Genomic DNA, 72089 nt, shown 5'->3' on the forward strand with positions numbered 1-72089 from the left:
CCCTGGCGGTGACTACGGCCCCCTATGAGGTTGAGCTTCAAAGCTCTGTTCCCGTGGTCCCCAAAGCCACCAGGGCGGTCACCCCCATGTGGTATGGGGGAGGCGTAAGCCCTCCTCTGGTCCTCCTGGGCATCCCGGCTGGCTACCACCCCCAGCCTCCTGTGACAATATATATATATATATATATATATATATATATATATATATATATATATATATATATATATATATATATATATATATATACATACACAGAATATTTGTACTTATGATTTTTCATTCAGTAGCTTTACGATCTTTGGGTGGAAATTGTCCTAGGTGTGAGTGCCAGTGGTTCTGTACTATTTTCCAGAAGGGAGGAGTAAGAAAAGCAGCTGTGCAGGAAGGCTGAGGTATTTAAAAGCAATATTTGACTTTTCAAAGCCAGTGAATGTTGTATGTCCTGAATGAAAGGCAGTTGGATGCCAATAATATTCTGTGCGGCCTTCAGTGCCCTCTGCAGTGCTTTACAGTCTTACAGTAAGCTGAGCAGGTGCCATGTGATGGTGTGATTGACTCAGTAAGGATGGACTCTACTGTGTACCTGTAGAAGTTCAAGGTAATAGAGAAATGCAAGCTACCCACAGATGTCTGAGGACATAGAGACACTTGAGAATAGTTTTGACAAAATGACCAAATGTGCTCACTTCAGTTCATCAGTTATGGTCACTCACTCCTTCAACAGCAAACTCTATGTTGTAGATATGAGTGTGGCCTGCCTTCTGCTTTCTGAAATCTTTGAGAAGCTCCTTGATTTTGCTGACATTAAGGAAGAGACGGGTTGTCCTGGCAGATAGACCTTTTCTGTATAAGTTGTCACATCATTGTTAGTCATCTGGCAATGCAGTGCCATCACATTAAAAATTAGTTTCTGCACTTGCTAACAAGAGAGGTTGCAGCTCCTCACCAAGCTGTACTGATAAAGTGAGTTCATAAAATAGCAAAAGAATTAATAAATGCCTTTTCCTGGTATAATGTAGATTATTCAGATTGATCCAAATAAGAAAAACTGAGAAATTATTGTGCAGACAAAACAAGCTGGTTAATAAAGCCTTTCAATAACCAAGGCAGCATGATAACAATGAAACAGGACTGTTGCTATTAAAGTGTGTACATTAATTACAGATATGCATATGTGTCGACAAACATTGGCAGTAAAAACTGTTTTATTACAAATTATACAAATGGAAAAAAATGATGTAAGATATGAAAAACACAGAAATGCAATCAATATAATTAATGATTTTCCTTTGTTTATTTTGACAAATAGTAAACATTGTTTTGAACTTGATTCAAGACAGACTGGAAGGATGAACATTACAAAAGCAAATGGGGCCTGCAGCTCAGATACATTGCTTTCAATAAGAATTGGAATTAAGCAAAACAAATGTATTGCTTTAACAAAGCCCAGCTAAAAATCACTTTCAGTTGCATTGCTTAAACTGGAAAAATGACCTGTACTCCTATGTTCCTTTTGTCCTTTTTTGACATTTTGTTTTTTCTATTTTGTTGCTAAGGCACCATGAAGTCCCTACATTGATGGATTGAAGGCCAGAGGTCCACATGACCATCATCAACTAATTCTTCTATGTGAGCCATGAGGACTGATTGAGATAATTTATGTTAGGTAGAATGCCCAGTGAGGGCCTGGTGGTCTCCTGGCCTTGGAACCCCTGCAGATTTTGTTTTTTTTTTCTCCAGTCCCCAGGAGAGACCGTGTTCTGGGCACTACCTGCCCCGGGAAACTAGAGGGCAGCCGCCCGGGCTTTCTGTACGGCCACGAGTTTGGATCTTAGAAGCTTCACCCTGCTGGGGCATGTGGCCCTTAATTGCAGCACTTCCACCACACCTGGAAGTGCTGCAGGAACTGGGTCATCGAGCACCTGGAGCACTTCTGAGTGCCTTATAAAAGGAGTCAGCAGCCAATACTCCAGAGGCCAGAGTCGGGTGTAGGAGGACCAACCCTGCTGGAGGAACTGTGCTGTAAGGAAGGGAAGCAGGGGGAAGCTGTTCCCACATTAAAAATAAAGGTGTGTTGCACTGGCACTTGTGTCTATGCTTGTCTGTGTCGGATAGGGTGGCTGATACATCCCCTGGTGGTCCACAACATATATATCAGCCTTTAGTATATGTTATTTGTGCTGTTTTGTGAACTTTGGGGTTCTTTCAATTTACTACATTGTATTATACTCCTCAGGCTATGTGGTCTTAAACAAACTCCTAACTGAATTTAATTAATGTTTTGGGCTAATGGGCACACCAGAATCTATTGGTATATTGTTTAAGGCTTTGGACATCAAACCCTGAGGTTGTGGGTTCAAATCCTGCTACTGACTCTGTGTGACAAAGAACATGTCACTTGAATTGCCTGTGCTCCAATTGGAAAACCAATAAGAAACGTAGCCAATTGTATCAAAAATGTTGTACGTTGCCATGGATAAAGGTGTCAGCCAAATACGTAAATGTAAATGTGGCAGAATAAGCTTTAATGTTTAGTGATCTTAGTGAAGTAGGAGTTCTCAGAGAAAACCTACAGATAATCGATCTGTAAAGCAGCAGTGGTAACCAGTGCCCCACCATCTCTTGCTATTACCTGGCATGTACAGAAATGCAGATTTGTGTTATATAGCAAATACTATCATCTCTGCATCCATTCATTTTGTGAATGCACTTTTTTCCATTTCAGGTTGATGAAAAACCAGAATCTGTTTGTGCAGCAATAGTATTAGGGAGGAATGAATCCTGGGAAGTATGCCATTCTATAAGAGGGCATACTTATGAAGTACTGTAACTCATACTGGGCTACTTTACATTATGCCAGTTAACCTTATATTACACCAGTTAACCTAAACTGCATGTTATTGGAATATACACCAGAATCAAAATACCGTTGGAGAAAACTGATAGTGACATGGGGAGAGCATGCAGACTCCACAAAGACAATGACCAGTCCAACAATCCTTAAGCTACAGCAGTGTTCACAAGTCTGCCACTGTGTCACTCATATTTGTATTATAGGAATTCTAATTTTTGTCTAGTGTCTCCAAGTTTAATGAAACCTGAAGCATAATGTCTATTTAACAATAAATAATAAAGGAAAACGCACAAACAGTGGGATTAACTGGGTTCAAGAAAATGAATGAATGGATTGACCCTCATCATCTATTCATTCCAGAAGCTATTTAATTTAATTAAAGGTTATGGCACAAACCGAGCCTGGATAGGTTGCCAGTCTATTACAGGACACTGTCATGCACAACCACTCAAATAGGGTCAATTAAGGGTTACCTGTTAGACTAAACTTTTGTTCTTTGGTATGTGTAAGGCGGTGTACCATGACAGATATCTACAGAGACACATGGAGAATGGACAAACTCCACACAACCAGAGAACTGGCCGTGATTTGAACCCAGGACACAGGAGCTGGAAGGCAGCAGTACTAAACTCTATACCACTGAGATACCCTGAGTAAGTTATTTTATAAGATTTTTATTTTATACACATTTTTGATTTTTTAATTACCTCAATATATTCCTTTCAACTAGCACATTGTAAAGAAGCAGTTAAATCCTTTTGCTGTCTCAGGCCGTTTGTTATGTTTCACTTGTTCAAACTTCCTCTGTTTGTACAAGTCCTTTCCAGCTGTCAGACCCTTAAATCTGCAGAGCAGGTATTCTTGCTGTGAGTGACGTTTCTCCCTGGAGGTTGTTTTATTTATTAAAGTTGAGGAGGTGAAGCATGCTGCTTATCTGTAAACGGAGGAAGTTAGAGCATCTGCTATTTGCAGGAACAGATCAGCATGCCACAGACACATTGCTATACGCATCTATCCTCAGCAAGATTCAGGCTGTCCCAGCACGACTACTGTGTAGTGTACTGAGAGATATCCTACAAAGACAATCTTTGCCAACCATGTATGGCACAAAATAGCTTATGTGAAAGAATAAATTTCAATAAATTAATACTGCAGCATCTTGAAATTAATAGCAGACATTTTGTTTAATGGTTAAAGTATTTGGCTGTAAACCTTAAGGATACCTTCTTACCTCTGACTCAATGTGTGTCCTCATCATCTGGGTTGCATTGGATAATTAAGTCAACCAATTATACAAATACTAAAGTAATCCACTCTTCAGATACATGCAGAGTGCTGTTTTTCCTATCTTAAAAATTTATTTTAGAGACACTACATTTTTTATTGGATTAGATAGGGTTGAACATGAATGGGAGAATATCCAATACGTTGATTGCAGTTTCCCATCTGTTATTCAGCTATATAAACTTCAGTTAAATGTACATCTGCAAGATTATGCTTTACTTGGGTTTAACTTTGTTTTCCTTTAATTCATCCCTATAATATTGTTTCCATTTCTGACATGACTCCTTGTAATGGGGATTAAAAATTGGAGTTTTTTAATTTATTAAATAAGACTTCTCATAGTTATTTATTTTTGAGTGTTTTATTTGGATAAGATGTAGCTTTTAAGTGAATAAACCGTGTGACCAAGACTACAGCTATACTATAGACCTCATAAGGGAGAACTAGCATTACTTTTAATGTGTGCATTATGAGCAAAAGTGTGGCAGAAATGTTTGGAGAAAGTAAATGCAAGCACATGACAGCTTAGTCAATGACAGACAGGCAATTACAAATGATATGGCAGATGTAAAGGGCGATGCTGAATGAAGACAGGTATTGGAAGTGCTAGTGAAAAAGGGAAACTTTTTAGAAAGCATTATGGGCCAAGTATGAGACCACTTTAGAAAAGAGGTATATTAGCTTTTGTTTCGAACCATCGCCTAAACAAATTGACAAGGAGAAATATTGTGTTTTAACAGAGTGTTGAATTCTGGCATATGTAAATGAGAAAATAATCCTGGGAAGGATGTGTAAAAATATAAAGCAAACAAGCAAACATTAGGAAAATATGTTCTCTGCTAGAAGTGTTATCTATGTTTTAGTTCAGATAAAGTAACCAGTGTGTATATGCTCGTAAAAAGATCTAAAATGGGGGCTTTTTTTAACTTGTATCTCATAATTAGGTTAAAATAACTTCTGGCTGATAGGTAGCAAAGGCCACAGGTAAATTCTTCAAGGTCCTCCAATTTTTTGCTAATGTCACTTACTAAAAATAACCATCAAGCTGTGGTATAAAAGAAAATACAACTATAGAGAAAGGCAGATGCAATGGCTTTTAAGAGAGCAAAGTGTGAATCAGATGAAATGGAGAGATCACAATGCAATGCTGATATGAGAAAGAGGGGGTTTAGGCAGTCCTGAAGCCATCATGCTATAAAACATTGAGGGGCATTTCACTTTACTGAATCGATTCTTAGGAACTACCCATTTAAGTGAATTGATTCTTTTTATATTTTATTAATTTTGAAGGGTAGCTTACACTGCAGTTCCCTCTGATGGCCTTACAAATGTTTAGTCAAATAATTAATATGATAACTTACTTAATTATATACAGTATGTATGTGTTTGTGTGTGTGTGTGTGAATGTGTATGCATATATAATTAATTATATATTTACTATTATGATAATTCATATAAAACAAAATCTTAGGACGTTACATTTCAGAATCTCAAGTGAAGGAGAATGGTTTGTGGGCATTGATTCAAGTCAAATTTGAAAGAAACATTTAACAAGAGAATCCTGTGACCACTGACTTGTTCTTTTGTAGTGGAATTCAATTTGTGAATGAAATGAATGAGAGATGTTCAATTGACTCTTGGGTAATAATTCAACAAGAATTGTGCGACTGATTCTCAAGTAATGATTCTGTTTGAACTGAATCAGCAAATGATACATGCCTAGTATAGTCAATGAGCTTTTAGTGTAGCTGCCGAAGTATAAGGTGAGATCAAGCACGGGTAAAACGCGTGGTGAAAGAAATCTCTCAGTCAATAAAAAAGGTTGTTTTAAAAATATTTAGTGAAAGTTAAAAGCAAATAATCCATACAAGAATAAAGAAAAAAGTAGTTACACACATAGAATAAAAGGCAAAAAAAGGAAAAACATATCTTCTCTAAACTTAGCTTTTTTTGAGAAACTTTAGTTATTTCTGTACTTAAAAGTTCTTAATTTCTTCTTCTGTACGCCTTAAGTGTACGGCTCTGCACTTAAATAAACACAAATTACTTCACACACTTAAGGTCCATATGCCCGTAAGCACTTAGATACGGGCACGGTTTAAAACCTTATGCCCTCTATGCCTTACACATGGCAAGGCTGGTCACTAACTGAAGATTAATATTAAGTCAAAGCTATTAGAAATGACAAGAATATACCAATTGAATTCTACTTATGGGGGTTATAGGAACCTCCCATAGATTATGCATTGTCATCTTAATAAAATATTGGTCATCTTTATAAAATATTTATGAATCTTATATAACTAGGAAAATGGCTCTTACAGGATTGACTTTAAAATTCTGCTTATGGTTTATAAAGCCTTAAATAATCTCGCCCCATCTTATATATTGGAATGTCTGACATCTTATATTCCAAATCGTAACCTCAGATCCTCAACTGAGTGTCTCCTTAGAATTCCAAGAGCAAAACTTAAAAGAAGTGGTGAGGCGGTCTTCTGCTGTTATGCACCTAAAATCTGGAATAGCCTGCCAGTAGGAATTCGCCAGGCTAATACAGTGAAGCACTTCAAAAAACTGCTGAAAACACATTATTTTAACATGGCCTTCTCATAACTTCACTGTAATTTAATCCTGATACTCTGTATATCCAATTCATTATAATAACTATTCATGGTAGCTCTAAAATCTGTACTAACCCCTACTCTCTCTTCTGTTTCCTTTTCCTTTGTCCTTTTGGTGGTGGCTTGTGCCACCACCATCTACTCAAAGCACCGTGAAGTTCCAACAGTGACGGATTAAAAGCCAGAAGTCTGCATGACCATCATCATCAAGTCCTTCCGTGAGAACCCTAAATACAAAGAGGACTATTTAATTTATGTTAGGTAGAATGCCCAGAGGGGACTGGGCGGTCTCGTGGCCTGGAACCCCTGCAGATTTTATTTTTTTCTCCAGCCGTCTGGAGTTTTTTTTTTTTTTGTTTTTTCTGTCCACCCTGGCCATCGGACCATACTCTTTTTCTATGTTAACTAATGTTGTCTTATTGTAAATTTCTTATTCTGTCTTTTACTTTTCTTTTCTTCATTATGTAATGCACTTTGAGCTACTTTTTTGTTTGAAAATGTGCTATATAAATAAATGTTGCTGTTGTTGTTACAGTAAGAATATGTGCACTAAAGTAAAGTTGAAAACAAAAAAATTGTTATAGATTTGAATAATGTTTTTATAAGTCTCACTTTAGTGTGACTAATTTGTTAAAAGTATGAAGTAACATAAACGCTGATTCATCACTAAAACAAAAGACGCTGATCCATTTAAATGAATCGATTTTTTAGAGTTATTTGATTCATTTAGAATCTAGCAGATATGGGAAACATATGCGCTAGACTATAAACAAATAAAAATGAAGAATCAATTCATTTAAATGCACCAGTGACTTTTGTTTTGGTGATACAAATAGATATTTAAAGCACATGCACACGAACCGCTTGAATCATTAGTCTTGAATCATTTCACTTACAATTCTGATCACATCACAAATATATAATTTAATAATTTCTCTGTAATTTTCATATATATATATATACTGTATATATATATATATATATATATATATATATATATATATATATATATATATATTTAAATGTGTATATAAATGTATAATTAATATTATTACTTCTTAATTTATATTTAATTATCTTTAATTATATAATTAATTAATAATATAGGAATATATGATCATTATATATTTAACAAGACAATTCATATGTCATTGTCTTGTTTCTGTACTCAAAGCATGATAACACATTTAAGATGCATAATTAAAATACCACATTTCGTTAAATAATCACAAATGAGTAAATACTGTGTAACTTGTGATGATTTGTTCACAAATCAAATGAACAGAATCATTACATGGATTCTCAGGTAGTTATTAATTTGCAAATCAAATAAACAAGAATCATTAGACTGGTTCTCAGGTAATGACTAGTTCACAAATCAAATTAATTGAGACTCATGAGTCAGGTAATTTTGAATGTGCACTTTACATATCTAGCCGCTACAGTGAAATCAAAGATGACAACAACATCACGCAGGACACACATGCAGTTTAGCATTCCCATTGAGGTCCACTGAAACAACTGGTTTGTGCTCACGGATTGCTTCATATGGTTAATTGAAAAGAGTCATTCAGAATTTCCCATCACTAGTACAAATGAGAAGCAACACCTAAAATGCCCCAATGAAGGAGAGGACAACAAATTCAATTTCAAGGTGGTGATTTTTTGAAGAATGTCTCAGTTGGATTAAGAAAAATGGACTCTCAAAATTACACAGACATCTCTCTCTCCTGTTTATACCAAGACAAAGCTTGCTCTATGGACATTGATTTGGATGTTTTCTTCCACATTTGACTTCTTATGTTTAATGCCTGGTTTCTCTGAAAATAAATTTTTAGTAATGATTAAATTAAAGTTTGAATATTATCTCACCGAAACTTGCCTTGATATCATTTGCCCTAATGTGTTTGAGTTACCGCGATCTGGCCTTGTTAAAGTATGCCTTTTGCATATTTATTCAGATGTGAGTTGTGCTTGTTCTGTAAGAACTGCTTAGCCCTTTCAGGAGTATCAATGAGGTAGCCAGCTTCTTGCCCCTGCTAAGGTTTTAAAGCTGAGGTTGCAAGCCTCTGCCATATTTATACAGTACTTTCTAAGGTAGTTTTTCTGGTAACTCCCAGCAGGATTGTGGCTATTGTAGTGGGATGGCCTTTGCTAAAGTATTCTGAAGTATAGCCCCTTCAGGGGAAGTGCCCAAGGGCAGCGATGCTCCCTTGGCCCTTAATAAAGTATCCTAAACTTGCTTTGTATTTTAACATAAGTGAATGAGCAACAAAAGGTACTGTAGGGTGTACATGTAAATCTAGACTAATAAGTTAGGCATTTTAAGTGTTAACATAACAATCCTACAGCTTAACATTTCAATATTTTAATACCTAAAAACATCTGCAAAAAACAATTCCACAAGTCTACCCCATTCGGACAGCATACTGTAGTTATATCTAAACCAGGTAGATATATGTTTTGTTGCAGTGAGAAGGCCAGTATCTCAAAAGGTACAGAAAAAAACACAATCCACAATAGACCAGTTTAAAGACACCATTCAGCTTGACAGCATATTTTTATACTGTAGTAGAAAGCTGGAATTCCCAGAGAAGAAATGTACAACAAATGAAAGAATACTGCTCAGGTACTCATTAATGTTTAACTTAAGATTGGTAAAAATGGATATGAATGATAAAAGACAAATTAAGTAATATGAACTGTTTGCTTAAGTTTCTGCAAAAAGTAAACAAAATTCAATAATTTATTTATGCATCTTCTGAACCAGATAAAACTTTTTTTTTTCAGTATATGTTTGAGGGGGACAACCAGCAAAGGCAAATCTGGAACCTCACAGAGGAAGGGGCAGATTAATACATTTTGGGTGTTCTGGCCTCATTTAAAAAGCTTTCGTACGCACAAAACAAGGCCTGAAATATGTGTGTGCAATTTCCCATGCAAACGTCAGGATTTATAAAAGAAAACTTGACGGGGAACATGTGTATTTTTGTGTTAGCTCTGACCCATCTGTACTCAAAATTTTGGAGAAACTGGGAAATGATGACACCCTTAATTAGGTAGGTAAATGCAGCCAAATTTGCTAAATATTGATTTACACGTATAATAATTCATATTCCTAAACCATTATAATGTGAGAAACATATTACACCTCAGAAGTGATGAATATGATGTACAGACTGTAATTCAGTTCCCTTTAAAGAAAATCAGTGCCATGTATTTGCACTGAAGAACTTTTTTGGTTGTTAATCAGTTTATATTAGTTACCTGTTGTCATTTCTCAGGGAACTGGCCAATAGCTCAGGAATTTCTCAGCCAAGCTTCACTGCGTCCTGCCTGCTGTTTTTTGTATGTTGAAGTCACAATTACTGTACATAAAACATAACATGTTTTTACCAACATAAAAGGGTAATTTTCAGCAGTTTCCAGTTCTCCTCACGTAATCAGAGCATGTTTACTGCACTCATTTTGCAATAAGAGCACCTAGTGAGAATGAAACTTCTTTTGTTAACTGTGAGCAGTGACCTTTCATTAAGGCACAAGTCATCCATAATGCCAAGATGATTCAGGCAAACATCGTGGTTGAGTGTCCTGGGTTAACAAGGGATTCATTTACTTTGAGGCAAAGTAGTTATGGCAGATGTGACTGTACATTGTGGCTGGTTTATTGGTAAGGTAACTGGCTAAACCCTCATTTTTTCATATGGCCTGCACTATTCCTTATAACAGCAATCCTATCATTACATGTGCTAGGTAATAGCAGCTACTCACTTGGACACTGGCAACTTGCACCTTCACCTTTTCCTGATCTCCTAAAAACACAAAGGATAGGTGCTATCATGCCACACATTATCTTATGCTCTCTGTTACAGAATGCAGCCCAATAGATGAAGGTGTCTCAATGCATTAGGTGGGAGGCTGCAGCATCGTACAGTGGAACCTCAGTTCACAACCATAATTCATTCCAAAACTCTGGTCGTAAACTGATTTGGTCGTGAACCGAAGCAAGAACCGAAGCAAGAACTGTATGTAAATATATACTTTTTTAGTTTTTAAGCACAAATATAGTTAATTATACCACAGAATGCACAGCGTAATAGTAAGTTTAATAAACCACCAAGAAAAGTAACATTGCAACGAAACACGCTATGAACTGATCGCTGTAAACAGAACTGAAAACAAAAACAAGCCTTCTCTACCTTATCCGTCCAGTCCTCCCTCTCTCGCTCTCTCTCCTGGAGGGCCTGTGTGTCTGTGTCTCTCTCTAGCGTGCTCCTGTGTGTGTGCACCTCTCTCTTGCGTGCGATCCTGTGTGTGTGTGTGTGTGTGTGCGCGCGCGCGCACTCCTTTGTGTGTGCCTCTCTCTCGTGCGTGCTCCTGTGTGTGTGCCTCTCTCTCGCGCATGCTCCTGTGTGTGTGCCTCTCTCTTGCGCACACGCTCCTGTGTGTGTGCGCCTCTCTCTCATGTGCGTGCTCCTGTGTGTGTTGCACTCTCTCTTGCTTGCTCGCTGCACAGGAAATGCACAGGGAGAGATTGAACATGTACAGACCGAAAGGAAAACTGGCTTGTTTGTATACCGAGTGTGTGGTCATGAACCGAGGCAAAAGTTTGGTGAACTTTTTGGTCGTAAACCGATTTGTACGTGTACCGAGATGTTCGTTAACCGAGGTTCCACTGTAACTGCATATATATGACATTGACTAGCATGCTCCCTATGTTGATGTTTCAGGACAGCATTTATGGTGTGTTCACATATGCATATTTACAAGGTGATTTTGATTTAAAAAGTGTAAATTGTGTAGAAATGTAAGTATGCCACATTTTATAAAACTGATTTGTTTTGGCATACTGTGACGATGCGGGTTCTGCTCCATGCTCCCATCTTCTGTTAGGGAGCCCTTGAACCCAACACCGTCGATAGTTATACCCGAGATGAGCTAGACAGTGAGGCAACAACAAAGCGAGGGGATGGTACAAATGTGCAAAAGTGCTTTTATCAAAATAAATCAAAACAATGAGTTCAAATAAATAAGTGCAGTTCTTCCAAAGTATAAATAAATAAATAAATAATCCATTAAAAGCAAGTGAAAAGTGGAGGTTAAAAACAATAGAAAAATCTTCTAAAAAGCACAAGGTAAAATATCACAGGAAGCAATCCGTTAAAACAAAAAGCCCGGTGTCTTCTGTTACCATGGCGGCTCCCCTGCTACTCCCATCTGGGCTGCTTAACAGGAGAGTCGCCTACCTGCAGGAACAGCTGCCCTTCACTCTGGTCTGGTAGCCCTCCAATCCTTGGCTACATCGGGCTCCCAAACCGGACTGAGACTTGGGTTATTTCCCCAGCTGCTAAGGTGCTCACGCTGGGGCTAAACCAGCCCAAAGCCTCCTCGACTCCCGCTCCTATCGACGGTCAGTCGACTCCTCTACTGGTCACTCCAGCTACTTAAATGCTCAGCTGGAGCACCCGCTTCCTTCAGCCTCACTGAGTGTTGGCCAAACACTCCACTTGTGGGCTCTACTCCCAGCTGCCTGCTTTCTCCAACTCGAGCCTGCTCTTGCTCCCTTGCTCTCCTGCACCGGCACGCTCTCTCTCTCTCTCTCTCTCTCTCTCTCTATCTCTTGCTTCCTGCTTTCTTCAGCAACCTCCCGTTCTCTCTTTCCTTTACTTTTTTTTTCTCTTTTTTCCATCTCTTCTAGCCGACTCGCGCTTCTATATATGCCGAGAGGAAATAGCAGCTGCAGCATATTAGCAGCCCCAGGAACAATCACGGATGTAGGCAGTCTCTCACCTGTGCACTTAGGTGAGAAACGCCCACACTGCAGATCACCCTGAGACGCTACAGCCACAACCACCACGCCCCCTCGATAAGCCGCGAGCACGGTGCTTATTTATTTAAAATGGGCCTTTTGAATGGGAGCTGTGGACCCGCTATACCACACATACACATTTTCCTGTTTTTTAGGGGTGCGCATATTTTTATGCTAAAATCCATACAAAGGTGTATAAATGAGACCCTAAGAAATGACGCATAGTCATTATGAAACACTAAAGTTTGTTACCAAAAGTTTGTGTATAACACAAAACAAAAAGAAAGCAAAGAATCTAAAACCAGCAAAGCTAACTCTCAATAATCACACCAATAGTTTAAGTTTGAATCCATAATCTCAGTCAAAAATTAAAGGTGTCAATGTTTATTCTGTCGAATCAGTGACATCATCTGCTGCACCCGTCTATAGCAACAACGTCGAGGTTAACAAAAAACTGCCAAAGTAGTATTGCCCAAGACAAACAACACAGTGTCACAGTAGACCGTAAACATATTTCAAAAAACAAAAATTTAAACTGAAACAGAAAATAAGCAACATAAATGGATAGTACAAAAATCTTCCAAAAAGTCAAACACTTTACATTAGAAAATCCCAAAATAGATTTCTAATTTCATCTCATTTTATTAAAAATTGCCTTTCCGGGTGAGGGCTGCAGTGGTAGCAGGCCAAGCAGGTCAACCCAGACTTCATTGTCCCCAGCTACTAACTCTTTTCCTGGAAAATATTAAAAATGTAAAGAAAACTGCCAATCATAACAACAGAAGTCTTTTTTTTTAAGGTAGTCGTACAAGCTCCACAGAGAACACTAAAAATCTCTTGTTGGTTATGCTTCTGTAAAAATGGTTTTCAAGATTATGCTGTTTCAATATTACTAGCAATAATTTGAAATGCCAGCAATGTTTGATAGATACTGTTCCACTGTCTCAACCATCTGTTGATTCAAGTTTCAGTTTTAAAATTTATTTTGATTTATTTTATTTTACAGTCAACAACATCTTGTTTTTCCTATAGTTTTCACCACTTTGTGCACCAGTTGCTATTTACATGGGTTTCCATTGTTAAGGACATGTTAGAAGTTACTTAGAAGTTGTATCATGTGGCATCATCGACATAATGCTATTTCAGCGAGTGCCATTTAAGATTTCATCTCCCAGTCCTTATCCTTTATCTGCTTTTGGCCTTGGGGCCTGCCAGGTTACATCTGTAGCAGAGCAGTTGATTTAATGCTTCTGCGTTGAGCCTATGCTATCAGTATGTCATCACCCATGTAGCCAATGGCATACCTGTGGTGTTGCCTGACATGCACCTCCTCAAAAATGTGGCTATGCATTGCACCAATACTAACCATACGCAGACCCCTATAACTCTAATTGGCCAGTTTGATAACTATGTATTTCCTGAAGCACGTTTGTGTTTATCATCTGGTTTGGATATCAGAGAATGTCTGAAAAAGTGGAAAAATGTGAGGGACAAATATGTTTGCTTGGATCATTGGCTTCTCTTGTGTTCTACAAACACCACCAGCTAGCATTCAGGCATGTGCTTCTGGTGCAGTGCAACGCAAAAGTATAAACTGCTTTTGAATGCGTAGCCTCCACATATAGCTATGGCATAAACTCGACGCAGAAGAATGTATCAGCCTTTAGTCGCAGAGATATAACTTCTTCAGTTCAGGCTGTAGTTAGCAGAAATTTTGTTAAAACATTACTGTGTTATATGCTAAAATGGTAATACAATATACATATGTAATTTATTTTGCCATATTTAAATATAGATTAAAACTGAATAGAAATAAAAGTATTTCTTTTCGTACTAAAACATATTGTATGCTGTCTTGTGCTGGTGATTTGTTTGATTTCACCCTTTTTATCTAAACAGCTCTTCTCTCTGTATACAATATTTGAATCACTGAGTACCTCCTTAATGTGTCCTAAAACTTCTGGGCATTTATTGACTTATTTATTGAGGATAAGAGCCTGTCCTTGTATAAGACAAATTATTCAAAATAAGTGTGCCAAGAAATGCTACCAGTGCTCTTTCATACCTACAGAATAGGCCTTTATAATGCCTCACTGGGATGGGAACTTCTTGCTTACCTTTAGGCAAGTCAGCAGGTTTCTTTCTTTTTAGGAATCCTGGTTGTTATTTTTTATAATATTTATTTATTGAACTTTTGTAAAAAGCTAAACTTTCCCAATTGGGAACATACAATACTATCTATCTATCTATCTATCTATCTATCTATCTATCTATCTATCTATCTATCTATCTATCTATCTATCTATCTATGACACAAGGCCCACAGCAGTCCAAGATGAAGTGATTGTTAATGCAGGTCACAGTCTCTAGCACACCCACACTTGAGCACCCCATAGCTAATTTAACATCAACAAACCCCCTAATCTCTTTGTCTTTGCTATGCGAAAGAACATCTAAGGGCATACAGGAAGAACTTCACACAGTGATGACTGTATATACAGTATTGTTCCCTCTTTGCCTTGTTTAGCAAATTTCTTCACTTTATGTTGTCTAGAATAACTTTACGTCTCCTTTGCTATAATTGTTAATTTTCAAATTTCATTCATGTTATTCTGAAGAGTGGATATTTACAAAACTCTAATCAGAAAAGCTGCCAGTTGGTCCTCTGCCATAAGACTTTATATAGATCACCTAGCCAATCAATGCACTGTATATTCGGTTTATTCCGTTATCTACTGTATATTTTACCTACTATTTACTCCCAAAATCTCTGCTTTTGGAGCTGTGTGTATTTTTTGCTGCTATATTGTGTTTTTTATCTATATACTAATCAACAATCAAGTAGTCTGATAATTTAATTTTATTGTCTTCTTCAATCTTGAATATTAAGACACAGTATGAGAATATCCCCTTTGCTTGGACTAGACTTGTGAAAGACTGATATAAGATTTTCTGGTTTTCTTGGACTTTTAAAATAAATTTTATACACACTCCAATTGGAAGTCCTATTAATACAATCATTTTTTTTTCTTTTTGTTTTACCTTTGAACTATTTACTTGTAATCCTACATTTACAATCTTTAATTGTCTTTGCTTTTATTACAAGAAAAACTACTGTATCCGATATTTATATGTTTGGTTTGGCAACATTAGTGTCTTTTTATTATACATATGTGTAATTTTAATGCATTTCCAATAATGAATACATCAGAAATATTGTATGTTATAGTATAAATCTGTACAATTTTGCAGTTGTTGAAAATATAAGATTATTTTGTTCATATATTTTGCAATCAATATTTGTTTGGTTTGGCGACACTATTGTCTTTTTATTGTAAATATATGTAGTTTTTAACATATCTTCAATTATTAATACTATGTAAAATAATGTGTACTCTAGTATAAATTTTTCCATTTGTTTCTGTTGTAGCCAAAATAAGTTTTTCTGCTTATTTAGTTATATATATTGCAGTCTGTGTTCAGAATTCTGGTATAATGGTACTTTTTTTCTCAATATTTTAAGCAACACAAGTTTGTTTAGTAAAGCCACTTTGTTTACTTCTTTGTATGACTTTTATTGTATATTCTGTTTTCCTTCAATTTTAATACATTGCTATTCAACTAATGTTTTGGGGGCATTATCTGTTTTTTGTTGCGTCGTTCTTATTTATATTCCTGCAATCAAAAACTAATTGATGATTCTCTCAAGTGTTAAATAATGACTCTTATTTACACATGAGCAGCCATGTTTCAAGAGGAGGAGTCTGTTAGCTGCCCCCCACCGTTCTACTTCATGATGCATGAAGTTAACCACTCAGTTGGTTTATATCATAAGACTTAATGCAGACCACCCAAGCACACAGTCTGTATTTTATTTAGCACCATTTATAGTAAGAATCCCCAAATATGTTTTGCTACTTTAGTCATTCAAACACATTTTTGTGAATGTGTCTACTTTTGACAGTTGAACAGCTGGACAAATGAAGTCACTTATGGAGAAGTTATTCAGTTGGAGCCACAAATAACATGCCCCAAAAAAGAGGCACATCTTCACTGCGGACTTTGAATGCAGAGATGGGATAGTGAGGATAGGAAGTGACTTCCAGTGGATGGGCACCACAAACATAAGTGGGAGCCAAGAGGAGTGAATGCTAATAATTCTGGTCTCTCAGCTGTTACAACTGTGACAGGTGTCAAACACAAGTGAAGATGCTTGAGGTAGACCACTCTTTATTTATCAAGCTGTTAAAATATTCAATCAGTTTGTTGTTGCCCTCCACATGTAGCATATACCCTTTATTTAGCATAATGGTTTAACATCACCTCACTGCCAAAGATGACTATTTTATACAGTGGATTTAGAAAACTCCTTCACGTACTGCACACTTTATTGTGTTGCAGATTTCATTTTAAATTGATACATGTTATATTCATGCCATTCAATCTACTCTCAATAACTTATAATGGCAAAGTGAAAATATGTTTCCAGAAAAGTTAGCAAATTTATTAAAAAATCTAAAACTTAAATGTTTCATTCATATAACTGTTCAGACCCTTCATTTAGTACTTTGTAGAAGCCCCTTTGACAACAACTCCAGCTTCAAGTCTTCTTAAGTAAGTCTCCACAAGCTTTGCACTTCTGGATTTGGGCAGTTAATTGCATTCTACCACTCCATCTGAACTAGTGTGGTGCTGAGGTATCACCCATTGCATAGCTGCACTCAGGTCCTAATCTGGCATCCTGAGTTGGTTTGTCATGTGGTGGGTGCAGCAATGCGTTGTATCAGTTTTTGCTCCTAACCTCTCTCTCTCTCTCTCTCTATCAGATCCTCTCAAGCTCTATTAGATTGGATGGGAAGTGTCTGTAACCTGCCATCTTCAAGTCTCTCCACAGATGTTCTATGGGGTTTAAGTCTGGGTTTTGGCTGGGCCCTTCAAGGATAATCAGACACTTGCCCTGAAGCCACTCCAGTATTGTCTTGGCAGTATGCTCGGGGTCGTTGTCGTTCTGAAAGATGAACCATGAGGTCACATGCTGTCTGGAACAGGTTTTCTTCAAGGGCCACTCTGCATTTGTCTGCATTTATGCTTCCTTCAATTCTGAGCAATCTATTGTCCCCTCCACACCCCCATACCATGATGGCACTACCACCATTCTTCACTACAGGAATGGTATTAGACAACTGATGAGCAGTGTCTGGGGTTCACCAGTGGTCTGCCTAAAGAGTTCAATTTTTGTCTCCTCAGACCAGACAATCTTTTTCCTGATTTCCTGATCCTTTTTCCTGATCAGGTTCTTTAAATGCCATTTGGCAAACTTCTGTCTGTCCATTGTACTGTAAATGTCTTAGTGATAGAGTGTAGCTGAGATGGTTCTCCCATCTAAGTAGAGGACTTCTGAAGCTCTGTTTGAGTGACCATTGGTGTACTTGGCCCCTCTTGCCTGGTTACTCACTTTGGCAGGACGGCTAACTGTATAAAGAATCTTGGTAGTTCCAAACTCCTTCCATTTCACAATTATTGAGACCACTGTGCTGGTGGGAACATTCAGAGCTGGTTTTATATCCTTGCCCTGATTTCTGTTTCTTCACAATTTGAACAGAGTTCCTTGGGCTTTGTAACTTGGTTTTATCCTAACACAGAGTGTGAATTGTGGGACCTTATATACACAGGTGTTTGCCACAGGTATATTCGAATCAAGTTCTCAATATATCTCAAGGAAAACTAAAGCAAACAGAATGCTCCTGACCACAATCAGAGTACCACAGCAATGGGTCTGAATACTTATATGAATGAGAGATTTAAAGGCATAATGTTTATTATATTTGCAAACCTTTTTGAAAACCTGTTTTCACTTTTGTCATTACAGATAAATAAATGTGGATTGATGGGCACAAATGGAAGATTTATCCACTTAAAATTAAGTTGACATTTAGTGATGTACATGTTCTCCTCAGTATGTTTCGTGTGCACAGCTGGACTGGTGTGGGGAAGAGAAAGTGGTCTCTACATGTGCAAGTATATTAGAATACAGTAAGCACCTCAGGTTAGAGGGTATGTGTGCAGAAATCTTTGTGATGATTGGAAAAATCAAACTTATCAGCTACAGTATCTAATAGAGCAAACACAACAAGCCATAAGCTTCTGTTACTAGAAATATAGATTGCTGCTCTGACAGATGAACCAATGAAGAAAAATAATCAGGACTGTCATTTTAGTGAAAATTAATTGCATTTAAAACTGGATTAATGTGCCTTGACAATTATGTTTCAAACTGCTGGTTCCTGGGAAATGTTTGGGTTTATTTATACTGTTGTGCTCATTTTAATAATGGCACTGTAAATTTGATGAGGATGATTAATATTATATAGAAGAGAGATATGATTTGCATGTTTCTGATGTGGCTTTGTTTATATTTTGTGTAAATATTTACTGTAAAAATATTTTTTTAAGTTAATTCCTTCCTTTTGAAGTGCATTATAGTACAACTTTCTGTTACTTATGTCAAAGATCCTGCCAGGAAGTACAAGTTTATACTTTTCTTCTTTAGTGGTAAACCTAAGCTACTGTATGTGAAAAGTAAATAAAAATGATTCACTTGGTTTTTATTTGCAAGTTAGCAAAGTAGTAAGAAGGTGTCGTTTTTTTTTGCTAAGACCCAGAGATCTGTAAAATTGAGCAATAGCAGACAATGTGTTAATTATAGTGCCAAATCCACACTATAGTATGGTCACATCTGTGCATGTGCTTGGTAGTACACATTCAGAGGAAAATAATTTTGCTGTTTTTTTTCTCCTCAAATGAACAGTTTATTATAAACTGTACAGTAGGGGAAATAAGTATTTGATCCCCTGCTGAATTTGCATGTTTGCTCACTTACAAAGAAATGAACAGTCTCTAATTTTTATGGTAGCTTCATTTTAATGGAGAGAGACAGAAAATCAACCAAAAATCCTGAAAAAACACATTACATAAAAGTTATAAAGTGATTTGCATATCATTGAGAGAAATAAGTATTTGAAAACTATTGTTGATTTTTTTTAAAAAATAGAATATGCTTGTTTTATGGCATTTGTATTTTTCATACTCAAAATAAGTATGAAGTATGTTTTGAGATGAAAACTGGAAGTCTTCCTCATTCTTAATGTTAGTCGAGGTGGAAACAACCCATAATCAATTATTTGCTACACTTTTTTTGCTCATAACCAGTATTTTTTCTCTTTAGTCCTTCAAAATAGCCTTGAATTTATATTTAGAAGGTTAGAAAGATGCCCTTTATTCTCTATCACAATTTTCTTGGGAAAACAAAGGCAGAAACAATAAGAAACTAGCTGAGGAACTTCTGTCTTCCTCCCTAGCACTTTGGGGCAGCATGGCTCTAAAAATCCATTTCCTACACTCACTTTTGGGTTTTTTTTCCCCAAAACATCAGAATTGTCTCTGATGAACATGGGGAGAGGTTCCACCAGGGCATCACTTAAATGGAGTGACGTTATAGTGCAAAGTGCAGTGAGTCTATTTTAGTAGACATCTATTGATCATTCTACCATGAAACACCTTCAGGGTTTATAACAGGAAAAACAACTACTTCTTTTGTAAGTAACAATTATATTTAAAATAATGATATGCATAATTCATAATTTTATCAAGTCTATATAATTTTATGTATAAATATTTAACATATTTTCTGCAGCTTTATCCTTTTTAACTTTGTGTCTCAAAAACTGCAGGTGATAGACCAATTCTGAAATTTTTGACAATTGCGATAAAACATTTTTTTTTTGCAGACCAGTATAATCGTAGTTGAATAATAGGACAGCAAGCCAAGAACCAGGGACTTAACACTTAGCCAGAGCCTAAATGTTAGTCTTTAATCACAGTCAAAATGGAGGTGTAATTACTAAACCAAGAAAAGAACAAAGGAAACAAATAACAAATCTTTGGGATGAATCCGTAATCATGGACAAAGTGACCCAGTACAAAGCCAACTTAATCGTGGTCATGCTGATGACTTCATGCGATGCATCTTCCAAGACATACCCCCTGATAACCGACTGCTTTTGTAATGGCAAATAATTGTTAACTTCATTACATATAACTCAGAATGAAAAATAAATGTAAGAAAGCAAATTCCTTGGTTTTTAAAACCCTGCTTATGCATATTGAGCAGTTTTTTTGTGTGTGTAAAGATCAAGAAACAGCCAGAAATAAATTAAATCAGGCATTAGATCATAACAGGTAGGTCACAAAGTCATCTCATCGCCCCTACATGAAGGCCCATAGATGTTATGAACTTAAGAGTTCCTAAGCATAAAATCATAAGCAAGGACTCAAAAATGCCCAGTAGAGGGGGAACCATCAACCCTTGCTACTCACACACAAAAACAGAGTCACTTATACAAAATGCTCTGTCGCACAACAATATGCTCTGAGCACAAGGAAAAAAAAGACACATAAGCAATGCCATCAAAACACAGCCCAAATACGAAATCTAAGAGGCACAAACAGAGTAAAAGGTCACAAAAAAATCCAGACTATCACAAAAGCAGAAGAGTAATCACAAATCCTAATCTCAAATCCCACTAAACTCACCACAACATGAGCACCTTCACAATGAACCCGCAAGGGACTGTGGGTTTTCCTCAGTCTTTATATGGCTGAAGGCAGTCCCTTGACGGTGATAGGCACGTGGCCTCACCTCCTGGGATACCACCCACAAAACACACAGGACATAAATGAAGATGATATGTACATGGAAACTATATGACCAGCAAAATTAACATAAACAAAGGAATCAAAAATGAACAAGAAAGACCACAAAAACACATTTGTGAGTCAGCCAGGAAAGGAACAATGGCTGAAATACAACAACAGTGATTATGTGATAAAAGTTGTTTTGGTCACTTCCTCTTTTAGTTTTATGTTATTATTCAGTTTATATCATCATTGATGATTTTCACATTATCTTGTTGTAGTTCTTTATCATGTGTGCTGCCATTTTACATATTATTTCTAATCTGGAAGTTATATGGATTATGTTAGCAATTCCCTATTGTCAATTAGTTTCTATTTTTTACCTTTTACTGTCTCTTCTGTACCAATTTCTAACATATGACACTCATTGTGAGTGTTTTTTGTAGTTTTAGAATATTTTCCTGTTGTTTATTTGTGAATTCTCTGTTTACTTTAAGTTTAAGCAATGTTTGTATTGCATTTCAGTTGACAATTACATTTTTGCCACCATTTTGGGACTCCCCCATTAGGGTAGCTGACCGAAATGTTAGGGACATGTCATCGGAGGTCGTGACCTTTGAGTAATAACATGATGGGTTGGCCAAGAGTTCACTTCTTTATCCAAGCTGTGGATAACAAACCTATTTCAAGGCACTTACTACGATCTTCAGTTGTTTTAAAATGCTCTTCTGGTTTAGACTTTTGCTCCTTTTATTCTGACTAAACTTTGTTTCTCATTTTGGCTTCGATGCACATATTTTTGATCTGCTGGTTTAGAACATTTTTCTGTCTTTAATGTTTGTCTCCTGGCGGCCTCACAAATCCTTGTCAGCTTGCCTGCATTATGTCCCCATTGCAGATCACATGGCTGTGGCCTGTGATGTCATCCTATAAACATTATCAAAGATGGTAGTGCACAGTGCTTTACATCTAAGCTTTTCAGGAAAACTAAGGCCTAGCACACACTACCAAGTTTTAGCTTAAAAAAGCAAACATCTCAGTTTTGTGTTTAAATCCACACTACCATGGTGTTTTTAGTCCATGAAAATAAATACTTTTGAAAACATTATCCAGAGCCAGACACTTGCCAGTTCAATGTTTCAGTGAAAAGTTGAAAATGAAGATTTCTGACAAAAGCAGGCTCCATCACGTTCTACATGGTTTGTGTTTATTAGGTGGCTCTTCCCTGATTGGATCCCGCTCATTGCTTGGTTAGTCCCCTATTACAACAAAGTGGGCACAGAAGAGTTGCTTTTCTGATTGACATGCCACAATGTGCTCAGAATATAAGTGTGCAAGGCACACTCACTGAAATTGCTGCACAATGAATTTCAGACAATTTGACAACAACATCAGAAAATCAGTTTGTGAGACTATAAATACTTCAAGACAGCCAACTGAAATTTCTGATATGACAGAAGTTCTTCTTATCATGCAACAACCCAATTATAAGATGCAATCGATATGATGAAACAATGACCGATGAAGATGAAAACCAGGCCAACTCAGAAAATCAGTCCACAATTTGCAAATTGTTCTTAAAACTGTGTCAAAATCACACAGTGTATGACCAGGGAAAGTTGTCTATGCTTAGCACATGTCCAATGTAGGCGGACGATTAAATCATATGAGTTTTCAGTCATTTTAGTATGGACAAAAATACTTTCAGAAACAATTTGAAGACAGTAGTGTGGGCAGATATCATCTTCAAAATATAAAATATTGTGTGAATGTAGCCAAAATAACAAACTACGCATTGTGCAAATATCAGATTTAATTAGGGATGTCTGTTATAGGGTTTAAGAAACTTTTCTTTTCTTTTCTGTCTAGTGTTTTGGACTGTTTGTGAAATGTGACCCTCAACCCATCCTTAACTCTTCTTTCTCATTAATACTGCGGTGCCCTTTTAACTTTTCAATCTACAGTTGCGTATGCAGCCTTTTTTGAGCATCTGATCGTGGAACAGACTGCATGATTGTGCTTTGTGTTCTAGCTTATTTATGTCTCCCTATATGTTTATTTTCATTTTTACAAACTTCTTTCTTTTTCTTTCTGGTCTTACTTTGTGTGAGGACCGCAAAAGAAGTTGTACACTACTTGGCTGCATACGATCCATCAGTCATAAGCTAAGCATGTGGCATTTATAAAGTTTTAATTCTATTGATAATGGCAACTTGGTCATTTTATAATACACTTGTGGCTCTATTCTGTATTTTTTTGAAGGGAAAAGGTTGCATTCTTATCACATGGATTCCCCCAGCATCCTGACAATATGAGATTGTACCTTCTGGAGTTCCTGTGTTGCTCCCAATAATCCTGTAAAAGAAAATCTGCTTTAAAAATGGATGGACAGAAAAAAGTAACCTTCCATGTTTTTTCTTTGACAGACTGGTTGACCATAACCCTTATTCAAAATTAAACAAGACTAAGCCCCCAGGTTGAGCTGAAAAAGTACAAAAAGCAGCTGATTATGCCTTATGGTGACATGTGCTGGAGCATTTTAAGTGCCCCATTAATGACTTATCGAGCTGTTTAAAACACAATAGATTAGGTCTTCTGTCAAGGGGTTTTCAGTACATTCTTCTTCTTTAACCTTTTAACTCTTCTCTGTCTCAATGACTTCTCTCAAGATCATTACAGTCTGTCTCTGTGATTACTGGAATCACTTCCCCACATGATCAGACTTGCTTGTTTACATAGCTTTGAGCTTTTCTGACACAATATCAGTATATGCAGGTGCTAAAACAGCAGAAGCACTTGATCAGATGCTATCTCCAAAATGTCCATTTCACATATTAAATTAAACCTGTGTATTCACTAGCTTTTCCGAATAATGGCCTTTAAATCATCGTATAAGTCAAATTCTTAAAAATGTTATCAATCACTCTAATGAATTTGCTGAGTGTATACACATTTCTTTAAAGTAAGGGATAAATGAATAGCTTATTGCCATGGATGACCCCCAACCCCTCACCGCACTGGACAGTTCTCCGCTAACATTAGAACGAGCCGCCTCATGATTTTACTTCTGCTCTAATTTGCTATAAAATACACACCCTCATAATTCAATTAGCTATATTAGTTTAATTAGTTTATAAAAGTGAAAGTTTATTCAATTAGTCAATTAGTTTATAAAGGTGAAAGCATGTTAGGCTCATTAAATCTTTGCATTGTCAAATGTCATTTCTCCATCTCTGCAGTGCTAGTCATCTTTGGCCATTTGTGCCTACTTAAAGACTGACCCACACTTTAACACTAGAATCACCAGAGCCTACGAAAAAACTTGTAGATCCGTCCCACCTTAAATCACTTCTTAAATCCGTTCGCAGCTCTCCGCCAGCATCTTTTGTCCTCTAAATATGCCGATAAAGACAAGCTGCAAGCACCCGGCTATTCCATCCCCCCACCGACTTAGAATGTGCATGAACTTCTCCCAGCTCATGCCTTGATTGATTATGTGGGAGTGAAGTGGAGTTTTAGAGTGGAAATAATTGATTGTTATTTGGAACACACACATTTCATGTTTTCACATAGACTATAATGGAGGTAAACTCAGATCATGACGACCCTTCTACATCGGAGCAAGAATGCACATCGCACTTTTGCCATTGCTGTACTTTGTATATGTATATGGGAAGCTCTGCACTTTACTTGTGACTTTACATGCTCCTCTCATTCCTATTCCCCTGATTGATGTTCCCTTTCACAGAATTGGGGTCGATTTAGTCAGACCTCTAGAGCCCTCAGCCCGGGGTCACAAGTACATTTTAGTCCTTGTGAATTATGCTACCAAATACCCCGAAGCTTTTCCATTGCGCTCAGCTACTTCTAAAGCCATTGCACGGGAATTACTAGGGGTCTTTGCGGGTGTCAACATTCCCAAGGAAGTCCTGACGGACCAAGGGACGCTCTTTACCTCGGAGACATTCAAGGAGACTGCCAAGTTACTTAAAATAAAGCATCTAAAGACTGCGGTATATCATCCTCAAACTGACAGTTTGGTAGAGAGGTTCAATCAGACTCTCAAACAAATGCTTCGTAAGGTGGTCAACGAGGATGGAAGGAACTGGGATCAGCTCATCCCCCTCATCCTTTTTGTGTACCAGGAAGTCCCACAAGCCTCCACGGGGTTCTCTCCTTTTGATTTATTGTATGGGCGACAACCCCGGGGCATTTTATATATCCTAAAAGAAGGATGGGAAAAAAAGGCTCTTCCCTCTACAAACATACTGGAGCATATTGCGCAATTATGAAATAGATTTGGAAAGATTCAACCCCTCCTTAAAAGTCACATGGAAGAGGCACAAGCAGAACAGGTCCGATATTATGACCGTGGCACGTCTCTCCGGGTGTTCCACCCGGGAGATCGGGTCATGGTCCTAAGTGCTACCTCCCACTCTAAGTTGCTTGCCCAATGGCAAGGTCCCTACGAAGTTAAGGAGAGGAAAGGACTCATCAACTATTTGGTGAGCGGGTTTATCATGTAAATCTGCTGAAACAGTGGAAGCACAGGGATACCAATCCCTCCTCCGGTCAGCCCCGCTCACTCTTTGCTCACATGGCTAGCCTTAATTTAGGTGTGGATTTAAGTCCCAGACAACGATGGGAGATGGAAACAGTTATCTTATCTGTCCTGGAGGTAGTGAGTGAAAACCCCGGAAGGATGTCTCTGATTGAGCACGACATTGTGACAGAGCCCGGGTTTATAGTCCGAGAACGTCCGTATCGTCTTCCCAAGGCAAAAAGAGCTGAAGTGGAGCTTGAGATCAAGCACATGCTGGAACTAGGTGTAATCGAGGAAAGTCATAGTCCCTGGTCCAGTCCCATTGTATTGGTCGCTAAACCTGATGGGAGTTCAAGGTTTGCAACGACTTCCATCGACTTAATCAAGTCTCCCAGTTTGATGCTTATCCAATGCCACAAGTGGACGACCTCTTCAAGAGGCTTGGACAAGCCGATATTTGACTACACTGGACATGACAAAGGGGTACTTGCAAGTTCCTTTAACGGACTCCGCGAAGGGTAAGACCGCATTTAGCACACCTAGGGAACACTGGCAGTATCGTGTCCTTCCAGCGTCTGGTGGACAAAGGGCTCAGGCCTCATAACTCATACAGTGCTGCCTACCTGGGTGACATGGTCATCTATTCCAGCACATGGACGGAACACCTGCAGCAGGTAAAAGAGGTATTGTGGACACTTGGTGAAGCCGGGCTTCGGATTAATCCCAAGAAATGTTTCTTTGGATTGAGCGAAGCCAAGTATTTGGGCTACCTTGTGGATCAGGGTACCGTGAAACCACAGTGCTCCAAAGTAGATGCCATTTTGAAATGGCCCCGTCTTCAAACCAAGCAGCAGGTCCAAGCCTTTCTCGGGTTAGCGGGGTACTACTGCCGGTTTGTGCCCCGGTTCTCGGAGAGAGCGGCACCTTTGACTGATTTGACAAAGAAGAGGGCCCCAAACATTGTAGTATGGACTGAAAAGACAGGCGCTGCATTTAGTGACTTGAACCAGGCCCTTACGTCCGCACCTATTTTGAAAGCACCTAACTTTTGTTTACCTTTCATCCACCAGATGGACGCTTCAGACACAGGCCTGGGGCCGTGCTGAGCCAAAGCATTAATGGTGTAGAACACCCCATCATGTTCCTGAGCCGGAAACTGTTGGACCAGGAGACCAGGTATGCGGCGGTGGAGAGAAAGGCTTTGGCCATTAAATGGGCGATTACTCAGCTGAGGTACAACAACAACAACAACAACATTTATTTATATAGCACATTGTCATACAAATAATGTAGCTCAAAGTGCTTTACATGATGAAGAAAAGAAAAATAAAAGACAAAGTAAGAATTAAAATAAGTCAACATTAATTAACATAGAATAAGAGTAATGTCCGATGGCCAGGGAGGACAGAAAAAACAAAAAAACTCCAGACAGCTGGAGAGAAAAAAAAAAATTTGCAGGGGTTCCAGACCATGAGATCGCCCAGCCACCTCTGGGCATTCTACCTAACATAAATGAAACAGTCCTCTTTGTATTTAGGGTTCTCATGGAAGGACTTGATGATGATGGTCATGCAGACTTCTGGCTTTTAATCCATAAATGAAGGAACATCATGATGCAACAGGTACTACCTGTTGGGCCGGAAATTCACCCTTGTCACGAACCATGCACCTTTACAGTGGATGACCCTGCACAAGGAGTCGAATCCGCGGGTCACCAGGTGGTTTCTTGACCTCCAGCCATACAAGTTTTTGCTCGTTCATCGTCGGGGTACTCTTGACGCCAACACTGATGCTCTTTCTCGGGTTCATGACCTTTCGGTGAGGGTCGCCCGACTCGATGGGTCTGGGCTGAGGGTGGGGCCTTGTCACACACGTGCGCATGGGAGGCAGCTAAAGGGCTTGAGTAAGGGCAGTTCCGAGTTATACCGGGATGTGGCAGAGTGCACTGACTCTTTTTCTCCCTTTCCTGCAGACCATTCACGGGAGATTCCACCTGGCCCTCTTGACGTCACTTCTGGGACCGAGCCTATGAAAGGAGTCTTTGTTATGGAAGGAGTCCTTGCCGGCTTCTGACCCTGTGATGTCACTTCTGGGCTCAAACCTATGGCTGAAGACCTTCATGAGCCCAACCCCTTTGATCTTACTTCCTGTCTTCCCCTTTAAAAGCCTCCAACTTTTCCCTATTCCCTCAGTTCTGGTTTGGACTTGGTTTTGTGCACATCAGTGCTGTATACATTTTTGCGACTTTGCAACCAGGATACCAATTACACAGGTGGCTGCCCCAAAACTTTCTATGACTCTGAGTCAAGTTTGTGACACTGCTTACAGGTCAAATTTAAGATTGATTTGTAAAGTGAATGAGCTTTAAATGGCTTAGAACGTGTTTACTCAGCTATATACCATACACTACAAACTCATACACACAAAAATGTAAGTTACTCAGAGTGTGGAATGCATGTAGCCATTATGTTTTTCTTCTTATCCATCATCTAACCATCTCAATTCAGTTCAGTGTTGCAATAGGGTATAGATTGCAATGTAATAATAATAATTCATTACATTTATATAGCGCTTTTCTCAGTACTCAAAGCGCTATCCACACAGGGAGGAACCAAACCCACAGTCTTCCACAGTCTCCTTACTGCAAAGCAGCAGCACTACCACTGCGCCACCTGTGAGGATATATTCACTCAGGCCTAGAAATTCTGCAGAAATTAACGTGGTAAATCGTATGTCCATTTATATTAATTTGTATAAAAGATTGTGAAGCAGTTAGGTCTTTCAATAGATCCTACATTAGAGGTAGATCCTTAGATTAGATTAGATAAACATTATTAATCCTTATTAATTAAAGGGTGTCACAAAAAACAGATTCAAGAGTCATAAAAAGGTTTGAGGCAGCCACCCGCATAATATTTTCTGGCTGCAAAAGGATAAATTATTCACTCTGATGTGCTCAGTACGGAGTCCAAAACAGAACTGATGAGTTAGGGTAAATATGGTGGCTTTAAAGGCCAGAAAGGGAAGTGAGGTCATTCAGGGTGGAAAACGGAAGGGTCCTCTTCCATAGGCTCAGACCCGGATAAGACGTCATTAAAATGGATGGAACCGGAAAACTCTTCGTTCATAGGTTCATCATCTGAAGTGACGTTCTCAGAAGGGCCGGAACCGGAAGTGACGTCCTCAGAACCAGAAGTGACGTCATCAGGGCCAGATGGAATTTCCCATGAATGGTCTGCAGGAAAGTGAGAAAAAAGGTCAGTGCACTCCGCCAAATTTCCTTGTCTGGCGTGGAATTACTCTCATTTAGATCCTTTAGCTGCCTCCCAGGTGCACGTGTGTGACAAGGGAAAATTTAGATGCATATACAGTAGCAGCAGAAACATAAAAACAAAGATAGAGACTCATGGGACAAATAATACAATTAATCAGTAAGTAAATAAATAATAAATAAATAAATCTCTCTCTATATAAAATCCAATGTCTGTCTGCCTGTGTGTATGTCTGTCCGCTTTTCACAAGAGTACTACTTGACAGATTTAGATTGGGTTTTTTTCTATAATTTGCTTGAACGTTCCTGTTGATTTTGAAACTTTTCTCATCGCGCTAAGTATTATAGTTCGGTTGTGACTCCAATTTATTTGCGCAAATTCGATAGACAGGCTGCAGGCTGAGGGAAGGGGGAAGCAGGACCTCAGCAGTAGGGAGCCAGGCCGGGCCATCCTCCGTTCCAGTCAATCAACCTCTCGCCACGTGTTGGAGTGTACCTTGCCTCCGCTTAGCTAGTGATACCTGTTTGTTCAGCAGACATTATCATCTAGAGATTGTTAAAGAGTAATGTTTGAAATTTTTGTGAGAGAGATCACAGCTATGTGTGTTTTAGAGGGTAACTGTTCATTGGCAGAGATATCACAGTCACATGCTCTCCTCCCCCCACGGGGGATGCTCTACCATGAGAGCTGAACACAATCAGATACAGTGGCGACATTTGACGTTGGACCGTGCCTACCTTCCTCTTGGCCAGAGATACCTTGCCAAATTTTTACATTGTTGGCAAAGACATCACAGCTACATTCTCGCCCCTGATAGCAAAACCAAAAAATATTGTATATCAAGAGGCCCTTGGATATGAAAACTATCAATATAAATTCTTCTCAATACAAATTATTACATTTTAAAATTTTTTTTATTGATTTTTAAAGTTTGTCCTGTTTCACTACTACATGAGCGGAGCCACGGGGGACAGCTAGTAAATAAATAAATGTGTATACTGCAGAAATTTTAAAATTAATTTAAGGAATAGCAGCATTTATCTTATGATGTCGGGAGGAAGCATTGAATTGCCTGATGGTAGCAGGCAGAAAAGATCTATCTATCTATCTATCTATCTATCTATCTATCTATCTATCTATCTATCTATCTATCTATCTATCTATCTATCTATCTATCTATCTACTGTTTTGCACCATATATATATATATTCTCTTTTCTTGAGCAATTTATTTTCCATACAGAAGTTTGATATTTTTAGATAAATATACCATAGGAATAAAGTAATCAATAGATTCATTCACTGGTTTGGCTATTACACAATAACATTAAATAACGTATATAATTACCGCACATAGACTGAAAGATCCGTGTATGGCTGTCAATATTATTTTGATGCCATCAGCTGTAGGCTAAATCAAAAGCAAAAGTGTTATATTATGCCTATTTTTCTTTTCAAAATTGTTTTCAGTTTTGCCTGACACTTTTCAGGCCTTGAAGCTCCGATACACCTGTTAATCTGTTTACTGTGAGAAAGCATTGTTGAATAACAAGTACCAAAATGCAATGCTTTTAGTGTAAGATATCTTTTTTTTTTCTAAATAATAGTTTATGAATCATAATTAAGCTGAAAATTTTAAGAAAAGGAGAAAGTATGGTGGCACAACATTTAGCTTTTGCTGCTTTAGGTATCTTAATTATGGGTTGGAATCCCATATGCAGATGTTATCTGTGTGGAGTTTGACATTGTCTCTTTTTCTGCACGAGTTATACTTCAATTTTCTTCCTGCATCCCTAACTACATGCAGTTAATTTGTAATTTCCAATCAGCTCACAGTGAGTGCCATTAGTTCTGCAATGGACTGGCATCCTGAGCATGGCTGGTTCCTGAATTGTGGTTTATGCAGCTGGGATAGGCTTGTTAAACTGACTTGGATTAAGTGGATTTCAGAATGTTATGCTATGTAATTTCAATTCAAGGGTTAGAAATGGTACTACTACTGACCACATCTTTCCATTTCAGGCTAACTTTAAGCACCCCAGTTTACAGTGTCTATAAAAGGTATTCACCCCTTTGGACTTTTTCATATTTTATTTGTTATAAAACTTTAAATCACAGTGCATTTAATTTTTTTTTGTCAATTATCAAGAGAAAAGGATTATTTAATGTCAAAATTAAAACAGATCTCTTTATAATGGTCTAAATTAATTACAAACATAAAGCACAAGATAACTGATCATGTAAATATTCACACATTGATCATGTAAATATTCACCCTCTTTAATGTGACACACTTAAATCCTCACTGGTGTAGCCCATTGGTTTTAGAAGTCACATAATTAGTTCAGTGTAGATCTTCTGTTTGTAGTTAAGGGGTTTCAGTTTAATGGTATTATAAATGCACCTTATCTGGGAGGGACAACCTGTGGTGAGTCAGTATTGTGGCCTGACCTACACAATCCACTGTAATAAAAGGACAAGTGTCTAAGTGTCTGTCTCTGTGTCTGTCCACTTGTTATATCTCCGTCATTCCAACATATGACGCATCACAAACATTTGTAGTAATAAAATGCATTACATTCATCATTCCAAGAGATGACCCATCACAAACATTAACACTGCTTTTACAATTCCCATACCTAATGGCATACAACAGAGACATGCATTGCATGGTGCACTGCAAATGTTAAATCTAACATCTTACTTTCAACCCATCTTGGATGAATAGCACAGCTGATGAAAACATAAAAACTCTAAAACTCTGTGAAAAGGTGAATAAAAAGCACAAGCTGTGGGAGTGGAGACAACAACATATCCATGTCACTGAATGTCCCTTGGAGTCCATCATTAAGAAATGGAAAGAGTAGGGCAGAGCTGTAAATCAGTCTGGAGCCATTCACAGCAACTGAGTTATTGTACAAGAAGGAGAACAGTGAGGGATGCCATTATGGGAGCTAAGATGACTCTGCGCAGACAACAATTGCTGCCTGGGTGCTTCACCAGTCACAAAAAAATAAAGAGTGGCAAAGAAGAAGAACACACGGAGAGAGTTTTCCATGGTTCTGTGGTCTGACAAAGAAAAAATTGACAACACTTGGCCATCAGACTAAACAGCATGTTTGGCATAAGTCACGAAAACCGCACAATATCAAAAATACATGATCCCCACCACACCATTCCCACCATGAAGAATGAGGTATGCTTCTCTGTATAGAAGAACCCTAGAAGGTTAGTGAGAATAGGGGAAACATGAATTCTTCAAAATATGTGGAAATCCTGGATGAAAACCTGATGCAGTCTGCAAGAAACCTGCAACTTGGGAGGAGATTTGATTTCCAGCAAGATCACGACACCAGACATAGAGCCAAATGTGTATAAAAATGGCTTAAAAACAACAAAGTAAATATCCTGTAGTGGCCACATCAGAGTCCAGATCTCAATCCAACTGAATATTTGTGCCTGGACTTAAAAATCATTCTTCAATTATGATCCCTATGCTACCTCACAGAGCTTGAGCAGTTTTGCAAAGAAGAATTGTAGTGTCCAGATGTGCAAAACTGATAGACAGAGGCCTGTACACACAGACTGAAGGCTGTCATGGCTGCCAAAGGTGCATCTACTAAATACTGACTCGAAGTGGTGGATACTACTGGGATCAGTTTTTTTGTATTTTATATTTGTGGTTAATTTAGATCACTTTGCAGAAATCTGTTTTCAGATTGACATTAAAGAGCCTTTCTCTGTTGATCAGTGTCAAAAACTCCAACTTAAATCCATTGTGATTCAATGTCGTATAATAATAAAATGTTTATAACAAATGTCAGTTTAGTAATAGCTTTCAATACAGTTCAGCAGGCTAGACCACTTTTTTGTTTTACCTTGAGAATGTCCACTTTGGCAGTCTGTTGAACACTCATCTGTCAATAATATAGTTACTACTGAGTCTCTATTGGCAGACATGGGTGTGGGAAATTCCCATAAAGACACATCTCCCATTTTTAGTGAGCAGTCAGAGTTGGCTCTCTGGGCAGAAGTTAACAGAATCATATTGAAGGACTCAAGATTGTGTGTTCCCCTCAACTGGAGAGTTTGTACTTGTGTTCAGTTAAATAGACACACATACAAGTATCCATTTGAAATTCCAGAATACTCCGATGCAATAAGCTATGAGTGCCCCCTTTTTGTGCGTTGCCAATAAAATTACAGTTTTCTTTATTACTAGCCTCTTCCACCAGAGATCAAGCTTCAGTGTTTGCCTGTTAGTCAAGTCATTTTCTACACAACACGAATAATAAGCAACGTGCTATTTTGTTTCTGTCAGATACTGCTTATTTTTAGTGTTCTTGACATATTATTTTTACATTTTTTCACATTTTTATTCTTGTCTTTCTTTTTGTGATTATGTAATGCTTTCATCCTGTTCTTATAGGTTGTCACACTGGTTCATAGGAACTTTTTTTTACTATTGCCAAGGGCACTATGTGCAAACTTCAACTCGTCATGTCTTCAATGTCATCTTAGTAAAGGATGGAAATTTGACAAGTAACTAATCTAAACTTAAGAATTACAAATTGTACTTCCTTTGAAATGAATAAAAATCAATTTACAAATTTCTGCTTTATTGACTGAACCCATTTCTGATATGGAGTTTTGTTTCCTTCTAACTTATTTTTTTAAATGCTGAGTGCATCATCTGGCCTCTTTAAACCTTTACAATTTAACTTTATGTCTAAAATACCTCAGCCACTAAAATCATATTTCCACAATTACATGTATTTGTTTTACATACATACTAGCCGTATTACTTGATGAAGACAGGTAATAGAATACATTTTAAAATATTTGATATCCCTTGCCTTAAGTGTACCTTCAGTTACTGTCCTCGGTATCCTCATGATCTGAATCTGTTTTGACTGGTGCTCTTTCTTGCACAAGAAATTTTCTCCATTGTTGTGCTTAATGGAAAGATATTCCGACTTGAACACATTAGGAAGCTGATTATTACTGGGCAGGTTTGAATGAAAATGTAACATTTGTTCTGCAGTGTGTGTTTGTTAACACGGCGTATTTTATAGTGATGCATTGATCAAAGGTGCCCCTCAGACTCAGTACTCTGACCTTTACTGTTTTTACGCAGAACAATTTTGTTCAGGCAATTTTTTGATTGACCTAAAAGTGAAGATGGCCTGGCTGTCCAGTTTGTCACATTTTTTTAATCATCAGTTTTTTTATTTGCCTTTGACTTTAAGTACCTGATGATGAGTACCCAAGACTCTGTCATTGCTTAGTCCTGAATATTTTTTCTGTATCTAATTTCTTAGCAATTCTTGTTGTATTTAGAATTACCTTATTCAGAAGCTTACATTGTTGATCTCAACTTTAGTTGCTTATTTATTCTATTCATTTACAATTAAATGTAGTTGCTCACAATAATGACCTAGCCTACTTTTATACTCGATTCTTCTTATGAATGTTTTTGTTAAGGGAAACTCAATCCAGAGCTTCACAGAGTAGTAGTCACCACGTGAAAACTGTTCTGTCAGCGGACTGACAAGAGGTTATTTATGAGAAACTAGGAGATGCACTTGTAAACAGAAATGGGTCAAAACCAGGAGATCAAGAGCACAACAAAAATGGCCACAGCTGGAGACAAAAATTAAAATCAAAAATTCTTAAAAAGAGATCAGAACAGAGCAATAACAAGACTTTTGAGCCTGGATTGGGTAAGCTTTTTAAATCCACAATTCAGATAAGCAACATCACATGACCTTTTTAACTCATCGCTCTGATTGTCAATGGGTCACGAACTTTTGAGACCACATCACTGACCGGATACTATCCAGACAACAGGCTAATATACTGGTGGTGATCCTTAAGAAACAAAATGGTGGTCAAAACAGTCCTAAATATTTTACAAGTCCTAAAGTACTCGGAAAACTGAAAATTTAACACCTGTAATGAATTCTCTAGCTCAGCAAATCCTTCAAATGATTATAAGATCATACAAAATGATAACCACGAATGTATAAATAATTATTAACAAAACCCACATTACAAAACCAGCTAAGAAGTAGACGTTAGACAATTTATAAGAGCAGAATATAGGAGAGCACGCGATACTTAAAAAGTAAGTGATAAATAAGTAAAAATATATAGTAAATAAATACATCAGAATTAAAGAAAATGACAAACAGCACACAGCAGAAGGTTTTTAAAATTTTTACTGTAGAACTTATACAACAACAACAACATTTATTTATATAGCACATTTTCATACAAAAAGTAGCTCAAAGTGCTTTACATAATGAAGAGAAGAAAAATAAAAGACAAAATAAGAAATTAAAATAAGACAACATTAATTAACATAGAAAGGAGTAAGGTCCGATGGCCAGGGTGGACAGAAAAAACAAAAAAAAATTCCAGAAGGCTGGAGAAAAAAATAAAATCTGTAGGGGTTCCAGGCCACGAGACCGCCCAGTCCCCTCTGGGCACTCTACCTAACATAAATGAAATAGTCCTCTTTGTAGTTCGGGTTTTTCACGGAGTCACTTGATGCTGATGGTCATACAGACTTCTGGCTTTTAATCCATCCATCATTGTTGGAACATCATGGTGCTTTGGGTAGATGGTGGTGGCGCATGCCACCACCAACAGGACACCGGAAAAGAAAACAGAAGAGAGAGTAGGGGTTAGTACAGATTTTGAATGAATAGTTATTATAATGAATTGGATATACAGAGTATCAGGATTAAATTACAGTGAAGTTATGAGAAGGCCATGTTAAAATAATGTGTTTTCAGTAGTTTTTTAAAGTGCTCCACTGTATTAGCCTGGCGAATTCCTACTGGCAGGCTATTCCAGATTTGAGGTGCATAACAGCAGAAGGCCGCCTCACCACTTCTTTTAAGTTTTGCTCTTGGAATTCTAAGGAGACACTCAGTTGAGGATCTGAGGTTACGATTTGAAATATAAGGTGTCAGACATTCCGATATATAAGCCGGGGTGAGATTATTTAAAGCTTTTTAAACCATAAGCAGAATCTTAAAGTCAATTCTGAATGACACAGGTAACCAGTGTAGTGACATCAAAACTGGAGAAATGTGTTCGGATTTTCTTTTCCTGGTAAGGATTCTAGCAGCTGCATTCTGCACTAGTTGCAAACGATTGATGTCTTTTTTGGGTAGTCCTGAGAGGAGTGCGTTACAGTAATCTAGCCGACTGAAAACAAACGCATGAACTAATTTCTCTGCATCTTTCGATGATATAAGAGGTCTAACTTTTGCTATGTTTCTTAGGTGAAAAAATGCTGTCCTAGTGATCTGATTAATATGCGATTTAAAATTCAGATTACAATCAACGGTTACCCCTAAGCTTTTTACCTCCGATTTGACTTTTAATCCTAATGCATCCAGTTTATTTCTAATAGCCTCATTGTATCCATTATTGCCAATCACTAAGATTTCGTTTTTGTCTTTATTTAATTTGAGAAAGTTACAATTCATCCATTCTGAGATACAAGTTAGACATTGTGTTAGTGAATCAAGAGATTTGGGGTCATCAGGTGCTATTGATAAATACAGCTGTGTGTCATCAGCATAGCTGTGGTAGCTCACGTTGTGCTGTATTTCTCACTTCTGCATATTCAGGAAAGTAGGCAGCATTGTGGATGCTGCTGATGCTTCACAGCCTCATGGACATGCAGTTCATTTCCAGTTGCCTGGTACTTCTCTGCATTGAGTTGGCATCTTTTCTCCATATCTTCACTATATAGCGCCCTCCAGATTTCCTTCAACATCACATCAGATTGAAGGTGCTGTGTTGCCGTGGCATAAATTGGTATTATATCTTGCCTTGTGGCAGTTTCTTCTGCAACAGTCCCCACCTCACATGGCATTGTAATTGAAAATCAAGTGATTGGTACAGAGATTGCCTCATGTTGCTGGTGTGATGTAGAAGTCTACTTTTTAAACTTGTTTATTGCTAATTTGTATTCATTCTGTGTATCTGTTCAATATGGGAGGCATTTTTAAATTGCTTGGCAAAAATCTATAAAACTTTACAACTGAAACCTTTTGTGGGTCTAGGCAAGAGTCTCTTTAATCAGTGCAACATTAGAGGAATGTGTGGAGCCATAAGTCAAGATTGATCCTGTCCTCTGATGATATCCTGCTAAGGCATTAGAACATTTCTTCTTCTGGCATGAAAAAGATGCGTCAGGAGACATCACTAAGAAGCAGCTGCATTTATTGAGTTTCTGAAACACTTGCTACTTGGCTCATTTAAAATGGCATGCTATGGTCCTGTGCACATTGGCATTTTCTTTCAGGCTAGTTTTAACCCAGGAGCTATTGACATTGGACTGCACAAAAAGGATTCATCTAGGTGGGATTGGTCTTGGATAAAAAATTGGTTCTGTCTTGCTTCAGGGTTAGACAAAAATTCTGTTATGAAATGGGTCAAATGCAATTAAAGCATGACATATTTACTGTATCCTGGAGGGCCATAAGGTAAACTGAACGTTGATTATGTCTACTCAACAGAGAACTTTGATTACATTTTTTTTCTGCTTTGCTCTTCTAATTATTATTCAGACATATGTGGTTTGTTCTTTAGATCTGTTTTAAATTCCAGCAGCAGCAGCATAATCTAGCTTTAGATAGACAGATAGAAAGTCAGATGTTGTGGTCACTAGGGGGCATCTCAAAACCTCAAACCTTTGACACAACTACAGTACTGAAACAATTGTAATCAATGTCTTTTTTAATTAAACAAAATACCTTTGATATAGGTTTTTTTTTTTCATCAAATCCAGCAATAACAGTTCTCCCGGAATTGTCTTTCTCTTTCACTCCTCCTTAGTGAGCTATGTCTTCCTCCTCTTCTGACTCCAACTTGCCTGGGTGCGGCATGGCAGTCCTTTTTCAACCTGGACCCGAGAGTACTCCCAGTGCAACAACATTATCACCATGAAGCACTTCTGGGGGAGGTAGAACTTCCATAGGATATGACATCTCCTTCTGGGCAACTCCAATAGTGGCACCCAGGTACCCCAATAGACCGTCCATCGGGACTACAGCTACCATGCTGAGCTGCAGGATTATGAACTGGACTCCTCCCTGAGGACTTCTGCCACCCAGCATACAGAGGGAACACAAAAAACAGCACCTATTCTGGCCAGGATACACTTAGAACTGACATCTGCTAGAACTGTCCACTACTAAGCCCTCCAAGCCAGGCAAGAGACAATTATCCAACCTGGATAGGATGCCAGTCCATCCATATCCTTTACATGGATGAACTAGATAGATAGATAGATAGATAGATAGATAGATAGATAGATAGATAGATAGATAGATAGATAGATAGATAGATAGATAGATAGATAGATAGTACTTTATTGATTCATGAGTGTAAATTTACTTATCACAACATACACCATAAAGTACACAGAGACATACTACGGAACACTAAAAATAAACTGCAAATAATTACAGAATTGCCAACACAGTTAATTATATGCACAATATATGCAATGCACATATAATTTACATGTGCCTTAGTGCATTATCTGGTCTATATATAGTATCCCTAAAAAATCTTGCTTCTGTGCCAAGGTGTCAGTATAACAGGCTAAAATGAAGATATGCACAATAGGAGGAAGCATTTATAAAGCTATAGGCTAATAACAGCTCCATTAGCCACTCTAAGTACAAAATCGTGGAATAAGCTGATTGCTAAAAATGTCAAGGAGAGGAAAGGGCAGCTTTAGTCATGATAGCCTCTAATTCTGCCAATCAGATGTCAAATTAGTTAGGTCCAAAGGAGCTTGATGGACTGAATGGCCTCCACTCAGTTGTCAGAATTACAGAATTATGTTATATTTTCGGTGGGTCCATTACAGGCTTTGATTAATTTCTAGTAGTAATACTATCACCAAGACTGACTTGGTTAGATAGATAGATAGATAGATAGATAGATAGATAGATAGATAGATAGATAGATAGATAGATAGATAGATAGATAGATAGATAGATAGATAGATAGATAGATAGATAGATAGATAGATAGATAGATAGATAGATAGATACTTTATTAATCCCAAGAGGAAATTCACATGGTTAGCATGGCTGCATCAAGGATTCAGTGTTCTGGGTATTCAAGTTTTCTGCCCATGAACCAAAGTCATATTTGTTAGTTTGAGCAACAGTTATAAATTGTCCCTTTGGGTCTGTGTGTGAGTAGGCACCATGAGGCACTAGTATCTTGTCTTGATAGCCTCTGGCCCCCTTTGACTCTCAATTGCATGAAACAGGTTTGAAAATGTTATTTTAGCTTATGTATGTGCAGCCCACTAATTACATGAACATTGTGAGTTCACTGTCAGAATGTTAAATGTCCAGTTTATGACCACAACTTATCAAAATGATTTACTGATTTAGTCCATTTAACTTGTGCTACAGGAGTGCTACTTTTGTTAGTTGGGATGGTGTCGTGAGTTGCAGCCACCAGCCACTTGTGATGACAGAGCCAAAGGAAAACATGTGTTCTCTGTCAAGGTAAAGATTAAAATTGGGAATTTATGAGAGCCACAACTTTTATTACGCGAACAATGATGTATGCCAGAACCCTCAAGCATTTTGGAGTTTAATTAAGGTAAATAATTTGTTCACAATGTCTGCACCATAATGGACCAGGGCATTGAAGAATGCCTCCTGTATGCTTTGTTTAAGGTGTCAGATTTTCTTACACTTTATTATGTGGCATGTGGCAGCAGAACACAGCATTCATGGCATTCGGCTCTGGGCTTTTGGTTTCACTTCTGCATTTGTCAGTATGTGCTTCTGATGGCTGTATGTTCACATCGTGTTTAAGGGGGATTTTCAAATGGGATCTTTTTTCACATTTTAGAAAGCTTTTTTTTTTTTTTCATTAATTCCTACCTTAGGGTCTGCCTGTCTCTGTTGTCCTGTAAAAAATAGGGAATTTGAGGTGTTGACTATTTACCATTGTTTTCTTAACATATTCTCATTCCCCACTGTGACTCTTTAATATATGTGAACCACTAATATTTGCTGGAAATGTCCAACTTATATTGTCAGGTACTCTTACCACAATAATAGAGAGACAAAGAATCAAAGAGTTCATCAAGTTCAGGCACGTATCAGTGACAGAGAACAAGATTGGCCACAGAAACAACATGCAGCCATTGGAACCATTTAGAGCCTACTGTGACTGGCCCACCCCTGCATTCACGTCTAAGGAATGTGCATTAATGGAGCATGAAAGCTTTGTAACGTACATTGTATTCTTGCTACGGTGTGCTGCACATCAATCTAGCTAAGTATTGTAATTACAGACTAGCGGCATGTATTTCATTTTTAATTATATTTCATACAGTGTGGTAGGTTGGCACATAGATCCTCAAAAGTTAGGGGAGAACCTAAAGGAATTTAACAACGCCTAGTCAAAGTCATATTTGAGGACTTCTGTATAAGGCACTTAGGGCCAAGGGATGCTGGGGTGTAAGCATATTAGAGGAAATATTGGGGGGGGGAGTACAGTAAACAAAACACTTTATCAGATAATGATACACAAGGACTTCAGTAATCTTACAAATGTCTGGCAAGCTTAAGAAGGCTTTAAGAGACATAATGGAAGCACAGACAAAAATGGGTGCGTAGCATGTAATCAGGATTCTCATTAGGACAAGGTATGTGCCTTCTGTACACGAAACTGTGGCAGAGTGAAGATTGTGCCGAAGTGAAGACATACACAAGGGCTAAACGTCTGAAAATGGAGTGAAGTGGGGGAAGAGACAGATGAACAGGATGATATAACTATGGAAAATATAAGCATGAAGGGGAGTAGAAAATCCAGCAGAGAACAATAATAATAATAATACGTTTTATTTACATAGCGCCTTTTGCACACTCATGGTGTTTTAACAGCAGGTTAAGATCAGCATGGTGGAAGAGTGTTTTGTACTGCTTCCTCACAGCTCCAGAGTTCTGGCTTTAAATTCTGGCCAAGGTGGAAATTTGCAGGTTCTCCCTAATTCTGTCCCAGTTTTTCTCTATCTCCTCCATTACTACTGCAACCACAGTAATAGTTACAGTAACTGCTGACTTTAGATTGACCTGGTACAACTAGCTATGGGTGTATATGTGAATGTGCCCTGCAATGGACTGGCATCCTGTCCTGCGATGTTTCTGCCTTGCATCCAATGCTGACTTGGCTCCAGTTCCCTAGAGCTTGAACAGAATACAAGGGCACAGAAAATGTAAAACTAGATGACTAAGTAAAACAATAGCACGGCAAAACTGTAAGTCCGATCTATATGTACAGTAATCCCTCGCTATATCGCGCTTCGCCTTTCGCGGCTTCACTCTATCGCGGATTTTATATGTAAGCATATTTAAATATATATCGCGGATTTTTTGCTGGTTCGCGGATTTCTGAGGACAATGGGTCTTTTAATTTCTGGTACATGCTTCCTCAGTTGGTTTGCCCAGTTGATTTCATACAAGGGACGCTATTGGCAGATGGCTGAGAAGCTACCCAACTTACTTTTCTTTCTCTCTCTCTTGCGCTGACTATCTGTGATCCTGACGTAGGGGGTGTGAGCAGTCTAAAAATGCTGAAAGATTATCTTCACGCTGCTACCTTCTGTGTGCAGCTTTTAAGTATGCTGCACGGTGCTTCGCATACTTAAAAGCTCAAAGGGCACGTATTGATTTTTGACTTTGTTTCTCTCTCTCTCTCTCTCTCTCTCTCTCTCCCTGCTCCTGACGGAGGGGTTGTGAGCTGCCGCCTTCAACAGCTTTGTACCGGCGGTGCTTCGCATACTTAAAAGCCAAACAGCCCTATTGATTTGTTTGCTTTCCTCTCTGTTTCCTTTGAAGAGGAAGATATGTTTGCATTCTTTTAATTGTGAGACAGAACTGTCATCTCTGTCTTGTCATGGAGCACAGTTTAAACTTTTGAAAAACAGACAAATGTTTGTTTGCAGTGTTTGAATAACGTTCCTGTCTCTCTACAACCTCCTGTGTTTCTGCGCAAATCTGTGACCCAAGCATGACAATATAAAAATAACCATATAAACATATGGTTTCTACTTCGCGGATTTTCTTATTTCGCGGGTGGCTCTGGAACGCAACCCCCGCGATGGAGGAGGGATTACTGTATAGTAAAATGAAAGCCTCTTTCTGTAATCTTATTTCAGTAAGTGTTAGTAAATCTTCAGGTGAATACTGAGGCCTGATGTAAAAGAAAGTGTGAGGTTAATCACACATGAGTGGAGAGTTTATGAAAAATGAATGCATTCTGCATAGACGTCTGATCACCACAGAAAAGGTTAGAATTCTCCTGGATGATTTGCTAAAAGCTTATCAAGTAGATGGCCAAACTAAAATGTATATTATTTAGCTTTATGCTTGTGGTCATTGTCTTTCTGGAAAACAAATGTCTTCCAAGGTGCAGGTTTATGCCAGACTGCATCAGGCTTTTCTTGCAGCATTTCACTATATTTTACTGAATTCATTTTCCCTTTTCAGGACTTGCTGCAAAAAAGAATTTCCCACAGCACAATGCTGTTACCACCACGTTTTACAGCAGGGATTGTGTGCTTTTGATAACGTGCAGTATTTGGCTTATGCCAAGCATGGCACCTAGTCTGATGACCATAAAGTTTGATTTTGTTCTCATCAGACCATAAAACCTTCTTATAGTTGAGTGCGCCTACTGGCAAATACTAGAGGAGATGTCAAGTGCATTTTTTAACAGTGGCTTCGTCTTTACCACTCTTCCATAAAACTGCAACTGGAGAAGTACTCAGGTCACAAATATTGTCTGCATAGCCGTTACAATCTCAGCCACTGCAGCTTGTAACCCCTTCAGAGTTCTCATATGTCTCTTTGTGGCCTCCCTCACTTGTCTTCTTCTTGCACGATCACTCAGCTTTTGTGGATGGCCTGCTCTATGCAGATTTACAACTCTTTGCATTTCTTAATGAATGATTTAACTGGATTAAAAGGGATATCCAGTGGCTTGGTTATTTTCTTGTATGCATTGCCTAACTTGTTCTTTTCAATCACGTTTTCACAGAGTTGCTTAGAGTGTTCTTATATCTTCAATGTGTAGAGTAGAGTAGTCCACAATACTGACTCACCACAAGTTGGATCTTTCAGATAAGGTGCATTTATACTACAATCACTTGAAACCGTTTGAATGCAAACAGCTGATCTCCACTGAACTAATTATAGGACTTCTAAAAACAGCTAGCTGCACCAGTCATGATTTAGGTGTGTTATGTTAAAGGGAGTGAATATTTACACAATAAATTATTTTGTGTTTTTTATTTGCAGTTAATTTAGACCAGTTTTCTTTTGATCAGAAAAAAGCCTAATGAAATACTTTGTGGTTCAATGTTGTATAACAATAAAATGTATAAACTTCCAAGTGGGGAATACTTTAGATAGATAGATAGATAGATAGATAGATAGATAGATAGATAGATAGATAGATAGATAGATAGATAGATAGATAGATAGATAGATAGATAGATAGATAGATAGATAGATAGATAGATAGATAGATAGATAGATAGATCGATCGATCCCAGGAGTACTTATGGTGACACGAGGTTGTGGCTCAGAAGCACTTCCAGGTATGTCTGAAACCCCATGAAGTAGAGATTCCCAATTCCCGTAACTCCCCCTGGCAGACTCTGTGGAACCCAACAGGGCTGTCCCCTGGTAATACAATATCCAGTATGCCCTGTGGTTATCCATGCTGGGAATCCAGCCTTGGTTGATTGCCATCCAGTGTTTAGGGGATGGAATCAACACAAATAAGCTGCCTTCCCTTGTCCTTCCCTTAGAATGGCCTCCTGGCCAGGTAAGGATCCCAGTACAGTCCCTGCCAGGGTGCCTGCCCACATAGGCTGCATATATATAAATGTATATATATATATTGTAATCACCAGGTGCCATTACAACTCCCCAAACTCCCGACACACAGTTTCAGACACAAGTTTGCACAACGTCTCTGCCACCTCTGCTCCTCCCAGCAAGGGAGGTCCTCCTTTTCCCAACTCTGGCTCTCTAAGATGATGTAGGCAGCTTCTTTTATATAAAACCTTGAAGTACTTCCGGGGTTCCATATTTATGGCCCAGGAGCTCTTCTGAGTTAGGCTGGAGCTTGACAAAGTAGAGCTCACTAGTCCTCGAATCAAACCCTGGTGCTGCTCACGGAACACAACAGGGCTGAGCCAAAGAACTCCAGTTCCCATGATACCCTGTGGGAATCCATGGAACTGCCACAACTCAGGGTTTTTGTCATCTAGCGATCCGGGGAAGAGTATACCCTGTGCCCCCTGTCTCCCCCCAGTCCTTCCACTCTGAGGGCATTACGGCCTATATATGTACACAGTTGTATATATACTAAATTCAGCATGTGTTTATTATGCATGTCTAAAAAATGAGATATTTCCATTTCTAATGAGTATTTGTAAAAGTGCAGTGAAAACATTAGGGCTGCATAACAGATGAGAGCAATGAGTAAGATCTTTTTTTTCTTTTTAAAATGCAATTTCTTTATCCATAAGCAAAACTCAAAGTACATTTATAAGAATGCACTATTTTTATACTCCAGTGGTCATTGTTAATCATAATGAATTAATATTCATACCATTTTTAACTTAGATTAACTAATTAACTGATTAACTAGCATCCTGCATGTAAACTATTTTAGCATGTGAGACACAGAGCAAAATGCAAAAATTCAAAATAATTTAGAAGGGTAATTAAACCAAAACTTAGAACAGCACACTGTCCATGTTTGCTCATTGCTGCTCCCTATGACCCTAAATTGGATAAGCAGTTTAGAAAATGTATGATTATTTAAATTTTCCAAGCCAACAAGATGTAGGCTTAAATATAATAAAATTTGCTAATTTGGTTTATAAATAACTAAATACAAGCGAAAGACAAATACACGTTAGCAAACACATACAAAAATAAACAGGACAAAGCAAGAATGAAGTCTCTGTCTGCTGGTTGGAGTGACTCGTCCACTAATTCACCACAAAGTACCACAAACAACACTCAATTCTTTTCCAGCCAGCTCTTTCTCCCTTTCTCTTTCTTAGATCTTGGCATCTCACCAGTGGAGACTTTGGCCCCAACAGTGAGCTTTTGGACTTGTGGCACCCATAATTTCTATCCTGGGGCCACTTCTAAAGCCATTGGCTTGCATTGTTTTAACCAGGTACACCAGGCTAGAACTCACTTAAACAAGCCATGCGTCCACATGATATCTTACAGGGGATCTCCTAGTGAGTGGGTCCTGTGACTTGCACCTCATCTATGAACAGATACTGCTTTGCATCCAGTGCTGATGCATGGGTGCTGCTCCCCCAAAGACCATGATATGGATAAAGTCAGTCTGTGAATATTATCTTTTATTTAACAGTTGCCTTTTTGCACAATGGATGAACTTTTAGGACTGAAGAAAATGTTACCTATACTTTTCTGATGTTATTTAATGGCCTTTACTAAGAATAGCCTCTAAATCCTTCACAGATGTCCACAATTATCTAAACATAGATTTACTAAAAATTACTTAATATATTAATTAGGTAGCTACACATCCTTGACACAGGTAATGTGTTAAGTTGGCAGATACACACACATCACATGTTTTTAAAAGAAGTTCTAATTCATTCACTGATTCCACACTTTCAGCATCTTACTTCACTCTAGATATTCTTGAACTTTAATAATACTGTAACATATTAAAAAAATCCATAGCAACCTATATTCAAAATAATTTGTTTGCCAATTAAAACCAGGAACTGTTGGCCTCAGGTGTACACTGCCGTGTAGAGTAAATCATGTTTGTATATTTGTAAAATTGCACTACTTTATGAGGTGCCAGCAAACTTTATAAAACTGGAAAACAGATTTAGGCAGCAGGTGCGATTTTAGTTTCAAAGTATACAACAAAAAACTGAAACAAACAAAAAAAAACAGCTCTTTTGGAAAAGTGCATAAGGAAGAGACAAGCTAGACAACGCTCAGAAAATAAACACTCAATTTTTTTCTGTTAAAGAAGAAACAATAAGAGAATATTTTAAACAGCTGATATATAAGGTCCATGGCAGCAGTGCGGGACAGTGATGAGTGCTCCTGTCTTAAATTTCCAGAGGTTGAGGTTTTAGTTACAACCTGATCACTGTGGATGTTGCACATTCTCTCCATTTTAGCTTGGGGTTTTTCTTTCAGATCTTTCAGTTTTTCTCTTACATCCTAAATGCATGCTAGGTTAATTGGTAACTGTCACCCCATCAGTAGTCAGGGGTTCAAAACTTACCACATTAGGGCCAGAACAGGCTTAGTCTTGTTTTACTTGCATATTTTCCCTTTTTAAGTATATTTCCCTCTGCACTCTGTCCTATAATTGTTCTCTCTATTCACATTTTTAGTCTTCTTAGCTTTTTTGTGAATTTCCCATTGGGATTAATAAAGTATCTATCTATCTATCTATCTATCTATCTATCTATCTATCTATCTATCTATCTATCTATCTATCTATCTATCTATCTATCTATCTATCTATCTATCTATCTATCTATCTATCTATCTATTTAGTCTTGGTCTGGGACACTTCAGCCATCTAGCTTTCAGTTTTCTCAACTTAACAACACAACAGAGACCAAAACTGGATAGTTTGCTAGTAAGATTTAGATGAACAACTCTTAATTTGGCTCATTACACAAACATAGAACTATTAATGGGCTGAGTGCCTCACTCCACTCTTTCTGCACTACACACCCAAATACATCATGAATAGAGCTCAGTGCGTCCCTTTTGTGCATTCTTCTTTTTCCCATTGGGAGTCTTAAACGATTGAATTAGTATAGTGGCTTTATTATAAGAGTTATAAAAAATTCCAAAAGAAAACTGCTATATAATTCAATACTTCCTTAGAAATACATAAATGGTGAATGACACTCACATAATTCTTCCAGAATCTAAAATTTCAATGCATAAGCTCTAAAGCTAAATCCATGAGTGATTTTCAAACACCTGTTTTTAACATTATGAGTGGTGTTTTTAAAGCTGCTGACACTGTGCGTTCTGTGAATGGGTTTACCTGTACATCTAGGTATCTTGTATTCCAGTTTCTTTCTTGAGCTAAGTCAGTCATTCATCCATTTATGGAACCCCGCTTTTCTAGTGCAGAGTTACAGGAGGATAGAGACTACATCAGCAAAAGTCGACGCAGCAAAAGAACTAACACCACATGGCACTCCAGTCAGTTGGAGGAAGTATACATGAACATGGAAGAAATATGCCAGTTCCACACAGCAAAGAATCAGTATGTGGTGAGAATACTGAGACACATCAGCTGCTAACTCTGTGCTACAGTAAACTGCATGTAGAAATGCACATTGATTTTATTTAAAAAAAAAATGAAAATATAGATATATGTTTTGTAACAAGGAATACATTAAGTCATAATATTAAAACACTGCAGAAACAAGTTCACCACCTTCTCATCACCTCTTTTTAACTGTTTACAAAATGTACTACCTTGTCTTCAATTTTAAAACTCATAGGATTACATGGAAAAAAAATGCTGAAATAGAACTTCCACTGATTCATTAAAGACCAAATACCAATAGCATCTAAAATATATGAAATCATGCATGTGTATCAGAGTGTCACCTCCCAGGTATGTAGTTCCATGTAGGTTGTTACCCCCCACTGAGTTGCATTCTTTTTCCTCCATAGTACTGAGAAACCGCACGATGATGGCAAATGACTCCATCCCTTCTGGTCCCTGGGCCATGAAAGCACAACTGCCCAGAAGGAAGCATCCCTACACAACTGAGCGACCAGAGAAAAGGAGCTCCTCTATAACTTAGAGAAACGTATAAAATCAGCCAGCCCCAGGTTAATTGGAGGCTATTATTTTGTTCCATCATGCCATCATGCGTTCATTTTTGTTATCCATTAAAGTAAAACCGGGATGTCCGGGTTGGTGCCCCGAAATTTATTTTTGTCAAGTCTGTCATTTCATTGGATGACCACACTTGGTAGTTGACTCTATGTGTCTTTGATGCTTTTTGTGAAAAAAAATTTGTGCTAAATCTGCCCTTAACAAGTTTCCAACCATGTCTCCTGTGTTCTAGCTGAAAAAATGATTTTAAAGTAACAGCTAAGATCTACCCAAATGATTCCCTTTATAATGTTAATAACTTCAGTTATGTCATAGGTTAAACTCAAAAGCTTTGGCTTGTTTAATCATTCCTCATAGTTCATACCTTGCAGTCCTGTAATCAGTCTAGTTGGTCTTCAGCTCTACTAAGTTTTTTTGTACTATGAATATCAAACCGTACAAAGCATTCAAGATTACATCTCATAGGCACATAATATAGTTTAAGTATTTGTGCTTCACGAATGAATATGCTATATATAACATTATATCCTATCAGCCTTCTTGATCGATACTGTACACTGTATGGATGTAGGTACAGTAGTGGTGAGTCCACTATGACTCCCAGGTCCTTCTTATTAGAGATACTCCTAGCTTCAGACCTGCCCTTGTCCATTCACATCTGTCATTTTTAATCATACATTTAATCATATTATGCTTCATCTGCCACACATCTGCCCAGATCTAAATTCTGTCCAGATCCATCTATAATGAACTAACTTATTCTAGATTGTCTGCCTTACCATAACCTTTTGTCCATGGTATTTAATGCAATGTTGCCCCTATCTACACACTGAGACCTGAATTCCCATTTCTTCTAAAGTTTAGAATCTAAACCAATATGATATTGCACGAAGAGGATGTCAAACCTGACGACTGTAGTTGCTGATCTTGTTGTGTGAGCATGCCTGATTACACAACTAGAAATCGCAGGGAATGTCAAATCTGACAACTGTTTCTTATTTTCAAAGTATTGTAAGGTCACCCCTGTTTCTAACAGCCAATAACATGCCAAATGATGTAACCCGTGATTGTGTGTTTAGCAACAATCTCTGATGTTTTTTTTCTTATTTTCCCTTATGTCACTCTTGTCTGTTGTCAGGTCTTAAGCACTCGTAACCGCATTATATATATGGTGCTTCTAGCTGAATGCTCATTATTTGTCAGCTATCTCACACACACACAAGACCCTTCCAATGACTTAAGATGAAATCAAACCTGTTTGATTTTGTTGGGGCATTTCGCAGACTGATTGGACTGAATCACGGGACACTATGGCATGCCACTGTATTTTGCTACTTATTATATTCCGAAAGAAAGGACTTCTGTATCTGTGGCAACAGTGAAAGTTTTAATGGTCCAATTATTAGGTGACACAGTAGGTTTGGAGATGTAGGTCAGCAAATGAGCGTGATGATTTGCCAAGATGCTGTGCACCTGTGCTTCAGTTGTATTCCTGTGAGGATAAGCTGGACCTGAACAGAACGATTATATACATACTTCACTGATTTGGCTGCAGGTGCTACTTTAACACCCCATGCTTGATGAAGTGATTACAAAACCAGATCTCACAAGCTGGGGAACCAATGAGAGAGGGGGGAGGAATACAGGTTCAAATGGAACTAACAAGTTGGCTGGATTTAAAGATGAAAATAAGCTACAGATATGCTAGGGTCAACAAAATCATTATAGATGGAAAAGAACAGGATTCAGTTTTGGGTAATTACCATTACCAACATAGCATTTTATACAGCATAAGTAAAATTGTTAGCTATAATTACATAATTTAGGTTTTAAAAATTATCTGAGAAAAACTTGAGAATCCTAGTGGACACTGTTACTGTCCACAATCAGCAGAGTTCACATGTGATTAAGACTACTTTGGTTTCCTTTAATAATGACATTTGTAAATGAAAATGATCTCCTTTGACACTGATGTTTTCACATTGTTTTTGAGAGTTTCTCTGCCCACATTAAAATACCAAAAATGCAAATGATGTAGCCGTTCATCTGCTCTGTGCTTGTGCACATCAGCAGAAATGGGAAGAGGAAGTGTCCTCCGCCCTAGACATTTATTTGAAGCTTGCATTTGCACTCAAAGAACAGCAATGGAGATTAACACAAAACAAAAAAAAAGATGCCATTGTTATTGTTGGTAATGCACAAGAGTAAGGTGTGCAAAGCGGTCGAGAAAAAGTAATGAGCAGGATCCAGTCAAGGAAGGGTCCCGAAATAAGCACAAAATAATCACTGGACGATAGTCTGCATTTTCAAAATTTTCCTTTTTCATCACTTTCGGGGAGCATTTCTGAAAGTCTGCATTTTCAGGGGTTGAAAATGTTGGGATAGTGTGGACAAAAGGCAAAAATGTAACTAATCTAAAAAACTAGTAGTATGAACATACCTTATGAAGGCAATGAGGATATTGGATTACATAGCACTCTGGGAAGAGTTAACATTAGTGCAAGTTTTTCTTAAGCTTTATAACACACTTGTGAAACTTTACCTGGAAATGTACATGTCTGGTCTCCATATTACAAAAAAGGATTTAACAGAAGGATTTAACAGAGCCAGGCAAATTCAAGAAAAGTCTACAAAAAACTGCAAGAAGTACAGATGGATCCTAATCTCACCATGTGGACCGTTGCCTTACATTGTAATAGGCTTACAAGATACAGAATATTTCAGGACTGCAGTTAATGAGGTGTGAAAAAACTGAAGGTGAAAATGGCAACAAGGAAGCAAATGGAGATAAAGATGATAGAAATGTTTAACATTATGAAAGCAGTCAGTAGGGTTACGTCAGCAAGAACATGGAAACACATCTGGAAGGCAGTTAAATTTTAATGTCATACAATGAAGGATGTCTTCATACACAGAACCACATATGCAATGGAGTGAGTTACTGGATAGTCTTGTTTACACTAGTAACCCTCAAATTTGACATTTTTAGTATATAACAAACTTTATATAAATAAGGATTAATTATGCTGAGCTGAATGAGCTATCTTAATCTAAAATACTCTTCTATTTTTTTCTTCTTCTGAGTTGGAGAGCCAAAGAAAGGCTAAGGACCTGAGTTTATAAAGGAAATGTTGTGAGGAAATCCTGAGAAGAGCTGGTGTAGTCACAATATACTCACATTATGGAACGAGCCCTGAATTTCATTTCAGTCCAAATCTGGTCAGATTGACTACTGACCATTCACCTTGACAGAACTGCACCATGGTTATGCAAGCATGACTGTTCTGCTCACAATACACGCAAATCTTGACAATTCACACTCCCTTATGATGATATTATGAATTGCCTTTTTGTCACCCTTTCACTATAGTACACCTCTCATCCTCTCCTCAAACTGCAAAAGGTACAGATGAACTCTTATCTCCCCCGTGGATCCATGCCTACTCCTTAAACTGAACTGTATGTCAAGGCAACTAAGATTCCTTAGTTGCCCAGTATCGTCTACATCAGGGGTGTCCAACTCTGGTCCTGGTGGGCCGCAGTGGTTGCAGGTTTTCATTCTAACCCTTTTTCTAATCTGGTAATTAACTCCCTTTTCCTTCATTTCAATAGCCCTGTTTTTAAGGATTCAGTCCTTTGAATTGATTTGTTTCTTCATGAAATGGCAACCAAACAGAAATGAGATGTAAAACGAGCCAACGCATGACCAGCTAAATTGGAACATCAAACTCCAGCCAATTTCACTCCAACCAGTTTCTTAATAAGAAGCCAATTCTTTCTATTAATTAAAGCTGTTATTGAACATCATGACTTGTTGCTGCTCTCATTCTGCCACAGCAGCTGGTTGATCTTCTGTTTTTTCTAAGACCACTGTCAGGATGATTTGTTGATTTTAGCAGACCAACATGACCGAGACTTTCACCTTTCTTCAGATGGCGGCTTGTTTTGTGTCTCATTATTGTTTGGCTGCTCATTAAGGAAAGAGAAACAACTAAGGAGTCACATCAATTAAAACTAAGCCAAAAAAGTTAGTCAGCAGCAAAAGGCTCACTAATTAAGAAAATTGGTAGAATGAAAACCTGTAGCCACTGCAGCCCACCAGGACCAGAGTTGGACACCCCTGGTCCACATGAACTTCATTAGACACAGTAATCATCTTAAAGTTCTCCTTTATTTTAAGTAATGACTCGAGATGCTCAGACAACAACTAAATATCAATCACGTTTGCAGATTACAAAGCATGTATTTATATTTAAAAGGGCATCCCATTCTATGGCAGAGATCAAAAATGTGCTGAATTGTTGTTTTAAGCACAGCCTCAAATTAAATGTAATCAAGACAAATTCACTGCTCAATGACGAATGAAGAAATGCTGATTTGTTACAATAACTACTCCTCAATGGTGGATAACTAGATCAGCACCTGGAACTATGCTGAAGAAGAGCATGAACCTCAACAATATACTTCAAATGTCTACAGAAAATATCAGGAGCCTACCTATGTACAGAGAAGCCTCAGATGTGGTAATGCATCAACCTAGTTCTCGTAAAATTACAATAAGTATCACATCATTGGCCTGTATTTATATGAGGGACTTGCTCTGTAATACACAAGAGTAAGCTGAGAAAAATAAGGTAAGGATCTGGTCTGTGCAGACAGTGATGCTTGGGCTTCAGGGGCAAAAAAGAAGGTGGCCAACATTACTGAAGACTATACACGCTATCTACTTTCACATTCTGTCCTTGGTGTGAAAACATGATGTCAAAATTCAGATTTGAGGCAGACATACTGCAATTAAACTTTGCAAATGTGACACAGAAACAAAGAAATCACTTTGTGGCAACTGAAAAGACTGCAAATGCTTAGCAGGCTCATAAGGATCAGCCAATTATGTGTTTTTAAGCAGAAGTGGGCATCATGGTTTTCTGTTTATCATATTTTTATTGACTGTATGCTTAAATGTGTGGACAATGGGTTGTTCAAAGCTAATGGCTAATTAGTATAACTAATTTTCAGATAAACAATAATGATCTATCTTTAAGGAAAGAAGTATTGTAAGAATTTCATTAAATTATTTAATGTGTTTGTGTGGCATATTTGCAATTAACAAGGATGGAGGTGGTTAAGGATCACTTATCTTTTTATTGTTATACTCTAAACAATTATATTAAACTACCACAAATGTATCTGTTTATTTACCAACACTATTTAGCAGAACGTTTTGTTGGTTTTTCTTCCCTGCACTGGGTTTAATTATAACACCATTAAAAAGCAAGAGTTGATACAAATATTATCCAGATCCTATAATGTAAGCTCTTCTCTTTACCTGGAGGAATTTTTTCCATAAATTCCTGAACTTTCACACATTGCTAGTGATGAGCAAAACATTTCACATGAAACTGAATTCACAGACAAACGTGGTGTTTCACATCACAAAAAAAATTGTGAAAGAAATTGCCTTTCACATCCATCTGGCTTTAATTTAGCATTTCAATAAAGATCTCTGCTGAAAAAAAATCACCTGACGCATGTTCTATCACATGGTTTCTGCTAGTATGATCCCCAACTTTAACAATTGTGACGACAATTTTGGTGATCACAATCATAAACTGGAGACAGAAAGAAACTTGAAGCTTCACAGCTCTTAGAGAGTGAATGACCTCAACCTCGTCTGCAGGAATCAAGACACAAAAATTTGCCACACGTTACTATCAGCTGTGAGTTGTTTACCTTGTCATTATTAATTTTTTTTTTTAAATTACTCATTTTTAATTAGCTGAAAAAATATTTGTTACTGATTACCAGGTCTTATATGACTCTAAAGCATAATGACACAACTCAGACATGACGGTGCAGTAGGTAGAGGTTTTACTGTTAAACATAACATTGCATTTCAGGACATTTCATTGGTTCGATTCACTAATACTTTGAAAACTGAAACGGCAATGCATTTAAGAAATAAGTTTGGTGTCGAGAAAAGTGAAGCCAAAATTAAGGAAGGTGTTTTTGTTGTTCCTGAAATCCGTGAACTGATGCTTGACGATAAGTTCAGAAGGAAACTGAAGCCCACTGAATCAGCAGCATGGGAAGCATTCGTATGGGTTGTCCAGAATTTTCTTCGCTGAGCTTGTGGAGAACCTGCTGAAAGCGTATCAGCTTACGGGAGCCAGAATGTCACTGAAGATGCATTTTTTACATTCTCATCTCGACTTTTTTCCACCAAATCTCAGCGATTTCAGAGATGAGCATGGGGAAAGATTTCATCAAGATATAAAGGTGATAGAAAACTGATATCGGGGAAAAGTCACTCCGAGCAAAGAGAGATGGATGTGCAGTACAAGCGCAAAAGCGAGTGCCTCCAACATTTTTGGGCACGCTGACCTCACTTTTATATTGAGGTAAATTGACATAAATATGCTTTAACGTGTCTCTGGTATCATCTTCTGGTTTGTTTTCAGAATAAACACATCAAAACATTTTTGGTGGGACATAGTCCAAACTCCAGATATCGTGTTGATATAGGCCTATTATATTGATATTCAAAAGTGTTAAAACGTCAATGATGTGTATTTAAAAAACCTGACGTGCTATCTTAATTCCAATTTCATATATGGAATCAGTGTTAAAAACTTAATAAAGAGCTGCTCTGAAGTTCCCAGTAGCAAACAAAAAATATTTTTTTTGTAGACCAGTGTTAACCCACCACGCAGCGAAGCACCCAGATTGAGATCCGAGTGCAGCCACGCAACGGGTGACACCTCAGCACCACACTGAACAGTGTGAGGTTCTTCACAGTGGCTGATTCCTAGACTTTATAAAAAATCATTAATTTCAACGCATATTGTACCTAGTCCACCTTGCTTCCCATTGCAGTTATGTATTTCCTTGTTAGTTAGTACTAAGATCATAAACATAAAGAGTAATATAAGTGACCAGTTTTTGATTTTTAGATTTACAAGATTTCACAGTACTAGGGTGTTGTACCGTGTTAGCCTTTATGAATGTAGAGAAAAGCCAAGCAAAATGACACCTTTTATTGGCTAACTAAAAAGATTACAATATGCAAGCTTTCGAGGCAACTCGGGCCCCTTCTTCAGGCAAGATGTAATATTTTCAGGCAAGATCAAGCAATCGGGCAAGATTTCACAATATTTTAGTAAGCCCACAGTGTAGGCAGTTCACAGCTGCTGGGTTCAAATTCCATTGTTGTCTGTGTGGAGTATTCTCGTTCTCAATGTTTAAGTACAGATTTTCCCAAAAGACTTGCCTGTTAGATTAACTGGAGATTCTGAAGTATCCCAGTGTTGGTATGAATGTATGTGTGTGATTGGGCACTGTGATGGACTGACACCCTATCCTGGAATAGGTCCTTCCTTCCCCCCAATATTGCCAAAAGAGGCTCAATTGAAATTGTAAAATAAGTGTTTTCAGAATGTTATATTATGTTATGTTTTTAACCTGCTAAGTTCTCTTACAGTAAATTTATTGTATTATCTAGTCATCCAGCATTTGAAGGTGGGTCACACAAAAAAAAAAGAATTTGGAAAATGAATTACAGTCAGCTTCTAATTTAAAAACATCTGCTTTAAAGTAAAACACCCATTTGTGCATGGCTTTTATTTATTTTTTTGTCAAAATATTTTGAGGATGTTCCTGCTGTTGTCAGGGAATTTCCTGATGCTCTTCAAAGCAATCAACTGTCTATTTTGTAATGACTAACTTACTGTTCAGTCAGAAAACGTACAATTTTCATTTTCCTTTGACATTAACTACATTTCTTTGGTTAGACAATCCAAATAAAGTTTGGGATAAGAAGTTGATGAAAAAGAATTCCTACTGCACATACCTAAAACTGAATTGGCTGAGTTTAAACATATGGGTAGATTATAAGGTGAAAAAATCTATTTATATTTTAAAATGAATTGATGTCATTTACAGCAGTGCTTCTCAATTTCAGTCCTGGGGGCACCCTGAGGCTGCAGATTTTTATTCCAACTAGTTTCACAATCAGTGGGTCATTTTCATCTTCAACCCCCCCTAGCAGGAACATCACCTTTGTAAGGGCAGGAGAACAGCCTCGACCACAGCCCAAAATACAGACAGGTCTGCGTCACACTGCACAAGACTGGCAGCTAACAGTGGACCTAGGTAAATGGCTTAAGTTCGTGGCACGCATTGCAGTAAACTGGCAGCATCCAGATATTATGATTCTTGGTCATGACAGAACTCACCATGCCCTGGGAGGATTGCATTGAGGAGAAATATGAGAGAAAGTACAGGAAGTACCAAGACATTCTGGAGCAGGGTCACAGTGAAGATGGAGAGCTCGTTGACTCAGTGGCGTAGTTAGAGTTTGTGCCGCTCGGAGCAGGGCGGTGCTTCAATTTGCCACCCTCCAATATATCTGAATATGTTAACCTATTTAAACAGAAAATTAAAATGATGTATAGAGAAAAATTAAGATAAATTTTGCAAAGATTTATTCATATATAGAGAAACAGCAATAATTTTTCACATATAATTATTTATAAGCATCAGCTAGACAAGAATATAGTATAGACACACTGATAAGACATGTTCTGATTATTAGTTTAATATAATTATGCTGCGAAAACCAGAATCAGTGTAGTGTACAAGTAATAGGTGGGGATGTTTTCTGCGCAGAGCAAGAACACATTTGCATTGATAACGAAATGAAATTATAAATTGTAAATCAGTTTATCTTCCTAGAAAATATCGGTGTAATGTTTACGTTCATTTTTGTTATTGCCTCATAAATATCAACTGCTGTGTCTGATGCCGTCACAGAAGGACAGTCTGAAAATGATTTTTGAAGTATTTGTAGATAAAAATCTGAGAATTTAACTTTTTTTCATTCATGAGTGATATTTTTCAGAACCCTGCTGCTTACACATGAATTGTACTGTGCCTTTTGACCAATAATGCCACCCCCAAAAATGCCCCGCCCGGGGCAGACCGCCCCCTCCGCCCACCCCTAGCTACGCTGCTGTGTTGACTGCATGTGGAAATGGGTTACAAGGGTTTGCTGGCCACTCGCTCTGTAGAGCATTCAATCTGCTTGGCATCATAGGGGTTGCAAAGAGGGAGGCATTAGATGCATCACAGAAGCTGCAGATAGAGCCTCCAGATGACTCTGGATAAAGAGGTGTGATCTGTGGACCTTGGCTAGGGTGACTGGTCACCACCTGCTGGGTCACCTGGGCGAGGGTGGCTGATGTTTATGAGACCTGAAACATCCAACAACCCCAGAAAACATCACTGATGATGTGTCCCAATGCATCATTTGGATGTATCTGCTCATTGAACACAAACAGTTGTCAGTTTTATGTCTTCTGTGATTTTGCATTCAGAAAGGTGTAGTAGTGACAGGTTTTCATTTTACAAATGAAACGTAACAAATATTTGTATTTTTGCTATATCTTTTTATGCTCAAATCTGTCATTTTCTTTTTAATTCACTTCATTTATGGAGGGCCCTCTTTTACTTGTATCTGAATGCTGACAGTTAATGACAAGTATAACAGACACCGGGACAAATAACACTCACTGCTAAAGGTCAGCTATTTAGGTGTTATTCACTTGTGTTCTTATTTATAAATAAACAGCTAGTGAATTAAAAACAACAAAACACTAAAAAGAAAAAGTATTTTCTACATATTACAAAAAAAGGATTTAAACAAAAGGATTTAACAGAGCCAGGCAAATTCAAGAAAAGTCTCCAAAAAAACTGCAAGAGGTACAGATGGAACCTTATCTCAATATGTGGATCAATGCCATATATTGTAATAGGCTTACAAGATGCAGTATATTCCAGGACTGCAGTTAAGGAAGTACAAAAAAACTGAAAGTGAATCTGGCAACCTTATCTAAATTAATTATAAATATGAAACACAAAACAATTACTGCATAAGTATTCATTCTAAATCATTACTGATGCATGCAGTTGGTTGTAGAAGTCCCATAAATGGTTCATTTGAGATCACCTGTCTGTAGTTTAGCTGATTCAAGTATAAATGCACCTTTCTGGAAAGTCCAACTTGTGATGAGTCAGTATGGTGGTCTAACCCACACAATAAAGACAAAAAAAGTACACTCTGGACAATTCTATGAAAAGGTGCCTGAAAAGCACAAGTCAGGGCATAAAGACAGGAACATTCAAGTCAGTGAATATCTCTTGGAGTCCAGTAAAATCAGTCATTAAGAAATGAAAGAATATGGTACAGCTGTAAATCTGCTAGAGCAGACGACCCACAGAAACTGAGTGATCATGCAAAAAGAAGGCCAGTGAGGGAGACCACCAAGAGATCTATAATAAATCAGAAGGAGTTACAAGCTACAGTGGGTAAGACTGGTGACAAGTTTTCAGAAGAGTGGCAAAGAGAAAGTCACTGTGAAACAAATGCACAGGGAGTTTGTTGGAAGGTGCATGGGGGACTCTGAAGTCAGCTAGAAAAAGGTTCTATGTTCTGATGAGACAAACAGTGGCCAGCAGACTAAATATTTGAACATTGCACATCATCAAAAAACACCATCCCTACCATTAAACATGGTAGTGGCAGCATCATGTTGTGGTGATGCTTCTCTGCTGTAGAGTCTAAATGGCTTGAAAGTGGGTTTGGGTTGGATTGGAGTATCCAGATGTTCAAAAATGATATTGACCTGTGCACACAGACTTGAGGTATCATGGTTGCCAAAGGTGCATCTTCTAAATACTGAAATGAAGGGGTTGAGCATTTATTTTTTGCTTTATTTTTGCAACATTTTAGATTAGTTTGTAGAGATCTGTTTTCACTTTGGCATTCTTTAGCATTAAAGAGTCTTTTATAGTTATAACTTGTTACTAACCCTCACCTATTCTGTTTCTCTTCTTGGTACTCAAATGTGGCACTTGATGCCACTCCCTACTGCCAAGTTGTTTGCTTGTCTATGGAAAAGTCATCTGTGATAAAGGAGCCCTGGAATCACTGAGTAGAAGGGTCCTTTCATCAGATTAGCTGGCCCAGCACTGACTCAGCTGTGGAATGGCAAGGAGGGAGGAGGCAGCTTGTTGGCCAAGACCTCCAGGACTGAACAAATCTGAATCCTCTTATGTGATATAATCTATTCTTGCATTTTGCTCAGTACTTATTGTACTATTGTATTGTATTCCTGAGGTGGCCATGATAAATTGGTCATCTGGATCTGTGAAGAGGATTACTTGTGTCCTGTTCTGTGTATTGTATTGTATTTACTACATTTTTGACACCCATTGCACGCCCAACCTACCTGGAAAGGGGTCTTTCTCTGAATTGCCATTCCCAATAATTCTTTCATTTTTTTTTCGCTACAAGGGTTTCTTTGGGGAGTTTTTTCTTGTCTTCTTAGGGAGTCAAGGCAGGTGGGCTGTCAAAAAACGGGGCCTGTTAAAGCCCATTATGGCATTCCATGTGTGATTTTCGGCTATGCAAAAATATATTGTTGTTGTTGTTCTGCTAGTCAGTGGCCAAATTAAAAGGCCAAATTAAAACCACTATAATTCAATGTTACATTATAATAAAATGTGAAAACGCCCACCTTATATAGGCAGTATAAAATCTTGTCAATAGTTTCATGACAGAGGAGAGGAAAACAAAAAATATAATTCCTGAAGAAGGTTAAGCACCAGGATATAAATAATTGGTTATAAGAAACCACGCCAGAGTTCTGGTGACCTTGACCAACTGGTTGCTCTGCCCCTCTTGGACATTCTGCTATTTTATAAATGAATACCGAACAGTTTTCTTGAAAGCACATTAAATTCCTGCTGAAGCTCACTTACCCAAAAGTCTCTATTGTTATTTTCTATGGACAGAAGTAGTAACTTGTTAATGTGGCAGTGCCATTTATAAGCAAAAACAGATTTAATTTGACTAAATATTCATCATCATTGAAACAGCAGGTTCCTTAGTGTCTGCCTTTTATGATGGTCTCCTTTTTGATAGCTTGTGATTAAGATCCAGCAGGTAATGAACCCTCCAAACTGAAACTCTTGTTCGATTGTGCACATTGTTTCTGAATGTGTATTTTACCTAAATTGAGGAACACTTAAAAAATGTGAGGTAAATTTACTTTTGACACTGTGGATTGCTGAATTTTGCACAAATACAGTCTTATCAAAAAAAAGTAAAAGCTTGTACCTGTTTCTTATAGGAAGTCACAGCTCTTAGCTCACAAGCCTTCAAAGTGTAACAAGACAAGTCAGGACTGTTCCACACATACCATTTGGACAAAAAAGGGGGGTAGGGAGGGGAGAGAAAAATAAAGCAAACATTAAACCTGTTGTTAGTGCTACTGTATAATATATTTCAACAAACACTCCTTCATTCGATAAAAGTGCTGGCACAGCTTGATAGGGCTTGTGAAGCTATAGTCTTGCAAAGCATAATAAAGCTTCAGCTCAAGGTATTTTGGAATATGAGTGGCTGCTCTACCTCAGAACGTGTCTTGACATCTATAACAGGTTAAGTAGTTTTCTGAAGCATTCAGCACTCGGCTCCTCTTTGCACCTGCCATAGGCAAGTGTCTATGTCATTTACAGAAATACACTGCTTCTGCTACAGGTTCAAGCTTGCTCAGTATCCTCATTTACTTAAAAGTATTCCATTCTTTTATTTAGAATGCTCTATTTTTCTGGAATTGCCAGTTGTCAACATTGTGAAACAAAAGGGCTATTCGATCCCCTCTTGGCACTTTGAGATTTGCAGGAACCAACGCTCCAAGGAGAGGCATGGCTCTGTTTATGTATTAGTAACTTCCCAGCCCCTTGGCTTGCAATTCATTAAGGATTACCAAAAAAAAATTCGCAGATATTGCACTATTCACTTGTGGCTGGCCTGAAAGTGTTGACCATTTTTAAAATGAAAACTTAAAAAAATGAATTTGACATAGATTCAATAGTTAAATATAAAGTGTTTTGAATTATGATACTCCAAAGCAAACTTTGTCACTATGGACTGGTTAGGGGGAATTTAAACTACTTTGATAGCCATCATCATTACTAAGACCCTTTCTTGTGGCTTGACTTTGCAGGATAATCACACGTAATTACAACTGAAACAATATCCGTATACATGCATAATAGAGTTCAGGGTTATGGGTTGTCAGTCTCGGCAGCATAATGTGTAAGGAAGGGACCAGCCTGTGATGGGACCGCATGTCATCTAAGAAACCACCAACATGCACACCTACACTGACCTAATAATAATAGTTAGTTTAATAACTACAGTAATCCCTCACTTATCGTGGGAGATAGGTTCCAAGGCCGACCGCGATAACTGAATTTCTGCGAAGTAGGGATACCATATTTATTTAATTATTTAACGTGTATTTGGACATTTTTAAACCCTCCCTGTATTGTTTACAACCCACCCTTTACTCTATTAATAACAGGGACAACTACTAAGCAATATGAAATCAGTAGATAAGTTTACACTTACTGTATAGCGAAGTACACGTAGCAGCTTATAGGAGGTCATGACGTCATCGACCTTGTTGCAAAGATTCCTAAAGCAGATTCCATCCAGACTACTGCCTTATCATGTCCACTTGCAACTCGTTTTGCGCCCTGGTTAAAGGACACTGCGGCCGTAGATCTTATATGCTTTTCCTCCTTTTTAAATAAAAAGAATCGTGGACTCATTGATGCTGTGATGGTGTCCTGCAGCGGTGTAGCTGTTCCCTTCCTTCAACATATCCAAAACTTTTACCTTTTCTGCAATCATTTGCATCTTCTGTTGGCGCTTGGACACGGCCCCTGAAGCAGTAGCACGTTAATGCTGAATGAGTGAGATGAGACTTCCTGGTTAATGCAGCACTCCGTCGCTGAGCCAATCAGCAGCACACAGGAACTTAACTGCGTGCTCTGATTGGGTAGCTTCTCAGCCATCCGCCAATAGCATCTCTTGTATGAAATCAACTGGGCAAACCAACTTAGGAAGCAAGTACCAGAAGTAAAAAGACCCATTGTCCGCAGAAACCTACGAAACAGCGAAAAATCCGCGTTATATATTTAGATATGCTTACATATAAAATCCGCGAAGTCGTGAATCCGCGAAAAGTGAACCGCGAAGTAGCGAGGGATTACTGTATATTTATATAGTGTGTTTCCAGTATAGGCAAAAGAAATAGCTACTGTACCTTATATAAAAATGGAAATAGCTACAGAGGAAGAAGAAGAAGAAAAAGAAGAAGTGCTTTTTCATCTACTTAAAGTGCTTTACATACACAATAGGAAGCCGCTTCAACCACCACCAATGTGTAGCATTCACTTGAATGATGTGACGGCACCTAATTTTATGCTAATAGGTTCACCATACATTAGCTTTTAGGTGGTAAAGGGGTGAGAAAGATAGCTGATTAGTAACATGGGATGATTAGGGGGCCAAAATGGATGAGGACATGATGGCCAATTTATCAAGTACTTTAGTTGACACCCTACTCCTTCAAAAATGCCCAGGGATCTTTTATGACCACACAGAGTAGGGATCTTGATTTTCCATCTCATCTGAAGATTACCACCATGTTTTTCACCACAGTGTCCCTATCACTGGAACCCACACACAGACCAGGATAGGTGCTCTCTGATGTCCTCAACAACTCCTCTTCCAGCAGCAACCCCAGTTTTCCCTAGATGGACTCCCATTCAAGTACTGACCAGACTCACCAGAGGAAAACTCAGCCATGAAAAGAACGTGGCATCTACAACACTGACACAGGTGTGCATGATTCAATCAAAATACGCTAGATCTGTGCTAATAGCCACTCCACGGAGCTAATAAAATTAGTAAAGTTAAACCTGCTTAATCTTTACAGAGACTTAGAGACCAAAACCCATCCTAGCTGCATAAGGCTGTATGTAGAAACCAACACTGGACAGACTCTAGTGTGTGCCAAGATTTTATCATTTAAGTTGTGTTAATGGCTTCAGTGACAGACCTGTTGGACTTGTTGCAATTCTACTCTCTGATCAAGAACTTCTTATTAAAAGCCCACCATTTAAAAACAAAAAAAAACAAAACATTTGAAGCATAAAAGGAATTATTGATGACAATTTTCCTCAAATATATATTATTTTCAATAAATGTTTTTATGGAATAATGACATATAAAGATTTATACCAAGTATTTCTACTGTGTCAGATGTGAAGGGTTAATCTGCCTCTTGCAAGGAAAATTATTTAGGGAACCCTGATGAGAGAAGGATTTCAGAGTGGACACAGTTGCTTATGTGTCTTCCTTTTCATCCTCAACCTGGAAGACCAGCCGGAAGAAGAGCCATGATCTTGCTTCCTGGAACTCCCGGTCCACTCCGTCTACCCTACATTAATAGGAAGTAAGTGTCAGATGTACAACTGGCATCAAAGTGTGAAGCACGCTAATGTTGAAGAGGCCTTCAAGTTTTATTGACTTAATTGTACCTTGTAGCATTTTGGCTAATAAACATGATTATTGACTTAGGACCACTAGACAATGACATTGTCCTGTGTTTCTGTTTTATACTACTGTTTTATGTGCTATCTGCAAGTAGACATACAGATTATATGACATTTACAAGCATTTTATTTTTACATAAACAGTGCAAGGTCAGTCTTGAAAAGATATTTAATGGAGTATTTTTATGAAATCAGAGATATATGCAGATTTAGTACTGTGCCTTGTAAGAACACATGAGAACATAAGAAATTTGAGAAACAAGAGAAGATGAAGATGCAGTCCATCAAGCTTCCTTTGTTTAGCTAATAACTAAGCTGTCCCATTAGCTCACCTAGATTCTTCTTAAAGGTTGTCAAGGTTTTTGATTTAACTGCATGTCTTGGTAGTTTGTTCCAGATTCCCACAATTCTTTGAGTAAAAAAGTGCTTCCTGGCTTCAGCTTCAAATACACTTCACGTTATTTTACAATTTATTTTGACATCTGAATTCTTGTACATACGTTATTTGCTGTATGAAGGATAAAGTGTCCTGCACTCAAATATGACATTTGATCATTGACTGTGTAGAGTTTTATGTTCTCAGTGTGGCTGTGGAGTTTTCCTCTGAGTACTCTGTTTTATATTTATCATTATGGTAGTAGTATAGTCCTCCATCCATGCATCCATCCATTTATTCATTCATTTAGAAACCTATGTAATCCAGATCAGAGTCACAGTTTATAAAAATTAAAACCTCAATTCACCTTATTTTTAAAAACAATGTATTAATCCCATATGATAAAAAGCAGAAAAACTGACTTGACTTGAACGTGCTTATATGATATAAGTTTTACAGAATAATTACATCAAGTAATTCAGGAAGCCCTTAACTGAATCAAGCAGGCTTGACAACAGATGGATTATTGGAAATTAGCCAATGATTTTGAATCTGATAGCGATTAGGCAAACCGAAAATTGGATCGACTCGGTTTGTTTAGACAATTCGGCTACTTCTGATTCGGCTTCAGTCTCTCCTGGCCCCACTGTAGTCAGTGCACGGCCAAAGTCAGCAGCACCAATTCAGCCACAGGGCGAGTGGGTAACAGTAAGACGGGGGTCTAAGAATCCAAAATGTAGTCCCCCGGCACCCAGGTCACCAATTCGGACCCAGAACAGATTCTCAGCACTCCGCAGCGCGCCTGTGGAAACTGAGAATAAGAAAGTGCTCATAATTGGCGATTCCATAGTGCGGAATGTTAGAATTCCAAACTATGTTAAACCAGCAGTTCATGTTAAGTGCCTCGCAGGGGCCAAGATTTCTGGCATAGAGGCCGCATTGGACCGTGTCGCCGACGATGAAGTATCTACCTTATTGCTGCATGTCGGCACTAATGATATTTATTCACAGCAATCTGAGGTATTAAAGAGGAACTTCATCTCTCTTTGCATCAAAGCTAAAAGAAAATGTCGGAATTTAGTTGTATCTGGCCCCTTACCAAGATTATATAGAGGGGATGTGATTTATAGCAGATTGCATTCCCTTCACTGCTGGCTAGAAACCTGGTGTGCAAACAAAAGCATAGCGTTTGTGAACAATTGGGATGATTTTTGGGAAAGGCCTGGATTTTTCAGAAGAGATGGTCTTCATCCTAACTGGAGGGGATCTTATGTATTATCCCAAAATATGGCAGCAAAACTGCCTGGTTGACTGATTAGAGCACCATCCAGGCCACAGTCATGTGATCTTAAATCACAGGCTGTTGTTTATCCCACCTGTTACTTTCCTGAAGCTGTTACCCATAATCCTTGTCTTGGGGCATCCAGTAAATTTAGTCTTGATACAAACCTTAAATTAATTGATAACCAAAAAATAAGGTGTATAATTAGACCAAGGGATAAAACCAGACCCTCCACCAGGGGCATCTGTAATAGAAATTTACTACAAATTAAAACAAAAAGTATATCACCAATTCAGAAAGAAGCATACAGTTTTAAATGCTGCTTATTGAACATTCGCTCTCTTGGCACTAAAGCTGTTTTGGTAAATCTATAATAATAAAAGGCAAAGCCCTCACTGACTGACTCACTCACTGACTGACTGACTCATCACTAATTCTCCAACTTCCCGTGTAGGTGGAAGGCTGAAATTTGGCAGGCTCATTCCTTACAGCTTACTTACAAAAGTTAGGCAGGTTTCATTTCGAAATTCAAAGCGTAATGGTCATAACTGGAACATATTTTTTGTCCATACACTGTAATGGAGGAGGCGGAGTCACGTATCGCGTCATCACGCCTCCTACGTAATCACGTGAACTAAAAACAAGGAAGAGATTTACAGCACGAGTCACACGCGGGAACGAAGGTAAATGACGTTAATTTTTGACTGTCTTTTAATACTGTGTAAGCATACATATTAACACATGTGCAATTAAATGTGTGCATTTACGGGGTGATTTCTCAGGCTTAAAAGCTCACCTTTTATCAAACGCGGGAACAAAGGTAACTGACGTTGTTCACTGTCTTTTAATACTGTGTAACCATACATATTAACACATGTGCAATTAAACGTGTGCATTTACGGGGTGATTTCTCAGGCTTAAAAGCTCGCCTTTTACTAAAAAGGTAAACGCAAAACTATTTTCAATCAGTTTATTGAAACGCTCCCGTTAAGGATTGCAATAACATATTCGCGAGATAAAAGAACGAAGTAGGGGGAAATGGAGGAACAGCCGCAAACAGCGAAGAGCAAAAAATTAATTAAACAATTGAGAACGGAGCGAGTGCAGCATACAAGCATGTTCATAAGGGAAACAAAGCACGGTGTAAAACGTAACTTTAAATTAAGTTTATAGAAACGCTCCCGCTGCGGATTGCAATAACATATTCGCGAGATAAAAGTTTAATGAGAAGACACGAGGTATAAACGAACCACACGCCGTGGCGCAACGTTAGGGGCAACAGTTTCAACCATTCTATGATCTGCTTCTCGCAACTGAAAGACGGCACATGGCGGATGTTAGCCGACTTGCTGACCGCAACGTTAGGGGCTTCAACTATGGCGCTGACGCCACATCTCAGTGCCAACACTTTGCAGACTGTACTTAAAAGACACGCCCTCCTCACTGGACAGTTAAAAAGACCAATCAAACTAACGATGACATCAAGTATTACCCAATCAAAAGTAGGAAAGGAGGCATCTTCATAAAATGCGTGTGGGATGATTTGCATGACACGCTGCTTTAAAAAAAAAATGATAAAAAAAATACGGGATAAATCCCGTCCAGTATTGATTCAAAACGGGACGCGCAATTTCATTCTCAAACGCGGCACGATTCCGTATTTTAAAGGATGGGTGGCAACCCTACAGTGCCAGGTAACCACCCATACAATCAGATTGTGATTCAGACTAGGAATGCAATGAATGTAATTACCCCGATCTACATACAAGGCGAAAGTCTTGCAACATTCAAAGATGATGGTTTGGGATAATTAGTACTTATTAAGTACACCATGGCACATAAAAGAGCTTATGAAGCCTTGAACCGAAAAAAGCAAGATCTCAGAGATCGTAAAAAAAAAAAAAGGAGGTAATGTCGTTTTACTCGCTGTACATTTTAGTCAAACATTACCAGTTATTCCACGAGGGAGACCAGCAGATGAACTCAACGCGTGTTTAAAATCCATGCTTCTCCCACGCTCGGTTATATGTCGCGTGTTCTCGGGTAGGTACACCAAAAAATGTATACATTTAAGCATGTAATGGGCAAACAAAAAATGAGGTATACCCGAAGGCACTGCAGTAGTACTCAATGTAACTTTACTTCTTAAATGTTAATGTTTTACTGTTTAATAATTTATACGCTTCTTATATATTGTTCAAATTCTTTTATCAAAATACCAGTGACAGCGCAATGCACGATAACATGGAGTGAATACACCATACACATCTGCCCACGGCCGCCCTGGTGTGCGCAGATAGGAGTTGATTCTAAAATAAAATAAACATAAAAAGAGTAATACAATCATCACCCATAAAGCGGATAGCAGACGTGACGTATTATATGTGTACCAGATTTCAAGTCAATAGGTGAAACGGTTTGCAAGCTACAGGTGATTTAAAATCCTGGACAGACCAACGAAAAGCCACGGTAGCAAATTATAGAAGAAGATTTTACTGTTTAATAATTTATATTTATATGAAATGTGCTTCTTATATATTACTTCATATTCTCATATGATAATGATGTTAATGTTGTTTATATTGATTTCTATGTTATTGTAAGTGCATCTATGTGTGTATATGTATGTATGTATGTGTATATATATATATATATATATATATATATATATATATATATATATATATATATATATATATATATATATAAAAAATATATATATAAAAAATATATGTGTATATGTATATATAATATATCTGTATATGTGTGTGTATATGTGTATATGTATATATATATGACAGCAACACTCATAACAATGACAACACAATTACATTGACAATCATGTTACGTTATTTTTAAAATGTTTCCTTTACTTTTTCATAACCTCTTTAACACACTACTTCTCCGCTGCGAAGCACGGGTATTTTGCTAGTGATATTATATTAAGTACAAAATCTGATCTGTGTCTTCTCACCGAAACCTGGCTTAGTAAATGTGACACTGTACCCCTAGCTGAGGCGTCACCAGATGGATACTCGTTCCTTCATAGGTCTAGAGATTCAGGTCGAGGAGGGGGCCTTGGAATAATTCATTGTAACAAAATGCAAATCACTTCTAAAAATTTAGGCAACTTTACATCCTTTGAAGCATTCATTTTAAATATTAAAACAGATTCCAACACAATTATAGTGCTAGTCTATAGACCACCAGGGCCGTATTCATTGTTCATGTCTGAATTTAGCAACCTTTTATCTGACTTGGCTATAAATTATGATCACGTAGTACTGATGGGAGATTTTAATGTACACATTGATGTGGAAACTGACACTTTTAGCAAATGTTTTACTTATTTGTTAAATTCAGTAGGATTTTGTCAGAATGTCAAAGGTCCAACTCATAATCATAACCACACATTAGATTTAATTATAACTTACAAAGTTGAAATTCAAAATTTAATTATTACTCCATTAAATGAAGTTATTTCTGATCACTACTTAATTACATTTGATTTGGTCCTGCCCTTGCGAACACACTCCCAGATTAAAACAAAGACAGTGCGGCATCTAGATTGTAATTCTGCTTCAAAATTTATAGATACTTTGAGTAAGTCGAGTGTAATTGTGGAAAACCATTTAGATCAGTTAACATCAAATGTAAACACAGAAAACAATTTAGATGAGCTAACATCACATTATAATGTGACCTTGAGAGATGCTCTGGACACAGTGGCTCCCCTTAAAACAAAAGTGATCAAAGCACATAGAAACTCTCCCTGGTTTAATGAAAACACTCGAGCTCTTAAATTAGAGTGTCGAAAACTGGAACGCAGATGGAGAACAACAAAGCTACAGGTCTTTCAAATTGCATGGACAGAGAGTGTTAATAAATATAAAAAAGCCCTCTTTAAAGCTCGGTCAGAATATTATTCTACATTAATAGATAGCAATAATAAAAATCCTCGGGCACTGTTTAGAACAGTGGCTAAATTAACAAATGGAAATTCAGATCAACAGTGCAAAATACCAACAGACATTAGCAGTACAGACTTTATGAACTTCTTCAATGAGAAAATTAAAAATATAAGATCCCAGATCTCTGCATCACACTACAAACCAAATACTAGCTTAGCAGACCCTGTCTCACATTGCACTCAGCACTTTAGTAATTTTAATCCTGTAACTGAGCAGGAAGTCTTAAGTTTAATTTCTAAAATGAAGCCCACTACTTGTTCCCTAGATCCAGTGCCAACAAAACTAGTAAAAAGTGCAATGGATGTTCTTGCAGCGCCTATCCTAAACATTATCAACAGTTCATTATTGCATGGCACAGTACCTGATGCACTAAAAGTGTCAGTCATTAAACCATTACTTAAAAAGTCAGACCTTGACCCACATAAACTAAATAATTATAGGCATATTTCAAATTTACCGTTTCTCTCTAAAATACTAGAAAAAGTAGTCGCCAGTCAGCTTCAGACACACCTTATGCATTACAATTTATTTGAGAAATTCCAGTCTGGTTTTCGCACTGGTCATAGTACAGAAACGGCACTAACACGGGTTGTAAATGACATTCTGATATCCTCTGATGAAGGAAACTCAACTGTAATTATGTTGTTGGACTTAAGTGCAGCATTTGACACCATCGACCATTCTATCTTACTGCACAGGCTAGAAAATGATGTTGGGCTTACAGGCACTGTGCTCGCTTGGTTTAGTTCTTACTTATCAAATCGATTCCAATATGTATAGAAATGTGCTGACAGTACTCCATCATTATACACAGAAGTTCAATATGGTGTCCCGCAGGGCTCAGTACTGGGACCTTTACTGTTTTCACTGTACATGCTTCCACTGGGATCTATCATTAGGAAACATAATGTTAATTTTCACTCGTATGCAGATGACACCCAGTTATACCTTTCATTTAAATCAAATGAAGTTTCTCCAATGTTGTCTTTAATTAGTTGTGTTAGTGAATTAAAGGAGTGGATGAATAAGAACTACTTGTCTTTAAATACAGATAAAACAGAGATGTTAATTGTTGGAGGGAATGATGCTGATCACAATAATATTTTGTCATCATTTAACTCAATGGGAATCCCAGTCAATTTTACTGAATCAGCCCGCAATCTAGGAGTTATCTTTGACTCTAGCATGTCATTTAAAGCGCATATTACAAAGTTGTCCAAAACATGTTTCTTCCATCTTAAAAATGTTAGGAAATTAAGGCGCTTTTTAAATAAACAGGATTCTGAGAAACTAATTCATGCATTCATTTCTAGTAGGATTGACTACTGCAATGCGGTGTTCACTGGATGTTCAAACTGTTCTTTATACAGCCTCCAGTTAATCCAAAATGCGGCTGCGAGAATTATTACAAGAACAAGAAAATACGAACACATAACTCCAGTTTCTAAATCCTTACACTGACTCCCGGTTAAGTTTAGGGCAGATTTCAAAATCCTTCTTTTAACATATAAATCATTAAATGGTCAAGGTCCGGCTTACTTGTCTGAACTTATCATGACTTACAAACCAGAGCGCACATTAAGATCTCAAGATGCCGGTCTGCTTATGATTCCAAGGATTAATAAAATAACAGTGGGGGGTCGAGCTTTTAGTTACAGGGCCCCTAAACTGTGGAATGGTCTGCCTGCTACTATAAGAGATGCCCCTTCGGTCACAGCTTTTAAATCCCGGCTGAAGACTCACTACTTCAGTTTAGCATATCCTGACTAGAGCTGCTGATTAACTGTACAGACTGCATCTCTGTTGTTAGTCATTAGCACTTAAACATAAGTAACATGACAGTTATAATTGTATACTAACCCTCACTTACTCTGTTTTTCTTCTCGGTACTCAAATGTGGCACTTGGTGCCATGGCCCACCTGCCAAGTTGTTTTGCCTGCCTAAGGAAAAGTCATCCCAGATGGAGGATCGCAGGAATCGTGGGAGAGAGGGGTCCTTTCATCGGATTGGCTGGCCCAGCACTGTCTCAGCTGTGGAATGGCCAAATGGGGGAGGCAGCTTGAAGGATGAGGTCTCCAGGACTCTATACAAATACAAATCTAATTATGGGATATATCACCTACTGTTAAATTCTACTCTGTACTTCTAAAATTTATATATTTTTTTTTTTTTTATTTATTACTATATTGAGAAATTGTTCTGTGTACTGTACTGTATTGTATTGTATTGACCCCCTTCTTTTGACACCCACTGCACGCCCAATCTACTTGGAAAGGGGTCTCTCTTTGAACTGCCTTTCCCAAGGTTTCTTCCATTTTTCCCTACTAGGTTTTTTTTTTGGGAGTTTTTCATTGTCTTCTTAGAGAGTCAAGGCTGGGGGGCTGTCAAGAGGCAGGGCCTGTTAAAGCCCATTGCGGCACTTCCTGTGTGATTTTGGGCTATACAAAAATAAACTGTATTGTATTGTATTGTATTTAAGCACTTAGGATGTCCCAATAATGTACTTTATCCAAAAACATTGATGGTTGTTCTTGCTTTCCTCTCCATATTTGTCAGGTCATTATAACTTTTTTTTTAGTTTGCTTTGTCTTTCATTTACTGAATTAGTTGTAATTCTTTCTTTTTAAGCAATTAAGAAAAAGTTCTGGAATCAGACCAATACAGTTCATTTAAACAGAAATGTGTGCTTATACTTCATAAAGTTACATTACTTGTAGGTTTCCGTTGATATTTTATATTTATAACTCAGAGCCTTTCTTCTGCCAATTGACCAGAATTAAGAAACATTCAAAGTCAAGGTATCCATGAAACTAAGGATTGAAAAGAGGAACAAAATTAGGTCCAGAAGAAATGAAGACAGAACAAAAACTATTTATAAAAAAGATTTATCCTAGTTAATGACTATAATAAATGTAATTTGTCCAAGAACCATATACTTTGATGATTAGAACT

The sequence above is a fragment of the Erpetoichthys calabaricus genome, chromosome 6, assembly GCF_900747795.2.
Source record: "Erpetoichthys calabaricus chromosome 6, fErpCal1.3, whole genome shotgun sequence".
NCBI lineage: Eukaryota > Metazoa > Chordata > Cladistia > Polypteriformes > Polypteridae > Erpetoichthys > Erpetoichthys calabaricus.